At 41.9% G+C, this 72,089-nt stretch overlaps 2 protein-coding genes and 1 long non-coding RNA gene across 4 annotated transcripts; 1 reads left to right on the top strand and 2 right to left on the bottom strand.

Annotated features, from left to right (window-relative positions):
• Nucleotides 1–13,075: 13,075 nt before the first annotated feature.
• C3H9orf85 (chromosome 3 C9orf85 homolog) lies at nt 13,076–40,637 on the bottom strand. The gene is made up of 5 exons (XM_050945429.1): nt 40,579–40,637; nt 38,438–38,675; nt 22,690–22,796; nt 15,929–16,042; nt 13,076–14,979 (listed from the first exon to the last, which is right to left on the bottom strand). Exons 1-5 carry the CDS (start codon nt 40,635–40,637, stop codon nt 14,787–14,789), a joined length of 711 nt encoding a protein of 236 aa, XP_050801386.1. The 3' UTR covers nt 13,076–14,786.
• Nucleotides 34,800–38,419, bottom strand: LOC127046764 (uncharacterized). Its single transcript, XR_007773191.1, has 2 exons — nt 38,167–38,419; nt 34,800–36,166 (listed from the first exon to the last, which is right to left on the bottom strand). It is a non-coding gene; the product is annotated as an uncharacterized LOC127046764 (long non-coding RNA).
• Nucleotides 38,774–67,700, top strand: ABHD17B (abhydrolase domain containing 17B, depalmitoylase). Of its 2 annotated transcripts, none has more exons than XM_050944220.1 (4): nt 38,774–39,147; nt 49,547–50,021; nt 63,497–63,676; nt 66,206–67,700. In XM_050944220.1, exons 2-4 carry the CDS (start codon nt 49,555–49,557, stop codon nt 66,423–66,425), a joined length of 867 nt encoding a protein of 288 aa, XP_050800177.1. In that variant the 5' UTR covers nt 38,774–39,147; nt 49,547–49,554; the 3' UTR covers nt 66,426–67,700. The 2 variants fall into 2 exon arrangements, with proteins under 2 accessions (XP_050800177.1, XP_050800178.1); XM_050944221.1 differs by lacking the exon at nt 38,774–39,147 and adding an exon at nt 39,223–39,249.
• The last annotated feature ends 4,389 nt before the right edge of the window (nt 67,701–72,089 follow it).

The following is a 72,089-nucleotide window of genomic DNA, read 5'->3' as shown; positions in this document are numbered from 1 at the left end:
CACACTTCCTTGGAGTTTTTTAAGGTCAGGCTTGACAAAGCCCTGGCTGGGATGATTTAGTTGGGGATTGGTCCTGCTTTGAGCAGGGGGTTGGACTATATGACCTCCTGAGGTCCCTTCCAACCCTGAGATTCTAAGATTCTGTGGTAAAGAGGGCATGGTTTAGACTCTTTGGGACATTTCCCAAGCCAATTCACCCACCCCTACTTTAGTCGGGGAACAATATACCAGTTTGCCCATGTTGAAACTGGCCAAACTTGCATGCATCTGAGGAAGTGGGTATTCACCCACGAAAGCTCATGCTCCAAAACGTCTGTTAGTCTATAAGGTGCCCCAGGATTCTTTGCTGCTTTTACACCCTTACTTTCTTTTTAATCATCACTTTAACAGTACACAGAGCTGGCTCCAGGCACCAGCATCCCAAGCAGGTGCTTAGGGCGGCAATCTGCAAGGGGCAGCAGTCCTTCTGTTTTTGCCCCCAAGCAGCACGCCGAATTGCTGCCGGATGGCGTGCAGTCTGTGTGCCGTTAGGGCGGCACGCGTGTTTCTGCGGCGGCGGCAATTTGACAGCAGCTTCTATGTTCAGCTGTCAGTGGCGGCACAGCTTCTGTCTTCCGACTGAAGACAGAAGCTGCCGCCGAAATGCACATGCTCCCTAACGGCACACGGACTGCCCCTGCCATCAGTGGCGACAATTCAGTGCACTGCTTGGGGCGACAAAAACAGTAGAACCGGCCCTGACAGTACATACAATACCTGAAGTCCAAATTCATTTCAGTCTTCATTCAATGGCCCTTTTTAAAAAGGGAAACGACACATTTTTTAAAAGTGTTGGCCAGCTCTTATGCAATGAGGTAAAACCCCAAATGTTAATTTGTTCTACACACTCTACGCCAATGTGATGTCTAATACTATTTCTCGCATTCTGAGGTGTTCTTTTCTAGCCATAAATTAGACTTAGCTTGTAAACATGCAATTTTTATCTTACATAACTCCTCAATGTCAACTGCCAGAAAGGTATCTCAAAGGATCATAAGCGTTGTTGACATTACACTAGAAAGTCAAAGTCAATGATCCTGAAAAGGAAACGCTCTTTCAGAGTTTAACAAAGGAATAATCACATAAAATATACTCAATCCAGGACATTGCATAATCAGATTTTTAAAAAGTACTAAGCATATCACTTACCTATATAAAGATACACTTTTAAGATTTACACTGTGATAACTGAAATATTTATGTATTTTCTTTAGGTACTAATAATGCCACAGAGTCTTTAATTTAAAATTTGTTTGTAAACTTAACTTGTCTATCCTCATTCATGCTGTTTATTGCTTTTTAAGTTATGAAAATGTGTTTATTTCTTAATTCACATGCACAAGCATAATGACATTGTCATGTCTGATGATTGGACATCTGATCTGGACACCTCTGCACATTCCATAACATAAAGGAACTGTGCTTCTGATAGCTGAACTTCTGCTAAAATACCCACTCCACAAAATTCACTGAAGTCAAGACGTGCCGAATTTTGTACAGTGGTTACTTTTTGGGTGGTATAACTTCACCAGAGATCTGAGTGCTAATAAACGTATCATTTGTTTGAAAAAGCAATTTCTTAGATTTTCACGTAATTGTTCCTTTACAAACGTTTGATATCAGATAAATGCATTGAATTAGAGTCGCCCATCAAATTGGAGACTATTATAAATACAGAAATACTGTGCTATTGTTGCCATAGGGATGGTGTGAGATCACAGCAATAATTGTGATTGGGATATTGGGAGAAGGGGGAATCCATGTGGCCATCTTGTTTTGAAAGGATGAAATTCACCCCTGTGCTGACCATGAGCCCAAGCTCAGACTTGGCACTGCAAAGCTGCCCTGTTAGGACAGCTGAAGATCTCTCTTGTCATAGGAAAATCACCATTTGCCTAAAGCTGGCATATCTCACAGTAAAGGGAGCATCTGGGGGATTGGTCAAGAGTGGGAGGGACATGGCTGGAGCACAGTGTGCTCTGCTTAACCTGTGCCAGCAGGATGGTGCCCGTGGGGCTTAATTTACACTGGGGGGCAAACTGGCCACAGCACTGGGGAAATGGAAAAGATATTTATAGCCACCTGTACCTCAACCCCTGGGTCTTGCACCAAGCACAGCATAGACAGATCTAAGGATCTGGCCCATAGAAAATGAATGGAGCATAGGCCTTGTGCTGGTCCTCTGCACAGGAGTGAATTTTACCCAACAAGCAGTTTACAGCGTGAAAGTTTGAGACCCTCTGTATTACAGTAACTCCTGCTCCCAACAAAACTTCACCCCAAGCATTTATATTCTGAAAAATATAAATCTGTGGTGGGGGGAGAGAGGAGGAAGTCCTTACAAACATCTTCTATTTTAATACTTTGATTATTTAGGCCGGATTGTGAACTCCTTGTGCTCAGTGTGAGTTACTCTCAAGAGTCAGCCCGTTGACTTCAGTGAGGCTGGTCAGCTGAATAAGTGCTCCCCAATTTGAGTAAGGCTTGCACAATGTCACCTAAATATTTGAAATAGCATAGGACAACACAGTCAGGAATAAACATAAACACAGCATAAATAGCGTTGCCAATTCCAAATCCCATGGAATTCTGTGGCAAAATTCCCATTGTGTGACCTGGATTTGACCCAAGATGAATGAACAGCTCCGTAATTCTGAGAAAACAATCACGTTCCTTCCCAGAGAGAAAAGTCAGCACTCTGCTGTTCTATCAAGTACAAATATTTATTTTTTTAAAAAGTGAACATGCCAGGTGAATCTGCAGTTCTGCAGAAAAGGCCCTGGGGATTACAGTAGATGAGAAGCTGGATATGAGTCAGCACTGTGCCCTTGTTGCCAATATGGCCAACGGCATATTGGACTTATTAGTAGGAGCATTGCCAGCAGATCGAGGGTAGTGATTATTCCCCTCTGTTCAGCACTGGTGAGGCCACACCTGGAGTATTGCTTCTAGTTTTGGTCCCCCAACTACAGAAGGGATGTGGGCAAATTGGAGAGAGTCCAGAGAAGAGCAACAAAAATGATTAGGGGGCTGGGGCACATGACTAATGAGGAGAGGCTGAGGGAACTGGGGTTATTTAGTCTCAGAAGAGAAGAGTGAGGGGGGATTTGATAGCAGCCTTCAACTATCTGAAGAGGGGTTCCGAAGAGGGGTTCCAAAAAGGATAGAACTAGACTGTTCGCAGTGGTGGCAGATGACAGAACAAGAAGCAATGGTCTCAAATTACAGTGGGGGAGATCTAGGTTGGATATTAGGAAACCCTATTTCACTAGGAGGGTGGTGAAGCACTGGAATGGGTTACCTAAGGAGGTGGTGGAATCTCCATCCTTAGAGGTTTTAAAGGCCTGGCTTGACAAAGCCCTGGCTGGGATGATTTAATTGGTGTTGGTCCTGCTTTGAGCAGGGGATTGGACTAGATGACCTTCTGAGGTCTGTTCCAACCCTAATATTCTATGCTTCTATGAACAGGCTCAAAATACAGATTCAGCTTGGGTAAGTATTTACCTCCATTGATCACAGACCATAGCATAAAACAACCAAGTATGGAAGTAAATAAGCAAAGTACCAAATTTTCAAAAAGTGGCCTGTAAATTATCACCTTGTGCATTTCTACACATAGGTATCTGTGAATGTAAATCCCACTTCTCATGCAGAAAATGACCATCCTTTCACTCCAATCTCCCCCCAAAAATACACATCTGAGAAGCCATTGAAAGATATCAAGCTCTCTACAGCTGTCTTGAAAGGAGAGCAGGGAGCAGTACTATCACAGTATCAGGGAACTGATTGGTTGCCAGTCTCACATGCATCTCGGGATATGATAGCTGCAGAGAAATTGTATAAGCAGCAAAATCCTGTGGCACCTTATAGACTAACAGACTAAGACTTAGTCTGTTAGTCTATAAGGTGCCACAGGATTTTGCTGCTTTTACAGATCCAGACTAACACGGCTACTCTTCTGATACTTGAGAAATTGTATGCACAAATTGAAAAGGAGACACTAAGTATGGTGTATGGATGTACAAGATTTTATGACTTCCGTTTTGGTCATAGGCTCAAAGCAGGAAAAACACCTAGGATACAGTGACTACTTTTGAAAAGTGAAAGTATTATGACAGACAGACACTGTTTTTGACCATGAGACTGAACAATCGGTTACAGACAACGGGTTGGTCCACACTGGGGGGGAAATCGATCTTAGATACGCAACTTCAGCTACGTGAATAACGTAGCTGAAGTCGAATATCTAAGATCGAATTACTCACCCGTCCAGATGGCGCGGGATCGATGTCCGCGGCTCTCCGTGTCGATTCCGGAACTCCGTTGGGGTTGATGGAGTTCCGGAATCGATATAAGCGCGCTCGGGGATCGATATATCGCGTCTATATTAGATGTGATATATTGATCCCCGAGCAATCGATTTTAACCCGCCAATACGGCGGGTAGTTTGGACGTACTGAAGGACTTGTCTGATGAGGGTTTGCAATGCAGCATATTAAAAAGATTGCTGAAATGCCCTGGGAGTCTGATGGAGACATGTTATGTTGTGTGAAAGCAACTTGCAGGGCTGCTAAGTTAGTTATTATATTTGTCATAGGTGATTAGCTTAATTTAATAGTGTTTTAGTTCAGTAAAGGGATCTAAACAAGGGAAGATGCTATAGAGTAAATCATGTATGTAGTGCAAAGATGCCACACTTCCTGTACACTGTAGATGCCATTTTTGTTTTCCCTGTGACCCTCCCTGCTGGGACCAGAAACAAAGAAGCCCAGGATACGGGAGTCACAGGCTGCAGCTACACAGAGTGGTAGGAAGTTTGTTACCTCACTGTTGGATAGGGTAGCCTCTCACACATTTCCAGAATACTGGACATTCTGGTACTTCCGGGACTAGCTTGTCCCTGCCTCTGCTGGCGTGACCTCGCCCCTGCCAGTGATCTCACATGCACAGTAAAAATCACTTGTTATAAAGGCCATCCCCTATCGGATGCCAGTCAAAACTACGTCTCACCACAGTCGCTTTGCCAGAGCCCAAAATTTGCTACCAGCTGGGCACGTGACAAAGGTGCTTGAGGGTATAGGCTGAAGTGGGTATATTCATGGTCAGTCCTTTGTTTGGGCCTACAACGGTTAATGAGCTGCTATGGGCCCACTCAGCCCTGCCCTGTTACACCTGCACTCACTGTCAAGCGATGAGGAGGTGGTTAAAAAGGGAAAAGGGCAGCTCAGGTGGGGTTGAGTGCAGGTCTCCTATCCTTTGCTCCTTGAGGATCTGCTCCTGAGACTGTCAGAAGGAAGGTAGGTCAGTCATAGCAGTATTGTATTTGTTTGTTTGTTTCAAAAGACTACTGGGGCTTTCTGTGCTACCTGGTTCTGGTCTATGTATGGATAACCCTGACCAAGGAGGTGGGGAACTTCCTCAATAAACTCTGTAGACTTTTGTACCCTGCTTGAATTTACCCTGGGATTTGTCTTAGAGCCTGAAAAGCATGGACATAAAGTTCATGCTGTGATTACTTTTAATCTAGGAGATAAGTGGCTAGAACGTGGGCAGGGTATTTGTAGTTGCATTAAAAAAAAAATCCAATATTCTGCTTTCCTGACATGTGAAGCTGTATATGTGTAGGGAGAGCAGAGTATCAGTTACGAGTTGTCCTACAGATCTGAGTATTTTGTCACTTCAAAATCAAATATAACCAGTTAGCTTTGAAGAGATACTTTTGCTTGCTTTTAATCTCTTTTCAAGCTGTAAAACAATATAAAGCACAACAATTATGATATGAGAGTATGTGTTAAGTCTCTAAATTAATTGTTGGATGTCTCCACTTTCTTAGGTGCTTAACCTGAGACCCCTTTAAAGGGCCTGACTCTTCAGAAAGTGCTGAACGTCCACCCTATGAAAATCAGGTTCCTTTAAGATGTCTCCAGTTTGGAAATCCAACAACTGACCCCCCCGCCCCAAATCACTAGTCATGCTAGAGCAAGAGTAGGCAACCTATGGCACGTGTATCGACGGTAGCACGCAAGCTGATTTTCAGTGGCACTCACACTGCCTGGGTCCTCGCCACTGGTCCAGGGGGCTCTGCATTTTAATTTAATTTAAAATGAAGTTTCTTAAACATTTCAAAAACCTTATTTACTTTACATACAACAATAGTTTAGTTCTATATTAGACTTATAGAAAGAGACCTTCTAAAAATGTTAAAATGTATTACTGGCACGCAAAACCTTAAATTAGAGTGAATAAATGAAGACTCAGCACACCACTTCTGAAAGGTTGCCATCCCCTGCTTAAGAGCCATCTTTATTGCAAACTCTTCATTTTAGTGACACCTAGTGTCCTAAATTAATTTATGTGGAAGTCAGTGGTGTAAGTGAGGATAAATGCAAAACCAACAAGGTCTTGCAGACTGTTTTGACTTTTTTTTAACATGTAAGCGCAGTAAAGAATTCTCATACTGAGCACCCACAGCCTCCCACCAATACGGCACAGAACTCTAAGCAAATATAAATATGTACAATGCTTTAAACTGAACCATTTTTTTTCTTTGTTCCCCAACATACTATTTCCTATTCCCCTTAAATGGAAAAGAGGCCTCCCTTAACTAACCCAGCCAGTCTTCCTTTTGTTTACTACTGAACATTGGCATAGTAATGTTAATACAGTACAAAATCATAGGCAGTGAAGTCTAGTAGATGAAGCATTGGACTAGGAGTCAGAAGGGCCCTGTTCTGCAGCTGACCTGTGGATTGACCACTGGGCCAGCTACAAGTCTTCTCACATTATTTGTGTCTATGTAAATAGTAAACTCCTTGGGGCAGTGACTGTTTCTCCCTATGTGTTTGTACAGTGCCTAACACAATGGGACCCTTATCTTGGTTGGGACCTCAACCAATTACTGTAATACAAATAACAGAAGTAGTAGTTCTCCACACTCTTTTTTTTTCTTCCTCTTCTTTTTTTAAATTTTAATCCGTGAAGTTGAACACCAGAGACCAGATTAAGGAAAAAATCTTGCTGGAATCTCTTGATTTTACATCAGTGATAGAAGAGCCAGTTAATAACTCCTGTAACTCTCCCCAAGATGAGTAAATATAGTAAAATACTTTTAAATATAACCTTTGGCAAAGTGCAAAGCACTCCCAGTTGTACAATTATAACATGATTCTATGGGGCTGTTAAAGCAATTACTTTCTTAGAACTGAATTTTGTTTGATAATGCTACAACTATGGTTCAGCATGGGTGGAATTTAAAAAAATAAACCTGTTGAGCCAGTCTGATGACCTAGAAGTAACACTGAACACTGTCACCTGGAGGATCTAGCCTAAGAACAGGGTTCTCACTCAGTGGAATAATGTTAGTTTCCGATCATTGTCCCTTAGAATCCAGCAAAAGAACCACTAGCTATTGGATCACTTCCTAGTTGATCCTCTCTGAAAACAGCTGTTTTTATTTCCTGGAGCCTGCTTGCAACATTTGTAAAATCTGCTAGGGCGCAATAGATGCTAGCTTGTTTCCAGGCAGATTATGTCAAGGACACTGGGGCATATATTATGATTATATATATTGCAACAGTACCTAGAAACTCCAGCCCCACTGTGCAGTTGAAGGGAGGTAATTATATGTTTGTGCTAGTGCTATCAGCAAGGTGGAGATCTGCTTACAATAGTCTGTTTTTACTGTATTCTAGTTATAATGAATAATCATGTGTCTAAAGCACAGAACTTGATGACCTTTTGTTTTTATTCTGTTCTGGACTGCAGGCAGGTCATTTATGCCCCAGTTTTCTTACCTTAGTGCCTAAAGTTAGGTACCAAAATCCTTATCTAAGTAAGTGGAGTTACAGGTGCAGAGCACTGCTGAAAATCAGGACACTTATTTAGGTGCCTACAGATTTAGGTGTGTAGTCTTCAGCACCAAGTATATGAATACTTTGATCCAAGTTCTGACATCCTCCAATCCTGGCCTTTCTTCATGCACTGGATTCTGGATCTTCTTCCCAGGGCTATCAATAAGAACTTTGCCATTGATTTCAGTGGAAGTAGAACTATCACTATCTATAACCTTTAACAGGGAATCAGATACCTGACTCTTCAGGGTATTTCATTTTCGAATCCCCATTACAGCTGAACGTAGTGTGGTTGGCATGATGCTTCAACACTGAGATAAAGCCTATTTGTGCATTTGCACTTACAGCTCTGAAGGTAGTTAGGCAGCTATCCTCCACAGTTGGAGAGAATTACCCTGGCTACAAGCAATGAATCCATAATTGATGTGAAAGGGAATTTTTCAAAAAGAATAAGGTTTAATTTTTAGTTTACTCAAGTCAACAGACTAATTGATGTGAATCACTGCTGTCTTCATAAATTATTCCAATTGTGTAAGGGAGAGTCACCCTGGAGGCCAGACTTCTGGCCTATCATTTTAGGAGACACTCTTCACAGTGCTCTGTCTAGTCAAGAAATTGATAAAACTAACCTACAGTACAAATACCAGGTTACAGGAATTCAATTGTCGGCAGCACCATCGCACTCCAATTTTTCATACTAATTGATAGGGAAGAAACATACGTATTTATGAGAAATGCACTGGACTTGGACTCACAAGATCTAGGTTCAGTTCCTGGATCAGCTGCAAATTCCTAACTTGTCACTTTGGGAAATTCACTGGGTGTATCTCCATTTTCCCATCTGAAAAATTGGGATACTATTTCCTCCTCACAAGAGTAGCAAGCTGTGATGAAGTGAGAATCTTCTGAGATGCTTTTGATTGCTATGTGGGCATCCATTTACCTCTGGACTTTGCATTGGTAGCCAGTGGGTACAAAAGTTTTAAAGCTGCTCTTGGGGCAGAACAGGAGGATGGGATGGAATGAATAGGTCACTAAAAGACTGATTGAGACTGACCTGTCAATTGTCAAGACACTTACTTACACCTAGGGAGCAACAAAGAGGAAGGAGATTTCTCCCACACTCACCAGAGAAGCAAAGGTCCCAGCTCAGAAATAATGGACCCAAGGTATCAGTACTGGGATAAGAGTTGGCGTCCGTAGCAAACTAGCAGCACTGACCTGGGACTGACAGAAACTGAGGCAGAACCAAAAAGGGATTCCATGGCTGGGTGGAACACTGGATTGGCATTAACTTTTTTCCTCTATGCTAACGTAAGGATTTTCTGACAATGTTTCAGTTGACTAACAAATCCTGGTCTGTCTTGAGAAGGCTGCCTGCTGTCACTGCAAATACTTAGTGAGATGCACTGGCCCCTGAAGAGGGCAAAAGTCTCTGACTGGGAGTCTCACTCAGCAGGACCCGCTGGACAGAGCTCACTGCATGAAACAGCAGTGCTGGTGCCAAGAGGCTGTCTTGGAGCTATTGAGGCCACATGGCCTACCCTTGGGGGGCGGGGGTCTGCTACACAGAAGGAGTTCTTCCAAGGGACTACTTAAAATGTAGTGTGTGGCACAGATCCTTCGGATCCATGACATGAGTATAAATTAATGTGAGGCACAGCTGTTATCACAAAATTATCTTCATGTAGGTACCCAGACAACTGCCATTGGGGGGGAGAATCTGGACTCTCCCTCCTTTTGTAATCCTAATATGGTCAGTTCAGAGGTCTTGCACAAGACCTTGAAGTGTATTTCTCCCCGTCTTTGCATTCTTTTTGCATCATTGTCTAAAGTAAACATTCATTTGCGGCCCCATAGTGGCATGTTATACCTGGACATGACTTTTCCAGGTAATTAGTCACCTCCTTACCTTCAACTAAACAATTTCTTTACAAAGAATCAAACTCCTTAACATTTAGGAAAACTGAATGAATTTTTAGAGACTCTTGCTTCAATGTGCTCAATTCATACTGCAAGTCTAGACTTAGATGGCAGTTAGTTCGGTTTACTTTTTCTTTGCAAGACTTTAAAATGACCATTTTGATGTAAATGGTCATCTGTCCTGTTACACTTCACTCTAGGCAGTAGGGAAGAGACTAACTTTTCAGATCATGTCTACCATAAGGAATTTTTATACTGTGGATAGCAATTTTGGGAACTGAAGTATGATAGTGTTGGTTGTGACAGTTGTTTTCAACACCATATTGATAAACGTCCATTCTAGGCAAGTCTAATCAACAAGGCATGGAAAATGGTTGCCAAAGAGGTCTAAATAGTGATCCTCACCATTGTGTTAGCAATGGTGTAGAAAAGGCCTTAGTGTAACGTGTGTCAGATAGTATGGCCTAGGTGAGAGTCAAATGCAGCTTCCCAACCATAAATCAGTTAAATGATTGAAAGAAGTAGAACTAAAGAACAAGTTGTTGTGGTTTTTTTGTTTTGTTTTGTTTTTTTGTATTCCTGTTTTGCCCTGTTAATCACCCATCTGCTCATCAGGGCTTGTCCCCAGCATTGACAGGCTGTCACCACAACAGCAGAAACCTTCCACTAATTCTCGGATCTTGTGGAGACTGCCAGTTCCATGACGTACTTTCCTACAACTTCATGGTCTGGCCCTTTAGCCTAAGGTGAGAGGAAATCCTGAATGAGTTTTTTCCAGCAATACTGTTGCTTACGGAAAGGATGTTTTGTCATACTTAAATCACTCTCCCAAGAGAATTTCATACCCAATGAACTTCCTTGTTTCCATTTCAAAAAGCCCTATTCTGAAATTAATTCCAAATTACCTATGAAAACCCCCTAGTTTTCATCCTTGTTTTCTCTATACCTGCATTGCCGTCAGCGAGCAGGAAGGAAGGCAGTGTCACACCAAAGCAGATGGCAGTGCTATCAATGGAGGGACGTCCTCTGGCAACAGTGTGATTTGACCTATAACCCAGGGTTCAAATACCATCTACTCATTTCCCATTAGACTGTACATCAAAAGTTTCAAATCCGTTTTCCACTTCTGCCACTCAGCAGCCCAGTGCCCTGTAACATCACTAGCTGGGTGGTCCTTCAAACACACAGCCTTCAAATATCACTGTGTGCTAAATATTTTTCTTAACCTACAGTTTGTAGTTTATTTGTAAAACCATTACACGAAAGAGCTCTAATGAAACAAAAAATAAGTATTAGCGCCCTGGCTTGAAACACATTTTCAGACCTTTTGGTACACTGTTTCCTAAGGTTACTGATAGTAGGTACAGCTTCATTTTCTGGAGCATGAGCTTTCGTGGGTGAATACCCATCCTGCATCTGAGGAAGTGGGTATTCACCCACGAAAGCTCATGCTCCAAAACGTCTGTTAGTCTATAAGGTGCCACAGGATTCTTTGCTGCTTTTACAGATCCAGACTAACACGGCTACCCTCTGATACTTCATTTTCTGTTACTCGCCCACTATGTATATGAAGTTCAGTGAAAGATTCTCACCCTCTGTCTGGTCCCATTATGCTGGGTAAATGGGTCAGAACAGCATCTAATCTCATATTCTGTGTGGCTAGTATCCAACTTTAAAACCAGAAGTGATAGCCTAGTCTCTCCTCCTGCACAGCACAGGTCATAGGAGTTTCCTGCTTCAAGTTCAATAGGTGTGATTCAGGTAGGCACATCTTCAACATCGAGTCTTGGTTTAAGAATTTTGAGTGATGGAGAATCCATCACAGTCCTTTGCAAGTTGCTGCAATGGTTAATTACCCTTTAGTGTTAAAATTCTGCACCTTATTTCCAGTCTAAAATGTCTGTCTAGCTTTAACTTCCAGCCATTGGACTATCTTCAAACTATCAGAAAATAACCATCAAATTTCTGTTCCCTAGGAAGGTACTTATAGAGTGATCCTGTCACTTCCATAACGTATTGCTGAACTAAATAGACTCAAGAAGCTCGCTCATGAGAGAACACATCTTCCAATCCTTTAGTCATTCTCCTGGCTTTTCTGTGAATCCTCTAACTTGTATGAGATTACAAGAACTATTTCCCACAAATCCATGATGATTGATGGTAATTATATTACCCTTTAAGGATGCCATATGAGCCCTTCCATTCTTTTGCCTAGGACTGTCAGACTTGTGTTATGAAGGAGCACCTATTTTACTTTCTCCAAACCACTTCGTCATTTTGCATTCTGATAGCTATCATCCCCTAATCCTTTCAACCTCTCCTTGCATGAAAAACTTTTCATGCCTCTCCCAACTTTTTCCCTTCCCCAGGGTGTCATGGCCACACTGACTAGCTCATCAGAAGTTACTATCCAATCAGCAAGTCTCACTTCCCTACAGAGGATGAGAACACAGTCTCCGAAGCACTCTTGGCTTTTAAAAGCATTTCCCTCTTTATAATACTACTTCCTCTTGCTTTTTTTAAATGCAAATTTAAACTTCTGTTTAAACAGAATCTTAAACTTAGGGAAGAGAACATTCTACAAGCCTGGGAAATATTTCCATGTAGTATAATGTGGCTGGCCACACACAAGTTGTTTCTGAATACTGCTGCTTCTTATGCAAAAGAACTCTCATTTTTGGCCCAATATCCACCACCTTTGTATGCCCAACACTCCCTGGCAGCCTGCATGCAATTTCTTTCATGATTTAGATTCCCTGGCAATTGCTCAAATTGCTTGGATAAAAAAAGATCCATGGTGTAGCAGTTCCCACCTACTGGGAGCCAGTCCTTACTGCCTTACATGGGCTAAAAAACACAAACACAATTTGCGTTCCACTTCCCCACTTACCAAGTGGGATGTGAAGTTCAACCTGTCATTACTACTATAATCGGACAAGGCATCCAAAATGGCACTTTGTTTAGCAGGTCAGTTGTGTACACTGAGCAAGGTCCCTTAGAACTGGGCAATTCTATTATGAACCATATGTGGTTAAGTTTAAAAAACCAAAATTTTTACAAGAGACTAATACTTTTGGTCCCCTCTGGCCTTGGAATCTATTGCAAGTGTTTCATATGCCATGGCTAATTCCAGCAGTATTTCAGGTTGCAAAGCACACAACCAAGAGGTGCTACTGAATTTAAGTAATAAAAGGGTTATTCTATTCCAGTAAACTTCCCCATGAAGATGTTCTAGTCCATATTTTATAGACAGATCTCCATAATGTAGAAAACTGATTTGCTTTAATTTCAGAAAGGCTGTTCCCACAAAAATGCACATATGAACTAGATTAGAGATCAAACCTGGCAATATTACAGCTGAAAAATAAATGCAGTTATATGTGACTGTCACTAGAGGACACTATTTATTTCTCATAAGGCAAACTAAATTAGAAATACAGCTCACAAAGGAAAGATCAGTTGTGTGAAACAAACTATACACTAACAAAAAACAGTAGGCATGTGGGGGAATCTTAACACTTTAAATGTTAATGACATGACTTGAATTGAAGTACTGTTGCTTATGAGAGGTACCATATGTCATGGACTCACAGATCGTACCCACTCTTGGCCTCATGCGGGGGAAATCCTTTCAGTGAGAGAGCCCTTTTCCCAGGGGTCTACTCTCTTGGGGTCAGGCCCCTCCACCTCCCGGAGCCACATCTCTTTGAGCCTTAGCACGTCTGTCTCTCGCCATGGGCCCCCTCAGGGAGTCCACTCGCTCTGGGCCCCCGGGGCCTCCACCCCCCCAAAGGGGTTGATGCAACCTTGTTCTCTAGACCGGAGTGACACACTCAGCCAGCATAAAACAGGAGGGTTTATTGAGCATTGAACACAGCACAGGAAACTCTCTGATTCTCAAGCCTGGCCTCCCTCAGCCCAGCACATTCCCCGTCTTCCCTGCATCCAGGTTGGCCCTGCCTGCCTCCTCTCTCCAGCCCCGAATGCCTTTGCTTCCCAGCTGGGCATCGGATATCATCAGCCCCAGGCCCTGCCTCTGTCCACTGTCTTTCCAGGTAAACAGGGTCGTCTGGGCCTCCTCTCCTCTCCTTCCTCCTCTGGCTGAAACGGGCTGGTTAGGTCATGGGGTCCTCTCTTTGCAGCCCATTGTCCTCCCACTGGCCAGAACCAGCTGCAACTACTGAGCTGGGTCTCTGGGCCCTCAGGTCACCAGCTGCTGGGGTGTCCCTCCTCCAGGCCACCAGCTGGGGTCTCAAGTTCCCTCTCCGGTCCTCTGTAACAACAAAAACTCCCCCTCCCCTCACCCTGTTAAACCAGTAACACCCAGGGACACTGAGACCCACTCCCTCTGCATGCAGACCATTGGAAAACCACAAAAAAAATACAAAAAAATCCCCTACTTCATCACATGATAACAGCATTCAGATCCTCTATTTACACACGAAATGAGCAGCAAGCGTGGGGGTTGTGGCAGTACTCTGTAGAACCCTGTTCTGGAGCATATTAGCATGACTAAGAGAGTAGCTTAGTCTCCAGAATCATTCATTAGCATTATTTTTGACAGTTCAACTTTCCTTCCTGTGATACGGCCATTTGTCCATAATATTTTGGCCTGAGATCTGTAACTCACTTTGCACAAACAGAATAGTTACCACATGACAGTGAGTTTGACACTTCCAATCAGGATGATTTTTAAAACCAATGACCTGGGAGTGGAAAGGCTCCATGACTCCCTGTATACCAGAAATTGACAATTTTTTTTATTGTGGAATCCCACTCTTGCATAAAGATTTTTTGAGAGAAAATTCTAATATAAATGTTCCATTTATTTTAGTGTGTTAAGTACTCAAATGTCAGACTTAACTGTCATAGTGGAAATACTAGGTAGGTATCACTTTGACTTTTTTTTCTTCAGTTGTACAGTCTCCAGATTAGAACTTTAGCCTTTCATATAAAGATTCTACAGGAACAGTTTCAGACTTCTGTCCTTTCAAACTTCATATTTTTAAAATGTTCCTCAAGCATGTCAGGATTCTTCTCGTCCATGCCATCTAAGTCAATGTCAAAATCCAGTTCATCACTTTCCTCTGACTCTTCTCTTCTACTGATCTTTCTTTGGCAATTTCCAGTAGTCTCATTCTCCATCTTCTCTGGTCCTTTACTGATCCTAAATGGAAACATACAAGTATTATTTGTCAGGCTTTCAGGATCTAATTATTAAACGGGGAGTGGAGCAGGGGGAACTTCTAGCTTTTTAAAAAAAAAAACCAAACAACTCTACTTCTGCTGAATGGAAAAACTAATGAAATAGTAGAGAGAGAGAGGTCCCTGAAGAGAATCCATTAATAGTTCAACATACCAAACTGTTGCTGGCCATAAGCCACATACCAGCAAATTAATACATGATGCTCAGTAAAGAGAAGCTGCTGGCACAAAAGCAATAAAAACACTAAATAGCATAGTTGCTATGCTCTATAGCAACCCTTGTTTGGTTTTTTTGTTTTTGCTGACTATAATTCTGAATAATCAGATGACAAACTCAAACAGTAAATTAGCTGCTTAATTCATTTTAGAGGGCTCAGTTGCAAACGGTAAATTGCATCTAAAACACAGTCTTCTTGGATCTGATCTCATTCCCACTAACGACAATGGGAGTTTCACCCCTGATTTCTCTAGGACTGAGGTTGCCATCTTCTGCTGAATCCTGTCACGATTACTTAAAGTGCATACTAACATTAGAAATTTCAAACATGTTTTGTTAAGAGAATGCATGAGCTACAACTAGGGCAGGTAATCAAACTTTCAGGCCACGTCCAGACTAGAAATTAAAATCGATTTTAGATACGCAACTTCAGCTACGTGAATAACGTAGCTGAAGTCGAATTTCTAAAATCGAGGTACTCACCAGTCTGGACGGCGCTGCATCGATGTCCGCGGCTCTCCGTGTCGATTCCGGAACTCCGTTCGGATTGATGGAGTTCCGGAATCGATGTAAGCGCGCTCGGGGATCGATACACCGCGTCCAGACTAGACGCGATATATCGATCCCCGAGCAATCGATTTTAACCCGCCGATGCCGCGGGTTAGTCTGGACGAGGGCTCAGAGAAGTACTTACAGAACTACAATTTCTTCTTTCTTTCCACATTTAGCACAGACTTCTAATTCACAAGCACAAGATCTACAAATAATATGGTAAGAATCCTTTACAGTCTTTTGGAGGCACTTCACACTATTAAGAAAGAAAACAATATTAGAGTGATTGTGGCTAGTTAGCATATTGGAATGTTCAACTAATTCTTGAAACAATTAGACTGGTTGTTGGAAAGTTTTATAGACCCCCAAAAGTGGGAGAAGACTACTTTCTGTAATAATAAAGTCCTCTATGTATATGCCAATCTCCTATGAAATATTACTTAATGTTAACTAATTGACTGTTTTATCATTTCTTTTCTCCTTTAACTTATGTCAGTTTTGGAAAATCAGACCAAAAGAGGGAAGAATTTGTTAATGATCAAAATGATAGAACACAAATCTCTGTGTCCACTAATTTGAGTAGGCTGTTTGGTTCACTAACACTGCCTGTTTCTTTACAAGCTGTACAATTTTTCCTATTTCTTTTGCTCAGACAAGAATAGTCCAAGCAGAATATAGTACTGTCATATGCAATTTATAAATGCAAACTACAGATGCAGAGAAAATAGATTATACATCTTTGAATTTCTCAATGTACAAAAGATGATTTGAGTCTAAACCCACAAGAAGCAGTGTACTATTCCAAACGTTTTAGAGGCTTTGGTTGCTATTGTCAAAATAAAAACGATAGAGGACATCTGGCCTGAAGGTTAAACTGCCTTCAATTTTGAATGACTCAAACATTCATGATATATCAAAAGTCTTCTCTTTTGGACAAAAAACAAGATGATATTTCTGATGTAATACAGTCAGACCCAAAACACCACCCTGAAAGCCAGATCTTCTCAGCCCTGAAGCACTTGAAGGATTCAAGTCCACAGCTTCTTTTCAGTGGGTCTTGCAGAGGAAGCAAAAGAGGCTGGATACCAAGTCATCAAATACTCTTCCAGTTCTTGGAAGGACCAGGTGGGCTAGTAATTAACATCTTATTTGGGGCAAGAGGACTACTTTTTTAAACCACAACTTTCAGTCACCATCTGTTGCGCTAGTTTCAAAGATTGAGGAAAGCAAGACCAAACAGTTCAAACAAGCATTAAAAACAAGACTAAGCAAAACTAACCATTTTAACTTAAACACCAATAAGCTTTCTTTAAAAAGATTAGTGCCATTATCAACCTGAGGAAAGGCTGGTGAAAAGAGGACTGAGGGAATGGTCAAAGTGTACACTAGAGCACAGGTGTGGTGCCTAGGGCAAAGATCTTTAGCATCCACACTCTCATAGGAGCCCTGAGAATAAAGTCTGGTCTTTCAGACCTGGGTCCATGGACTTGAGTCCCACTAACCCTGGGCTTACATTGCAGTGAGGACATACCCTTGTCATAAACAGATAAGTAAGACTTAATAGAACAGAAGTACTTCATATCTCTTTTGCCTGGAAAGGGTTAACAAGATCAGTGAGCCTGGCTGTCACCTGACCAGAGGACCAATCAGGGGACAGGATACTTTCAAATCTTGAGGGAGGGAAGTCTTTGTGCGTGCTGTTAGATTTTGGTGGTTGTTCACTCTGGGGGCTCAGAGGGACCAGACGTGCAACCAGGTTTCTCTCCAATCTCTTTGATACAGTCTCTTATATGTCCAGAATAGTGAGTACTAGGTAGATAAGGTGAGTTAGGCTTATGTCTGTTTTTCTTTATTTGCAAATGTGTATTTGGCAGGAAGGAGTTCAAACTTGTATTTTGCTGAAAGGATTTTAATTTGTACTTGTATACTTAGGCTGGGTGGGTATTCCCAGTGTCTATAGCTGAAAGACCCTGTAACATATTCCATCTTAAATTTACAAAGATAATTTTACTGTTTTTTTTCCTTTCTTTAATTAAAAGCTTTTCTTGTTTAAGAACCTGATTGGTTTTTTTATTCTGGTGTGAGATCCCAGGGGACGGGGTCTGGATTCACCAGGGAATTGGTGGGGAGAAAGGAGGGAAGGGGGGGAGAGAGGTTAATTTCTCTCTCTGTTAGGATTACTTTCTCTCTCAGGGAGAGTCTGGGAGGGGAAGACAGAAGGAAGGGGGATGGTGAATTTTCCTCTGTTTTAAGATTCAAGGAGTTTGAATTACAGTGATCTTCCAGGGTAACCCAGGGAGGGGAAGCCTGGGAGAGGCAACGGGGGGAAAAGGTTTACTTTCCTTGTGTTAAGATCCAGAGGGTCTAGGTTTTGGGGGGACCAGAGTGTACCAGGCACTAGAATTCCTGGTTGGTGGCAGCGCTACAAGTACTAAGCTGGTAATTGAGCTTAGAGGAATTCATGCTGGTACCCCATCTTTTGGATGCTAAGGTTCAGAGTGGGGAATTATATCATGACAACCCTACATTGCAGGGCACCAGATCTCATGGAGCTTGAATGTATAGTACCACAGGATAACTGCTCTAAAATCTTCTGTAGTAATGTCCTGGAAGACAATATGAAAAGCTCAGTCTGTAGCAGTAAGGTTTCTAAGGCGTACTCACCCAGACCCTGCAAAGTTTCCAGCCAAAGACATGCCATTCATGCAAAAAAGTTCAGGGAGAAAAAAGTACTAACCTATGCACTTTTACAGTATTCCATACTATCTGGTTTCTACCACAACTCCCTTCCTTGGGCTCCAATCTTTGTCTCACCTTACTCCAGACCACACTGTGCTTCAAAGATAGTGATTCATGGATGTCCAACTCCTCAGGACATTGAAGTGCACAGGAATCATGGTTCTCTGAGAATATAAGCCCTTCATGTACTGTCATGGAGCACTTTAGTTTCAGTAACTAGCATGATTAAATGTAATAAGAATGGATCTGATCTGAACTCAAATTAAAACTTCAATTTTTTTCATGAAAATGTCTTTTTTTTTTTTTAAACCAACCTGGCTATTTTCTTTTAAATATTAGTGATTTTATAGCACTGAATATTCCTTTACAAAATTAAAATAAATTTAAAATTTAACTTCTATTGAAGCCAGGAAAGACATAAGAAAGCTTTGGGAACTAATAATGTGATCCAAGTGTCAAGAGCAGCCACTTCTGGAATACTTTTTAGGCCTTGGCTACACTGGCGCTTTACAGCGCTGCAACGTTCTCGCTCAAGGGTGTGAAAAAAACACCCCCCTGAGCGCAGCAAGTTACAGCGCTGCAAAGCGCCAGTGTAAACAGTGCCCCAGTGCTGGGAGCACGGCTCCCAGCGCTGCAAGCTAATCCCCATGGGAAGGTGGAGTACCTGCAGCGCTGGGAGAGCTCTCTCCCAGCGCTGGCGCCATGACCACACTCACACTTCAAAGCGCTGCCGCAGGAGCGCTCCCGCGGCAGCGCTTTGAAGTTTTGAGTGTAGCCAAGCCCTCAGACTTGCAGAGGGAGCTGCTCTCACTGACTCAATTCAGTAACAAAGCAAGTTGAAGGCCAACTGAAATAGTCTTCACTGAATCCTAAACTGGCTCTTCAGAGCATGCCTACCCCTGATGAGGGCAGAAGTGGGATATGTCCACTACTTGCCTTCCATTCAGACTTATCACTAGCCAGACTTAAACAGACAGTGCAACAGGCCTTTTCTCTTTTCGCCATGAGGACTGCATATTCCATCCCTGTTAAAAGGAGCTCAACTTTTCTAGGAGTGGACCGTATGGAACTAACCACACAATTAAATCATAAGACATTTTCAGTTTTTTTTTAAAAATACTTTTGTCATTACATACACTCAACACCTTCAGCCCATTATGCTTTGTTGTCAGTGAGTGACTTCTGTCCACCTGTACTCCTTGAGTTAGCCTGGCCCCATTGATAAGGGATTTTAGAAGAATTAGGGACAAAAGAATGGCAGGCTAGAGCCTTGTAGGAAGCTTTCAATATTGCCTCCCAGGCTGCTTGGCCAACAGCACCACAAACAGACCACACTGAAAGCAAGCACACAACAGACACAAAACAAATATTTGTGGGAACATTTTCTTTGGTTTCCCTTTGCATGGTTTCCAAACTACAGTAGAACCTCAACTATGAACAGCTTGGGAATGGAGGTTGTTCATGACTCTGAATAAAACCTTATGTTTTTTCCCCAAAAATGTGTAACTGAACATCAGCTTTGAAACTACTATGCAGAAGAAAAATGCTGCTAACCATATTAATTTAAATTAAAAAAAGTTTCCTTGCCAATTTTTTTTTAATGTCTTTTTTTTTTTAGTGGTTTAACAGTACTGTACTGCATTGAGGGGGGAGGGGTGGTGTCTCTACTGCTCCCTGATCACAAAGTTCTGGTTCCAAGTGAGAGGTGTGGCTGACCAGTCAGTTTGTATCTCTGGTGTTTAATTCTGAGGTTCTACTGTACCTCAGCTGACACCCTGCATTTTATTTGAAATGCTGCTTCAAAATTAAGCCATCCTAAATCTCATATGGCTTTGAAACTATGGCTCAAATCAGAACCAATCAACTCAGCAAAGCTGAAGAACCTGGTCTGAGTTTCACGTCTGGAATGGAACCATGTAAGCTTCATGGGATGTTGCTTACATTTTATAAATGTCTTCTGCATCTCCTTTCTGGCAAGCATCAGTGATTTATGACTGATGGAATGTCACATAACACTAGATCACTTAATAATTTCTAGCAGCCAAGATAGCATAAACAAGATGGAAATGCTGTACAAATATCTTTCAGTACAGTCAAGCTGCTGTTTAAGATAAAAAGTGGTTTCAGAATACTAAGCTTTTGAGAAATTTAGAGATTAATTAATCCCTTAATAGCCCTTTAAAACCCAGACCTCTCCCTCTTATGGCCTGAATAGTGATCTTTTCTTTGCGTCACAGAACAGAGCTGGTGCTAGCTGACTGGGGGCCCTAAGCAAGAATACTTGAGTCTTTTGAGAGATTTTTAAGAATTTTATAAAAGTAAAGTTAAACTTTGAAGGCAAACTGACATTCTGTTTTTGTTTGCTTTCCCAAATTGATCAAACATACCACACACCCTTAGTAACCCATTAAATAGCCCTTGTTACTCAAGTTACTATGAAGTAATTGATATTTTTCACTCTGGTTTTAGTATTTTGAGCTCTAGGAGGACACTATTCATAATTCTGAAATCTACAAGTAACATCCACAGAAAATTAAATGGTACAAGTTGCCAATCTCCAATGAAGACAATAACTTCAGCAGACAGATAGGAACTGCAAAATGGGCAAGTGTTTGTGTGTACTTTTTTGCAGAGTAGCGTTTTTCAACAGCTTAAGTTTAGAACCATGTACACCCAGTGTATAATTAATTGTATGAAGTAGTTGCAACTGAAAATGCTAATCTCCAGATTATGGGACCCATTCCAATCCCCTAATAATTTTAGTTGCCCTTCTCTGAACCTTTTCTAGTGTTAGTATATCTTTTTTGAGATGAGGAGACCACATCTGTACACAGTATTCAAGAAGTGGGCATACCATCGATTTATAGAAGGGCAATAATATATTCTGTCTTATTCTCTATCCCCTTTTTAATGTTCTTAACATCCTGTTTGGGTGGTGTGTTTTTTTTTCGTTTTGTTTTTTTACCGCCTCTGCACGCTGCGTGGACACCTTCAGAGAACTATCCAAGATCTTTTTCCTGATTTGTTGTAGCTAAAATTAGCCCCCATCATATTGTATGTATAGTTGGGGTTATTTTTTCCAATGTGCATTACTTTACTTTGCAACTCCACCAAAAATATTCTTAACATTCCTTTATTTTTTTTTTAATCTGATGTGCAGGTCACATTAAACAGTTAGCATTCTATTAGCTAAAATTACATATTTTAGCCTGATCCTGCAATTAAAACTGCAGAGGCTGAGCTGTGCATCCTCAGAGCTCCAGTGATGTCCATTTATAAGGAGCAGTTTGTAATAGTGGCAGTCTTTATTTGTGTATGTTTAGAATAAGGAATATCTGATAACTGCCAGAGCCATCTATTCTATCTCAGCTACTGAAGAGAATTTTTTTAAAATAAAGTTGATTTGATTTTAATGGTCTTCCATCTCTATGAATGACAAGAAAAATCTACTGATGAAAACTATCACCTGAATGGAGGCCATTCATATTTTACACAATATATTCCTATGAAACAAAACACTTTATTTTAAAGCCCAATTACAGATAAAGAAGTTCTGCCTGAATAAAAGTGTAATTAAGTCCTAAAAGGGTTTCTTTAGGCCCCTGATAGCTCTGTTAGATGCCTATTCAGTTATTCATTTGGTAGTACTGAATGAGGTTTGACAGGCTCCAAGATTGAAAAAATACATTCATCTAGTTAAAAATTCCACCCCTTCCCCTCTCCCCCCGCCCCCCTCCCCCAGTTAATCTTGTGTACTGTAAAAATAGAGAAGTTTCAGTGTCCCTAACCGACTTTGCAATCTTGGGACAATCATTTGTTTCTGTGCCTCAGGTTTGTCTATTCAGAGGATTATGATAATTTGGTCCCTCACAAGCACTGTGATGCATAAAGATGTTTAGGAATTTTAATGAAAGGTTCCATATATGCAGTGTAAAAACAAAAAAACACCCACCGGTTTGCATTTTTAAGAGAACACAACACTTTTTAATAAAGTAAATACAACATTGTAAGATTTGTTGGAACTTCAGCCTACTGAATTTAGAGCTCAGTACAATAGGGATTACATCTCTTCTACACATCAAAATGAAATTTCTAAAAATGGTACACCCCAAAAGAGGTTCACAAATTATACAGTGATTAGCTGTGAAGTAATTGTTGACTCACCATTTCTTCGGTTTTGATAGTGGTTTGTATTTGCTGAATTTTACACGCCACTCCAAGACCTCCTTACAGCGCTGACACACTCCATCATGAAGCTTTGCATTGATTTTCTAAAAAAAAATTTGTGCTTGAAGTGTCATCTTTTATAAACCAACCAATTAGCAACTATTCATCAGTTTAGTTCAAAAAAAAAAAAAAAAAAAAAAAAAAAAAAGCACCTCTTATGAAGTAATTTCATCGTCTTTTGATACCATGCAGCTAGAGTACTGGGGGAAAGAGGTATTCTAATGGCAGTGCAAGAACAATGAGTTCATATGTTTATCTACCTGTTCTTATGTTAGTGATAAAGATACTGAACACTTCCAAGCATTCCTAAAAATCAGGAAAAGTAAGCATTGCCAGACTACACCCAAAGAGTAAAATGCATGTGTGTGTTTAGTACGGAAATGGATTTTGAGACACCAGCTTTGTTCACTGAAGACAGGTTACAAGTTTAATACCTATAATTTACAATATATTAGGCTTTAGCAATGATGATGTACATTAAGTGGGTAGCCTCGGACTTTTCTAAAAGCAGTGCCACATCTTATACCATCACGAGGACACTTAATGTCTTCCATACCATGAACTAAGTTCATTTTTCTTTTTAAAGAAAGGAAATATGATCAGTTGAACTAAAGTGTTTCCATGATGAGGGAAAGCTTAGTATAGGTACATTTTGTCCCGCCCCCACCACCACAAAAAAAAAAAAGTCCTCCTATTCACTGAATTAGATGAGAATACAGTACACATGAAAAAATCACTAGTTGCACTAGAAAATAGTTATCCAGGGCATAGGGAACCTTGGCTTTCTTAAACAGTCCTCCTTTCTTAGGGCACAGCTACACTTGCAGATCTAGAGTACTTTGAGTTAAACCAGCCTTCACAGAGTGCAGTAGGGAAGGCGCTGTAGTCTGTCCTCACTGACAGCTCCACACTGACGGTGTGCCCACATTAGCAGTTCTTGCAATGGCCACAGAGAGCAGTGCAATGTGGTAGCTAGCCCAGAGCAGCGGGGAACATGACAGGGCTCAGGACAGAAGGAGCTTGCTGGCAGCAGCTGCTGTCTCAACTTGCTTATCAACTTAAAAAGGCAGTGTACTTAAATGGGCAATGCAGTCTCTCACACACACAGTGTGTGTCTCTGTCTGTCTCTGCCATGCTGTCTCCCCTCCCTCCACTCGTGCTGCCTTATAGAGCGTGAGGCTACATTAACAACAATGTGTTAACCCTTAAGGGCTCATCTGAGTGCTAGTTCATCATTTTGCAGTAAGGCATTCCCTGGGAAACATCTCACCCTCTGACTCCACTACCTCAACCAAGCTACACAATCATCATTGCTCTGTACAGTATTAAATTGTTTTAAACTTATAGTGTGTGTACACATATATAGTCTTTTGTCTGGTGAAAAAAAATTCCCTGGAACCTAACCCCCGCTATTTACATTCATTCTTATTGGAAAATTGGATTCACTTAACATCGTTTTGCTTAAAGTAGCATTTTTCAGGAATATAACTACAACGTTAAGCAAGGAGTTACTGTATTCCAATACTCATTTAATCTTCCATACCTACCTACTTAAGATAGATGTAATTGTTAAGAGTGCAAAGAAGTAGTTTCCTTAGTATAGGTTCTTAGATCTTTTAATAAGCCTCAGGCTGAGTGCACATCCATTTAATTTACTGAATCTTCAAACTTTCAGGAATACCAACTCTAATTTCTCTGATCGCCTTAGCCATTTTTATTCTACCTGAATACAAGTAGCTTATGTTCCTTCCCACCTGATTTAAGCCCAATCAATTTACTCAGCAGTTTAGAATATTCTTTTGCAAATAATATTTTACACTATAACCACTCCTACCTCTTTACTGACAATTTTTCCCACAGTCCTACAGACAAGTTGAGAAATAAGACTCAGCCATTTCCCTTCAGCCTTCCATTGCAACTGACAAAAACTGGAGAGTAGATTTTTGGGAAGAAGTATTCTATTAGTACTCGTATCTCCTCTGAGGAGTACAATCCTTAGCTCTCCCCCACATCACAGATGTGACCTAGAGACCCTACCCTTACCTTCATCTCCTCTGCTTTTGCCTAAGGCCTTATTTACTTTGGGAAATTTGTGCACATGGTGATTGTTTTGGACTGGGAAAGCTCCACCAGCAGTAAAAGTAATGGAAACAAATGTAGACAAGAAGCTAATGCTTTTAGTCACCATGACATCTAATCCTACTCTGCACCACTGAAAAATATCTATTGCTACTCATGCCCCCTCAAAACAAAACATAACAAAACAAAAAAACAACCCACCCTAACTTTTCCAGGGTGGAGGCCTCCTGAAAGTTGTCTTAGAATCCTTCTGGTAATAAGCCATACAGACCTTTTCAAGGAAAACCTACCATAAGTGGGAGAGGAAGCTACTGAGCTACTGAAGATTCACAAGTACTTTGCAGCTGCATAAAAGAGGTTGTGGGTATTTTTGCTGGTACAGGAAAAAAAAACAAAAAGAGAAAGGATTCTTATTTAAACTTAAAATTTTAAAGAAAAGTATCTAACCAAAGGGGTCTTATCTACCAGATGTAGATAGCATCTAGTAGTTCTTTCCCACCTTTGTTCCTTGAAGAATTTCCAGTATCTACATCACAAGTCGTACAAAGCATTTTCTTTGTCAAGAATACTTATTTATTTTTTAATTTATTAAACAGAACATATGAGGTTTGATTCCTATGAGTCATTAAGAAGGGTAATGCTTCTTCCAATTGCTATGAACTGGCGATGGAATACGTACTTCTAGTTGGAGGAGACTTCCCCCCCCCACCCCCTTTTTTTTAAACTAGGTTTAGAGTAGAGCCAAAAATTAAAAAGAAACCCCACCTGGAAAACCAGAACTGCTTGAGAAAACAAAATGGAGGATCACTAATAATTATAGCCATTTCAGATATACGAATATTATCGGATCATAGCAATGAATCCTGTGAGAATTCATCTACAAAACGTACAATAGTTGATTTAAGATGTGTGAAGTAACTAAGCCCAAAAATCTCACAGTAAAATAAGGAAAAAGCAGTGATATTACTAGATTTTTTTGCACACTTTCTACAGGTATAGCTAATTACAAAGAGGCCTAGTACAAGACATTCAAAAAAACTGCAAAACTGATGAGTGACTGCATCAATAGAGATGCTTACATAAAAGTGTAGTAAAAAATTAAATCAATAAGTACAAATACTTTTTTCAGTGGAAAAGAAACCACTAGCCTTTTCATTTACAAGTGTTAAAACAATCTTAACTGGAGAAAAGTGTGGGTTTTGGGTTTTTTATGGTGTCTTTTTTTTGGGGGGCGGGGGAAGAGGAAGACTACAAAAAAATGTGTTGGCAAGACATTCTGCAGTCTAAAAATTACCCAAATTGTCTGTCTGAATAGATCTGTTAGTGTTGAGAGATGTTTAAAAATCTGAAGTGGCCTACTAGTACACATCAAGAAGATTTACTAATTAATAACACAACTAACTGTAGTCTTAAAGGAAAACTGCAGTAATTAGTTATAGTAAAAAATAGGTTGTTTATATGTAGTATAACAAATACACATTCAAAAACTAACGCTGGGATTTCCAAAGGAGCTTAAGGGAATTAGATGTCCAAATGCTTTTTTTTTTTTTTTTTTAATAGGTTCCTTTGAAAATACTAGCTCATCTTTCAAAAATAACTGTTTCTATCTATTTTAAAGTTTCATACCATCCACCATCTCTATAGTATCTAAGCATCTTCTCCATATGGTCAACCACAATAGTGAAGTTGCTAATAGGCTTCATGGATCCTCTGGCTCGTCTATCTTTTGGTGAGGGGTGTGGAAAATTCTGCTTGGAATATGGGTTTTTGTTGTGCTGATTGTCTGTCTGTCTGTTTTATTGCAGGGTTTCTGGGGTTTTTTTGGGTAGTGGGGAATCAATGTTACAAGTACCATACTTGTTTGGAAAGGCTGCTCGCTTCTTTTTGGTTTTGTTTTTAAAGACTGATTTGAAGAGCCCTTAGATTTTAATCCTTAGTTCCAAAGAGATCCTCAGCATCACCAGAAAAAGAAGAATGATCTGGCAGTGAGTTCCTCCTTGAGTGAACAGAAAACAAAGCCTGAGAATGGGGAGCAGTAGAAAGAATCTTCCACTTGTATTCCCTCTGGAATGAAAAGTGGAACAGAAACTGGTTGCTTCACTGAGGGCTTGGGTACACTTGCAAGTTACGGCACAATAAAGGAGCACCGTGTGCCCTAGCTCACTCCACCTCCACGCTGGCAAGGCATGTAGAGCACCCTGACTCTGTGGCTACAGCACTGCTGGTACTCCACCTCCGTGAGAGGAATAACGTTTGCTGCACCTTGGCTACAACGCATGGGCATCAGTGTGAATGAGGTGTTGGGTTACTGCGCTCTGATCAGCCTCCGGAAACGTCCCATAATCCCTTTAAGTCAAGTGGCCATTCATGTCATTGTTTTGAACTCCTGTAGGAATGCAGAAATGTCTTTTCAAAGCTCAGTTTCTGACAGCCAGCATGCAAGTCATTAGTGTGGAATGCTGTGAGAGAGGTGTGGGTGGGGCGGGGAGGTGTACGGGGGTCTGCTGCTGTCTGAATTTACAAAACAGCATGCTAACATGCCCTCCCCCGCCAACCCCCCTCTCTCCCCTCACATACACACCAACACACTCCCTGTCACACTCCACTCCACCCCATTTGAAAAGCATGTTGCAGTCACTTGCATGCTGGGATAGCTGCCCATAATGCACTGCTCCCAATGCTGCTGCAACTGCTGCAAAAGTGGACGCACCAGTGCGCAAGCAGCTGTCAGTGTGGACAGACTGCAGCACTTTCCCTACTGTGCTCTCTGAAGGCGCATTTAACTCACAGCGCTCATCTGCAAGTGTAGCCATGCCCTGCTCAGGCAGCCCCAGACACAAACTTTCAACCCTAATATCTAACTATTCTCTCAAGTCTTAAGTGCTGATTCCTTCCTAGAATTGCTACCTCTAAACCTCTTAAAAGTGGGACTTGCAGTAGTGGCGGCAATTCCTCTGCCTCTACTTTTCAATTTTTATTATTTTTTAAGGAAAAACTTTTCTGTGACAAGTCCAAAGCTCCTTGGCTTCCCAGACCATGCTCCCACCTGCAAACAAAACAAAAACCTCTCAGAACTGGATTTTAACATACTCCAAAGCAGGGCTTAAAGGGACTGGAGCCTCTCCAACTCCACCATGGAAGCTCTAAGTTTCTTCTGTCTTCACAGACTGAAGGTTACTTGTGATCCTTGCAGGCTCAAGTGGTGAACTTCAGGCAGACTGAACATCTGTTAACTAAATGCACCTCACCAATGTATCAAAGGTATTATGTAAGGTAGCCTTAGGGCTTGGCTACACTGGCACTTTACAGGGCTGCAACTTTCGCGCTCAGGGGTGTGAAAAAACACCCCCCTGAGCGCTGTAAGATACAGCGCTGTAAAGCCTCAGTGTAATCAGTGCTGCGAGCGCAGCTCCCAGCGCTGCAATCTACACCCGTAAGGGATGTGGTTTACGTGCAGCGCTGGGAGCTGCGCTCCCAGCGCTGCGGCACTGATTACACTGAGGCTTTACAGCGCTGTATCTTACAGCGCTCGGGGGGTGTTTTTTCACACCCCTGAGCGCGAAAGTTGCAGCGCTGTAAAGTGCCAGTGTGGCCAAGCCCTAAGGCTTCCTTACATAATACCTTTGTACCTCTCCCAGCGCTGGCGCTCCGACCACACTCACACTTCAAAGCGCTGCCGCGGCAGCACTTTGAAATTTCAAGTGTAGCCATACCCTTACAGACATTTGTCTCACATGAAGGACAGATCTTAAACCCAGCCTTTCCCCAGGATCTGCCATTACAGCTGAAAAAAAATCAGAGTTAGAAGGGATTGTTCAGAAACCCTTAAATACTGCAGGCTTTAATTATCATTATGCAAATAACTACTGTGTGGCACAAAATGACTGGAGAATAGACACATCTAAGCAATTCATCTAGTTGTCGTGTTTGATTAACAAAAAGCTTTTCAGACCTGATCCTGTTCAACTTATGTCAACAGCAGTTTCACCATTCTCTTTAATGGAAGTGCAACTAACCCTTATTTTCTTAACATGGAATGTATTTGTATTTAAGTATATAGTCTATACAATAACTTAATCTAGATTTCTGATGAAGCAGTTTATCTATCTTCATTCTACAGCTACTTAACTTTCCACCTTAGTACAGTAAACATAAAAACTTGGTCTCAAAATAGAGTGGTTTTTTATTCTAAACTAATTATTATAGGTGGTGCACGCAGCACCACCTCTAGTCAAGTTTGCCCAAAACTTCACATTATAAGATCTAGCTTTCAGTGTTTACAATTTTGCCATACAAACTGACAAGTCTGTTTTCCATGCTGAGTGTCTGCCTAAGGCAGAATCTTTTTTGGAAAAGTTTCAACTAAGAGTTCAGCCATTTCTAAGTAATATTTATATTGAAAAACAATATTCAATCCATGTTTTTTATTTTCAACCATTCCATTGAGAAGCCTTCATTCTTTGGAGCGTGTTAACAAAATTTGGCAAGGGGTTGCCCTGCTGTCAGGTATGACTTTTGCTATCCTTATGAAAAGTTGTCCAAATTTTGCCAAGTGATAAACCTTTGAAAAATCTCTGTTCACAAATGCTCAGCAGACACCTATTAGAATTTGGCAGCTAAATTCTCTGAAGATTCTAGCTGCCATGAGAACACTCCATCTTTTCACAGGAGCTGTGTGCCAACTGCACAGTGCGTGCACCATCCCCACACAGTGACTGAGCATGCTCCATCTCAGGACCACAGGGAAAATCCTTCTCAGGCCCTGCAATTGCTGCTCCTGGCTGCTGGGGGCCAGCATGGCACCAGGCACTGGAACTGAAACTGAGAGCACTGATACTGTCCCTCCTGTGCTCTTAATGCTCCTGCTGGTGCCCAGGCAGTATGGAGAAGGAGGAAGATTTCAGCAGTATGGGGGGAAAATACATCATGTGATCATGTAATTGAAGACTATCATAGTACATATGCAGAAGGGAGATAAATTGAAATTGCATAGGCAGCCTTAATTTTGTTTTTTTCCTAACTGAGTGCTTGGCCTTGCAAATGTAATATTCTTAACACTTTTTATAACGCAATCAGATATTCGAGATATCACCACAGCATGAACATCCTAGCACCCTTCTGGATTTGTGAAGAAAACTTTACTTCAGCCACCATGCTTTTAAATATCAGAGGAGTAACCGTGCCAGTCTGGATCTGTAAAAGCAGCAAAGTGTCCTGTGGCACCTTATAGACTCACAGACATACTGGAGCATGAGCTTTCGTGGCTGAATACCCACTTTGTCAGATGCATGTTTTTAAAGGCACCTTTTAGGTATGTGCCTTTTTTGTATACTAATTTACAGCGTGATAGTTTAAAAAAACAGAACTCTGGGATAAAGTACTAAAATATGGACCTTCCCTTTAAAACAGACCATTCTGAAAATGACCGGATTTGTTTTCAGCTAAGACTCCTTTTCCTATTGTCTCAACCATACTCATTTAGGATAAATTTAATTGCAAAAGTTTAGTACTGTAGTCTGAGTTAAAATTTAAAGCCCTGCAAACCAGTGCATAATAGTTTCTCTTCACCCCGCCCCCCGCAAACATACTGCTGAATCAGTATGCAGTAATTTGTATTCTTAAGACCATCTTTGTATCATTAGCCATTTTAATATGCTATGGGGGTACAAGAAGACACTGCTTAACAATAACTTCATTATTGTTAAGCAGTGTACTTTTAAAAAAGGAGTCAGCATCCCTTACAGATACTTCACTAATTTCCAATAATACACTGACTGGTACTGAAGAAGGAAACATTTACTACTGGAGTGATGACAAAGATAGGATCAGCAATGTGTAATGTACTTGGAATGCACGGGGCCATACCCAAGAGAATTGCAATGCATGTAATAATGCTGAAGAACACATACTTTTCCAAGTACTAGTTGGAAATAATTCATAGTTGATAGATAAATACCTGTTTGTGAAGCTATGAGAAATCCTGAGTTCATTTTAATGGAGACATGAAGCACTGAACACTATAATTATCAGACAAAGAATGATGCTCATTTCCTGTTGGCAGTAGGTTTCCTGTACTAGCCCTGTTCCTGCAGAAATCAGCTGGCATACAGCAATGAAAGCAATCAGCATATTGTATATTTTTCAATTCTGAGGTATGTTAGTTTTAAACAAATCTAACAGGAACATCAATTAAAGATACATGCTCTTTCTTCCCCCTCATCCTCCCCAATCCCTCCACTTCCTTAGTCGGTGCCCAGCCCTGCCCATATTAGTCATAATTTAACTTTTCCTTTTTACACTGAAACTCCAAAGTTCACCTTAAGTTAAGATCAGGTGACTGGCTCACAAGACAAAGAAGCTATGACTCACATGTCCAGTCTTCTACAGTTCCAGCAACATATGCTTGAATAATATGAAACTACAGAGCTCTCATCTGAGGTCCTCTCCCACAAAGACATGCACTGAGTAGTACCAGTGACTTTTATTTAAAATGAACAGTACACGTGAGAATCTTTAATAAAGGGTAATATAAATGTAATGCAGTTGAATTTTGTTTTGCAGCAAATCACTTTACAATTTGAAGAACTAGTCCAATTTCTTAATAGCTAAAGTATAATTAACATTTGTCTAATTACCTTGTCATCTTTGCCATAATTAGTATTTAGTTATCTGAAGATTCCTTTTTCTTTTGGATTTAAGATTGGCATTCAAAGTGCGTGATTTCTGACATTTTGATACTCAATTCAAAGCTTAAAAAAAAAATCAGGAAGACTGACCTATCAATAACCACTAACAATGTTTAAATAAATATTTTTAGTCAACGTATGATAAAATGCTATGGAAATAAATGCATGATGCCTAAACAAGAAAGTAATTTTATCATCTTGGGTCCCAAAAACACAATACCACAATTTTAATTTTTTATTTTTTTTTTTTTTAAAGAGAATAGAGCAGATGTAAAGAGTAGAAGTAGTTAGGAATAGGAGCAGGAAAATGTTTTAAACAGACAGAGCAGTGCAAGTGGAAACCCCTACCAGACCTATAGTGAAACAAACTAATAAAGAGAAGAGACCTGTATTATGAAACCAAAAGGAGCCCACAGATGTGTAGCTGGATTTGCAGTCAGTGGAAGGGAGAAACAATCCAGAGCTTTGAAAACCAAAAGGGCAATTTCAAATCAGAAACAGAAATGGAAGAGAATAGCAGTTTGCCTGCTCCTCCGCAACAGAGGCTGTTGCAGAATGCCTGTAAGCCTGTCTGTCCCCTGTCCTTTGATGCCTTGCTAGCATCTCCTACGCCATTCCAACCTGTGGTGTTTGTGCAGCAGACAAAGTGAAATGTAGTAATCAGTCAGAGGGCTTGGTTGGGTGGAACCACAAGAGAACTAAACATGTGGAAGTAGCTGCCAGCTATTGTATGTGTTATTTATAGGGCTTCTGGCTTTCCAGGTTTGTTAGTTTCACTTTGGGGGCAGGTTGTTTTTTTTTCCTAGCAATTTTGAAGTTTTCTGTAGATGTTCAAGAATCAGATGGTTGATTGAGTAATGTCTTTAATGTCCTCTTGCATGCTTGAAACAGTAGTAATGTTAAAACAGCACTATGTTGAAGTGCATTTGGGAATCTACTGTGCACAAGCAGGGTCTACAGAGACCAACTAATATGCAACACATTTAGTGTGCTTTAGAAATCACATCTCTAGTCCATGTCATGACTCTACACATTACTTGTATCTAGGGCCTGTCTACACAAACATTTCTGGTGTTTATTGGATAAACACCAATATTTTGTTTGGAGGGTTTTTATCAGCTACAACCAAAAATCAGAAGCCCCCGTTATAGTCAATGTATAAGAATTTAACCAGACAAAAATTACCACGTTGTCAAGTGTGGAGTCTTATTTATTTTTACATCTAGACTGTAACATGGGAATATTTTTAGTTTTTTCTATTACGAGGACGTTTTTGGCTAAAAACATAATCCAGGTGAAGACCAAGTGATGCTGCTAAAAACAAAAAATTCTGGAGCTGCGAACTTGCCGTCTACTGAGGGCATCTGACTCATGCTGGACTTCATCAACGCAGAGAAGCAGTGAGTGAGCGTGGAATAACTTCTTCCATTTTCAATTGTTTAACTTAGTTATTCTATTAAAACGGGGTTGAATGCAATTCAGATTTGAGCATTATGCTTATTGATCAACAAAGGCAGGAATGAACATCATTTGGTACTTTACACACTCTCCTAGCTGCCTATAAGATTATTAATGGACTAAAACTTCCAGTGGCTTCATACACATTCATGAACCAGAAAGACAGGTTGCAGTGGCCCTGTAAGTATAGAAACTGACACAGACCAGTTAGCTCAGAGCAGGAAACAACATTTGCAATGTAGTAGTCACCAGCTAAAGAACGCTCTGGCAGAGGTGATTACACTGATCCCACCCATAACTGTGTTCAAACCCAAACAAAACAAGCTTTTGATAAGGCCTTCCCCTACTAGTAGTATTACCTTCCACAGTGACTCAATGTGGAAATTATGAAGGGGGTTGTGGGGGGGTGGGGGGGAGAAGAAACATCAAGAGGAGGAGGAAGAGTGGATTAACACAAGCACATCTCTTTGGAAAAAGTGTGAAGACACTGAAATTATAGCCCTCCCTATTTTATTATCGCAAGTAGATATTCTGGGGATATCCTTTTAAACTTTAAGGAAGTTGCTTTTCATTCTAAAGAATAGAATTGAAAGTTGTTGGGGGCGGGCATTCTTGAAGTGCACTACAAAATGCTGATCTGAGATTGGGTGCAGTGGCAAGGAACAAATTGTCAGTGTGCATTAATCTCAGGTAGGCGTTTGACAAGTTAGATATGCATTATAAGAGGTAATGTACTCATTGCTATGCAAAATTCAGTTTAATCTTTTGTTTTTACATCTGGCAGTGGTTCCAATGATACATAACAGAAATTGATATCACAACAGAGACCACAACCTATTTCCAAGCCTGTCTCTCCTATGCCACTGTAACCAATGACTTCAAAGTAACATCATGTACTGTACTAAAACTCACAAAAGGCACACCAACAGCCCTACCCTTCATAAAAATACATGTGACAGCTAGAGAGAACCAAGGGGGTGTATAAAGATACACACAACTAAAATGTCGCTACACAACCTGCAGCATAAAGAGTCAGTCTACAACCAAAAAAAAATTGTACAGTAGTGACAAACTCTCAATATGTAAACAAAGAATGTGACTGTATACAGTGCACAAACCACTCCAGTTAAAATAACTTACTTGTCAGTGTTACAGGTGGCAGTTGTCCAAGCGCAAACAGGTCCCATGTCAATGTAAGGTACTAATAACAGACAATAAAGGGCACCAAACCAGATCATGTCTAGTAAGAGCAAATGTTTCAACAGTCCCTGTATCATCTGTGTCCCAGAGGCTAGCGAAGATTAGAAGGCGAAAAAAACCACACTCACAATGAAATGTTCTCTGGGCTCATGCAGTGCTCCCATACTGAAAGAACCCAGCAGAATGCATGGAGGCAGACAATGTCAGAGTGCAGGAAAGCACTAAATGAACGCAAGGACATGTGGCGGAATCAAGATGATAGGTGGTGGCAGTGTGATGGTAAGAGGCAGGATGCAATGCTGAGGATACCAGAAGATCAAACTGATTCTCTAGAGTATTGTTGAGATGCAGGAAAGGCAGCAGGAGCACAGACCACCGCTGCAGATCCTGTGTAACCCAACCACCCTCCTCCCCAAGTTCCATAGCCTCCTTGCCCAGATGCCCAAGAACGTGGTGGTGGGGGGCCTCTGAGCACCCAACCACTCCACCCCAAAGGACTGCCCAAGCAACAAAAGGCTGGCATTCAATAAGTTTTGAAGTGCAGTGTGGCCCTGTCCACCCCTCCTGGGCTACCTTGGCAATTATCCCCTCATTTGTATGATAAAATAATAAAGAATGCTTGAATTTGAAACAACGATGACTTTATTGCCTCTGCAAGCGGTGATCGAAGTGGGGAGGGGAGGGCAGTTGGCTTACAAGGAAGCAGAGAGAACCAAGGGGGTGCATTTTCATCAAGGATAAACAGAACTTTCACACCATAGCCTGGCCAGTCATGAAACTGGTTTTCAAAGCTTCTCTGAGGTGCAGCAAGCCCTGCTGTGCTCTTCTAACTGCCTTGGTGTCTAGCTGCACGTAATCAGCAACCAGGCGATTTGCCTCAACCTCCCACTCTGCCATAAACATCGCCCCCTTACTCTCACAGATATTGTGGAGCACACAGCAAACCGTAATAACAATGGGAAAATTGGTTTCACTGAAATCTAACCGAGTCAGTAAACTGCGCCAGCGCGCATTTAAACATCTGAAGGCACATTCTACCGCCATTCTGCACTTGCTCAGCCTATTAGATGCCTGTGTACAGCTTCACAGGTCATGGCATTAAGAGGTAGGCTGGGTCCCCAAGGATAACTATAGGCATTTCAACAACCCCAACCGTTATTTTCTGGTCTGGAAAGTAAGTCCCTTGTTGCAGCCGTTCACACAGACCAGAGTTCCTAAAGATGCGAGCGTCATGTACTTTTCCCGGCCATCCCACGTTGATGTTGGTGAAACATCCCTTGTGATCCACCAGTGCTCGCAGCACCATTGGAAAGTACCCCTTTCGGTTTATGTACTGGCTGCCTTGGTGCTCCGGTCTCAAGATAGGGATATGTGTTCCATCTATCGCCCCACCACAGTTAGGGAATCCAATTGCAGCATTTCCCAGAGTCACTACCCTTGATATCAGTAGATCTTTTATTGCGTGGGCTACTTGGATCACAGTAGATTTCCCTGCTCCAAATTGATTCTCGACTGACCGGTAGCTGTCTGGCATTGCAAGCTTCCAGAGGGCTATCACCACTTGCTTGTGAACTGTGAGAGCTGCTCTCATCTTGGTATTCTTGTGCTTCAGGGCAGGGGAAAGCAAGTCACAAATTTCCATGAAAGTGCCTTTACGTATGCGAAAGTTTTGCAGCCACTGGGAATCATCCCAGACCCGCAACACTATGCGGTCCCACCAGTCTGTGCTTGTTTCCCAGGCCCAGATTCAGCATTGCATGGCATGAACCTGCCCCATTACCACGATGATATCCAAATTGCCAGGGCCCATGCTTTGAGAGAAGTCTGTGTCCATGTCCTCATCACTCTCGTCACCACGCTGCCGTTGCCTCCTTGCCTGCTTTTGCAGATTCTGGTGCTGCATACGTTGCAGGATAATGCGTGTGGTGTTCACAGTGCTCGTAACTGCCGTGGCAATCTCAGCAGACTCCATGCTTGCCGTGGTATGGCGTCTGCGCAGAAAAAGGTGCAAAAAGATTCTCAGCTGTTCCTCTCACTGTGTCTGGAGGGGGGACTGATGACATGTACCCAGAACCACCCGCAATAATGTTTTTGCTCCATCAGGCGCTAGGAGTTCAACCCAGAATTCACAGGGGCAGCAGAGACTGCAGGAACTGTGGGATAGCTACCACAGTGCAACACTCCGAAAGTCGATGCTAGCCTCAGTACTGTGCACGCACTCCACCGACTTAACGTGCTTAGTGGGGACACATACAATCGACTGTATCAAATCGACCTAATTTTGTAGTGTAGACATACCCTTAGAGATATTGACAAGAAATATAAATCCTTTGTTCTTAAAGCCACCAGAAATTAGTAACATGGTGATTTTTTTTTTTTACAACTCTATATTAATTAACTTCAGTTTAGAGCAGTGGTTCTTGAACTTATTAGATCAGCTGCCCTCCTGTTTGTGGCTGCAGTCATTTACACCCCTCTCCTCACAAAAGTACCACCACAGAGCTTTGGAGACAGAGTGCAGAGCAGCAGTTGCTGGCTGGGCACCCAGCTCTGAAGGCAGCAGGATGCCAGCAGTAGCACAGAAGTAAGGGTAGCAATTTGAAGAGTGATTTTTGTCTATATCATTTTTCACAGCAAACTTAATGCCCCATTGCCATCCTTACTTCTACTGCTGCTGCCACCCTGGGGCTAACAGCTGGAGACCCACTCCCTCCAGGGGAGGGATTGACTGTGAGCGGAAGGAAAGCCTGATTCCAGGCTGCCTTCCAGTGAGAGACTGGGAGAGGGAGAAGAGCCAGGGGTTGCAGGGCACCAGCTGTCCCCTTTATCCCCGCCACCCAGGTGTGCACAGCCTTTCTGCACAAGCCCCAACCATCTGGGGCTGACAGCCAGATCTCTTAAAAAAAAAAAAAAAAAAAAAAAAAAAGTAGCAGAGTTTGTGCCTCTCTAGAGAGGTCCACCCAATAGTCTGAGAACTGCTGGTTTAGAGAAAGAATTAGAGTAGCCAGTTTTGGTTTTGAGCCAGCATATCTTGGTTGTGATGCACTAGCAGAAACAAGTTAATAACAGAGTCAAGACCAGAATTCAGATTGTTGATTCTCAGTCTATGCCTTATCCAGAAAATCATCATCATAATAAACAGTCCCAGTTAATGTCCTCAGTGCTGTACAACTTACAAATTACTATAAACAATTGAAATATTACATGTGTACATAACCAGTAACTACAAAAAAATAAAGGCGAACAATTTTTGTACAAATTTTAGAGAAGTTAGTTATGAGTATTTAAACCTGTACTGCAGGGTGGTGAACTATGTGAACTGTCAGGATATAATGATCAGGGTCCATCTGAATGTTTGTTTCAGTTTTGTGTCTCAGAGGTGTACACACACCGAGTTTTTGTTTTGAATTAATCCTAAAACTGAAAATAAATCCCAAAAAGAAGTTTGTCAGTTTAGCATTAAGAAAACCTGTGAATCTTGCATGGTTTTATTAGACTTAAGTCACCAGAGCCACTCACAAAGTTGAGAAGCCATTCAAAGACTTTGGTTTGCATCTGTAACAAACCAGTAAATGATTCAATGGCAAAGTTTCCCATCCGTAAAATGGTGTTAATAACTTAAGGCATATGTTATTAAACTCCTGAGACCTTAGGCTGTAACAGTATTATTACACAAATCCTACATGTTTGGCCTAAGCTAGGCTGACAAAGGGTCCCTTTACATTCCAGTTTAGGCAACAGACTGGGAGCTGAAGCTACCCCTCCCCTTCTCCCATTAGCGGGCTGGAGAGAGCGTTCATCCCCAAACGTGGCTTCCATGCCTGGTTTTCAATGATGCCAGGTGAAGTTATTAGTCATTTCAACTTGTCGGGCAGCTGCCCGTAACCCTAAACCTCCCTTGTACAAACAATGCGCCACCTCCCCGGCCCCCAGTTATCCGGCTCGGGGGCTCCCAGCCGGCCAGCACAAACTAGCGCTTCCCCGCTCACACTGATCGCGCCCTGCTCAGGTGAGAGGTTTAACGGCTGTTTATTGCACGTTAACGACGATTGCTCAGCACTGTCCAGTGGACAGGGCACGTGACGGACTTGCCGCAGCAACTCACGTGCACCCCTGCTCAAGTTCCCCACTTCCGCCCCGCTCGACAGCCCCCGCAGGGGCTGGCTCTGCAGACCGCCCGGGCACACGGAGGCCCTAGGTCCGGCTACTCGCAGCACTTCAGAGATCTGTCAGAGAAACGCCTCGGCCCGGCCGCTCCGTACCTTGCGCTGGGCGCTTGTGTCATACTTGTCATTTTTGAAAACTCGCGAGTTCTGATGTCTCTGGGGCCGTGAGCGGGCCACGTTCCCCCTCTGGGAACTCATCCTCCCGCACCGAGGTCCACCGCCGCCGCCACCGCACGTGGCTCCCTGGCCCGCCCCCTGACCCGGAACCTCTCGTCCCACCCCACTGCCGGCCTCAAAATCCGATTGGCTGCAGCACCAAAGGGACTCGAACTCTCTTATTGGCCGGGGATCAATGTCAATCGGCTGCTTTGTATGCCGGGATTTGCTCCCCTCTGGATTTCTTGTGCTTCCTCATTGGCCCTAGTCTCGCTGCAATCTCATTGGTGCGTTGTGGCCGGGCGCCGGTCAATGAGGGCCTGTTCCCAACCTACCGCCCCTTGGCCACTAAACCGTCCTTTGCTCTGCCCAAGTCCCGATTAATTCAGTCCAGTCAGCGAGGCGGGGAGGGAGTCTGGCGAGGGCCGCTTAGAAGCCCGGCCCTCGTCCTCTTCGTGTCCCGCCGGGCGTGCGAGCGGCTCGGGTTCCGCGCGCTGCTGCAGGCCGCCGCGCTGACAGAGCTAAGCGGAGCCGTTACTCAGCACGTCCCCGGCGTTCGAACGGCGGCGGTTGGGGGGGCCTGACGGGGCTGCAGCCCCAGAGGGACCCAGACGCGGTCACGCTACAGGACCAACGTCAGACAGAGGCAGGTGCTTGCTCGAACCTACTCACTGGTCGCTCCCGCAGTGCGGGGCCCAGGTCCCTGCGGTGCGGGGCGCTCTATGCGCGGGCCCGGAGGCTCGGGCTGGGCGGTGCGTGTCCGCAGGAGAGCTCGGTCTCTGGTCGCCCCGAGTGGGGCAGCGCGCTCACCGCCGGGGCACAGCGAAGGGGTGGGCTGGCGGCGCGTCGCTGTGGAGCGAGTTGGTTTCGGCTCCCTGCGGCCGGGGGAGGTCTCAGGGGGCGCGGAGAATGGGGCCCTGCGGGGAGGTGTAACGGCCCGGTGGGTAGGGTGAACGGGGGGGGGCTTTCAGTTAGGTGCGATCCCTAGGTGCTCTCCCGCCCTCCCTGCCACGGGCTGTTCGCTCCTCTCTGCGGCCCCGGGGGCGACCTCCCCCTTCCTTCTCCTTAGCCGGCGCAACTGGGGAGCCTGCTGCCTCCACCCTCCGGTGTGAGCAGCAGCTCCGACAGTTATAGGGAAAGAGTCTAAATCAATATTTGAAACGCAGCTGCTGCTTATCTCATACACTGGGCGGGTGGGTGAATGAAATGTAGCTAACAGGGAGCGAGGTATTTCTATCCGTGTCTGGTTTGGGGATGGTGGGGACTGTATTGTTTTAGTACCTCGTTTCTAAGTAAATTGAGCTGTGAACATGCTACTATGGGTGGAGAGAAGTCAAATACTTCATTTTTAAAATCGATGAATTGGGAGAATGACCATAAAATGCATATCTGATTTTTGTCTTTTAGTAGATTCAGGTAACTTTCTGTGTATATATAAATTGTCTTTTGTTTTAATGGAGTGACTAAAAATTGGATGTTTTGGAAAATGTGAAGATGACTTTTTGGTTGTCTTGATTTGACCAGTTTTTTAGATTTTAGTTTCCTATGGAAGAAAAAGTATGAAAAAGGTTATTTTGCCACAATTCATCTTGCAGACAGATTTCAGTTACTTTCAGAATATTAACTATAATAAAACCAAAATATAACTCTTTAAAACTGATTTGTGTGTTTGAATGTATATTTTTCTTTATTATTTGTGCCTTAAATGGTGTAATGAGGTACCAGTTTGAGGCACTGAATTGCCAACAATGTAGTACTTCAGTGGCTGTCAATGTGCAGATTGTTTTAAGTAGAAGAATACTATAGTGCAGTGTCTTGCTTACAGAACACAAACATTATGTAATCTGATTTAATCCCACATTTGTGTATATCTGGGATCTTCTGGGGATTGCTTTTCTGTTTGTGGTTTTGTTTTTTGTTTTTTTAGCTGTCTATTGTTTCCTCTGACTCTTTCTCCATCCCCACCCCAAAATAGACCCCTAGAGCTGTTTAAAACATGTGAAATATCCTGCAAGAGTGGCTGCTACCAGTTAGGGAATTCTTTATTGGACAGTCAGTGCAAGATAGGCTTTTTCTCATACTTTTTAATATTATTGAGTATAGTAAAACCGTACAGCCACAAGAACATAAGAATGGCCATACTGGGTCAAACCAAAGATCCATCTAGCCCCCTGTATTCTTATGGGCCAGTGCCAGATGCTTCAAAGGAAATGAACAGAACAGGGCAGTTATCGAGTGATCGATCCTGGATTCTGACAGTCACAGTTTTGGGGACACCCAGGGTGTGTGGTTGTGTTTCTGACCATCTTGGCTCATAGGTGTTGGTGGACCTGTCCTTCATGAATTTATCTAATTCTGTTTCAAGCCCAGTTAAAGCTTTAGCCTTTACAGCCTTCCCTGACAATGAGTTCACACAACACACAGTCAACGTGTAGAAGAGGTACTTCTTTGTATTAGTTATAAAACCTCTGCCTATTAATTTCATTGGGTGTCACCAGTTCTTGTGTTATGTGAAGGCATAATAACACTTCCTTATACACACTCTCCATGCCATTTATGATTTTATAGACCTCTAACATATTTCCATCTTAGTCATTTTTTTCTCTAAATTGAAGTCTTTTTAATCTCTCCTCATATGGAAGCTGTTCTATATCCTACTCTCTCTTGTTGCCCTTCCTGTACCTTTTCCAGTTCTAATATATCTTTCTGAGATGGGACAACCAGAACCATATGCAGTATTCAAGGTATGGTTGTACCATGGATTTATATAGAGATATTATGATATATTAGATCTTATCTATCCCTTTCCTAATACCAAGGTTCATTGTCCATCTGCTGTTGACTCCCTCAAATAATTCTAGTTGGTGAGGCATGGTTTCTGTTTACAAAAGTTGTGTTGACTCTTCCCCAACATACTATGTTCATATCTGTGTCTGATCATTCTGTTCTCTACTACAATTTCAACCAATGTGCCTGGTATTGAAATTAGGCTCACTGATATGTAACTGCCTGACTTGGCTCTGGAGTCTTTTTTAAAAGTAAGAGTTATGTTAGCTATCCTCAATTCATCTGGTAGGGAGGCTGATTTAAGTGATAGGTTTTATACCAGAGTTAATAGTTCTGCAATTTCATGTTTGACTTTCTTCAGAACACTTGAGTGAATACTGTCTAATGATTTTTATTTTATTTTTTTTACTGGTTAATTTATTATTTGTTCCCAAACCTCTACTGACACTTCAATTTGGAACAGTTCCTCAGATTATTCACCTAAAGAGAATGGCTTTGGCTCAGGTGTGCGAATCTCCCATATCCTCTGCAGTGAAGACTGATACAAATAATTCATTTAGCTTCTGTCATAAACAGATAAGAAAAGTTAATAGCACAGAAGTACTTTATATCTCTTTGCCTGGAAGGGGTTAACAAGAACAGTGAGCCTGGCTGTCACCTGACCAGAGGACCAGTCAGAGGACAGGATACTTTCAAATCTTGAGGGAGGGAAGTTTTTGTGCTGTGCTGTTAGTTTTGGTGGTTGTTCACTCTGGGGGCTCAGAGGGACCAGACATGCAACCAGGTTTCTCTCCAATCTCCCTGATACGGTTCTTATAGATTCAGAATAGTGAGTACTAGATAGATAAAGTGAGTTAGGCTTATGTTTGTTTTCTTTATTTGCAAATGTGTATTTGGTTGGAAGGAGTTCAAATGTGTATTTGGCTGAAAGGAGTTCAAATTGGTATTTTGCTGAAAAGATTTTAATTTGTACTTGTATACTTAGGCTGGGAGGGTGTTCCTAGTGTCTATAGCCGAAAGACCCTGTACCTATTCCGTCTTAAATTTATAAAGATAATTTTTACTGTTTTTCCTTCTTTAATTAAAAGCTGTTCTTGTTTAAGAACCTAATTGTTTTTTTTATTCTGGTGAGATCCCAGGGGACTGGGTCTGGATTCACCAGGGAATTGGTGGGGAGAAAGGAGGGAAGAGGGAGAGAGAGGCTGATTTCTCTGTGTGGCAGGATTACTTTCTCTCAGGAAGAATCTGGGAGGGGAAGAGAGAAGGAGGGGGGAAGGTGCATTTTCCTCTCTGTTTCAGGATTCAAGGGGTTTGAATCACAGTGGTCTTCCAGGGTAACCCAGGGGGAGGGGAAGTCTGGGAGAGGCAACGGTGAAGGAAAGGTTTTACTTTCCTTGTGTCAAGATCCAGAGGGACTGGGTCTTGGGGGTCCCTGGGCAAGGTTTTGGGGGGACCAGAGTGTACCAGGCACTGTAATTCCTGGTTGGTGGCAGCACTACAGGTTCTAAGCTGGTAATTGAGCTTAGAGGAATTCATGCTGGTACCCCATCTTTGGACGCTAAGGTTCAGAGTGGGGAATTGTACCATGACAGCTTCACAATGGCCTTGTCTTCCTGCAGTGCTTCTTTAGCTAAGCTTGCGTCTGACAAAGTGGGTATTCACCCACGAAAGCTTATGCTCCAATACTTCTGTTAGTCTATAAGGTGCCACAGGACTCCTTGTCGCTCTTTAGCTATGATAATGATAAAGAGTTTTCCATGAATATTTCCATTTAAAGGCAAAAAAAAAAGTTGGTCTAATCCTTTATTGTGATTTAGTTTTACTGTAGGCTATTCATACACCTCTACCCTGACATAATGCGACCCAATATAACAGAAATTTGGATATAATGCAGTAAAATAGCGCTCTAGGGGGAAGGGACTGCACACTCTGGTGGATCAAAGCAAGTTCGATATAATGTGGTTTCACCTATAACGCGGTAAGATTTTTTTGGCTCCTGAGGACAGCGTTATATTGGGGTAAAAGTGTATCTTCGAGAAGTACTTGAAAATAACAGAATAACTACATAATGTGTGTGTGTGTGTGTGTTTTATTTATTTTTAATTTTAGTTTTCAGGCTTCCTCCATGTTCTTCTGTGGATCCATTGTGTTCGTTCATTCTTTATAGCTCTGTTGGTCTGTGACCTTTATCTTTTTAATTGGGCACTAATTTCCTATAGCTATTTCTCACTACATTGTCACATATGTTATTCCCTTTCTTGTAAAATTAGTTTAAGGGTGTTTATTCATATATTTTCACAGTAATGCATTATGTAACTGGAAAGGGATTTTAACTATTGGATTGTTGTGTAAATTCTGTTGTAGTTTTAGTCCTCATTTGTCTACTTTCAACATTTTAGGAAAGGATGAAGAAAGTTGTGGAATAGTCCAAATATCTGCTGCTAAAATAAGAATGGGGGGGAAAAATTAAAACAGTTTAAATATGTTGCATAGTGTAACTATTGCATATTTTTAGTATTGTCTTAAATCCCCCATCGAGAACTTTGCAAATATATATTTAGATGCTTAACTTTATTCCTATTAGTAGTCTTTCTGAAGTAGCCAATGGAACTATTCACATGAATAAGGTTATGCACAACACAGGTGTTTACAGCATTTGGGAGACATTGTAGACTTTGGGCTTGTCTACACCACGCAGCTTTTAGTGACAGGGCTGTGTCGACACAGCCTTGAAGCTGAAAGTCACCGTGTGTAAACACTCTTTGTTGGTACTTTTATCTGCACTCTTGCTGACAAAATACTTCCAGCTACGTGAGCGGCATTAGCCTTGTCCGCAGGAGAGCGCTTCTGCCACCAAAATCATGTTCCACTCTGCCGTTTGCGTTGGCAAAACTTTTATCTTTCGTGAGAGTGGCTTTTTTGAGTACCCGTGAAATACAGAAGTTTTGTCAACAATTTCACAGTGTAGACGTACCCTTAGCCCTCGTCCAGACTAACCCGCGGCATCGGCGGGTTAAAATCGATTGCTCGGGGATCGATATATCGCGTCTAGTCTGGACGCGGTGTATCGATCCCCGAGCGCACTTACATCGATTCCGGAACTCCATCAATCCGAACGGAGTTCCGGAATCGACACGGAGAGCCGCGGACATCGATGCCGCGCCGTCCAGACTGGTGAGTACCTCGATTTTAGAAATTCGACTTCAGCTACGTTATTCACGTAGCTGAAGTTGCGTATCTAAAATCGATTTTAATTCCTAGTCTGGACGTGGCCTTAGATAAGCTTTTTGGGGAGGAGATATTGGGTGTACTACTTTTTTATAGATCTGGGAGGGAAAAAATTGCCTATGTAAAGCAATTACACTTCAAGCATTCTAAGAGCTCAAGATAAACATTTGGGATGTTCTCAATCATTAGACTGACCTATCTTTTTTTTTCCCCCTTCTTCAGCTCTACTGAAAAGGTTAATTGCTGAAGATTGGATTAGATTTTAGCCTGCAAAGCAGGACATTAAAATTGCCTTGGTGTAACAGCTTCTTATTCATCTGAAGCTTAGAAGAGATTAGTTTTAACAAGCAGGCTATTCATGCTTTAAAAACTGTCCAGTAGAAAGGGGGATGGGCAAGTTGGTTCTATGATTCTGAGACTGTACTGGTGCAATAATGCAAGCTTATGCAGTGAAGTTTTAAACTATACTTCAGAAGTTTTCTACTTTTGTAATAAGATAAACATAAATCTTAGATTTTCTCATGTTTTTAAATATATTTAGTTTCTTATTGTTCTAAATTTTGAGCACATATCTTAGAAATGGAAATGTTGACACTGCAAACATATTTGTACCTTGCTGAACTTCCTTGAGCTCTATATCTTAACGTGACCTATGACAAGTACAATGCTTCTCTTGTGCTAAATATCCATACTTACTCCTGGGGGAATTCTGCATCACTGTGCAAGCACAGAATCAATGTCCCCCACAGGTTTGTTTTGTTTACATCTCTTCCACCCCCACTCCCCCCAGAATAATCGATTCTAGCTGAGAGCGGTCACATTGCAATTACACCTTTTGTACACCAGGCACTGATGAGGTTCCAGAAGAGAGGGGAGCTAGTTCATGAGCTGGAGCAGCCAGCTGCAGAGAGGGAGAGGGAAGAGGCTGCCTTCCTCACAGCACCCTGCCGGCAGGGACAGGTGAGGTGGCATGGGATATGGGGAGTCGCACAGGACTGCTGAGGGGTCACACAAACTGGGTTCAGAAGGGCTAGTGTGCGGGAGAGGCAGAGGAGCTAGTGGGATGACATTGAGCCAGAGGCTGAATGGGAGTGGGGGTGCAGGACCACGTGGGGATGAGGCGGGTGAAGGACATATAGGGATGAGGAAGAGTGAGGTGCAGAGATGTTGGGAGGGGGTGGCTGAATTGAGATGTAGGGTCACATGGGGGCATGTACGGCTATATGTGACTGAATCAGGAAAGGGAATGCAAGAACACATGGGTACAATGGTAGATGTGCCTGACTGAATGGGAGAGGCTGTGGGTCAGCCAGAGTCTGCATGCGGGAGGCTTCCCAACTCACTGACAATCCCTCCCTCCCACCCACCCCCAAAAAACCTATTCCATACTTCCCTCACCCAACAACTTTCTAGGTTCACTCCCAGGCTCCTTCCCAGCAATTACTTCCCTCTCCCTCTGCTCCTCTGTTACTCCTTACTCCCCCAAGTGTTTGCAGTGCTTATGAGGGGTGTGGGAAATACGTTTCTGTATTGTAATTTAAATGAATTATTACTCACAGTTCTGTATTAATATGCCTAGTAAGGAATCTATTTGTCATAAAACAATTCCTGGATCTTTTTTGTTGCCTGTATTGTTACAGACATACTTTCTGGCAGGTATTGTGAAATAAATTACCAACATAATTGAAACTGACATGATTATATTGTGTTGTGACAGATAAAATATATGCAGAATTTTAAATATTGTGTGTAGAACTTTTAATATTTTGGAGCAGAATTACCCCAGGAGTACATACTAAACAAACTATTGGATAGTGATAGTGGTACTCCTAACCTGCTCTAAAGGCATCTGTACTGATCACCCGAGGAGAAGGGTACCTCCAACACATTTTGTGGTAACATACATGACTAAATATTTGACCTGGAATGGGGAATGCTCATGTCCAAGATGTGGGTACCTAGTTAGTATACTGGATTCAACCACACTTACAAAGGTCATATCTAAAGCCTTACAAAAGTGGAGTGAGGGATGTGATATCCCACTGACCACCTATGTGAGAGTGAAAAATATGTACGTGTATAATAGATAGTGTAAGTATCCTGGAGTAACTGTTGAAATAATTTTATACTGCAAATATTAAATTTAGAAGTAAATTTGGACACTGCCAGTGGGTTACACAAGTATTTGTGAGACAGCAATGGGAATGGTGGTCATCAAGATTCTTGTTTTCTATTCCTGACTCTGTCATTAGATTGTGGTCTAGTTACAAATAGCATAGAAAACTAACAATGCTCCTGTTTGGGTCATTTGAGGGGTTTGAACCCAGAACCTCTGAGTTTGGCTTGTTTTTAGAGGTGTATATCGCTTGAGCTAAAGAACCAAATCTCTTAGCGTGGAAGTACCATCTGTGTGATAACCCTCTATATCAGGGCTTGGCCACCTTTCAGAAGTGATGTGCCTAGTCTTCATTTATTCAGTCTAATTTAAGGTTTTGTGTGCTGGTAATACATTTTAACCTTTTTAGAAGGTCTCTTTCTATAAGTCTATATTTTATAATTAAACTATTGTCATATATAAAGTAAACAAGGTTTTCAAAATTTTTAAGAAGCTTCATTTAAAACCTAAATTAAAATGCTGATCTTGCACTGCCAGCCTGCTCAGTTCACTGCCAGCCTGGGGTTCTGTTCACCTAGGCCAGCAGCGGTCTGAGCAGGGCCTGCGGCTGGGACCGCAGACCTGGGGGAGGGGGATGGGTTCAGGGGTCAGGACTCGGGGGGGGGGGGGGGAGGTTCAGGGCAGAAGGCTGGGGTGTGGGGGGGTGCAGGGCAGAAGGCTGAGTGTGTGGGGGGTTCAGGGGTCAGGGCAGAGGGATGGCGCTGTGGGGGTGCAGGGCAGAAGGCTGGGTGTGTTGGGGTGTGGGGAGTTCAGGGTAGAGGGCTGGGGAGTGTGCAGGGCAGAAGGCTGGGTGTGGGGGAGGTTCAAGGGTCAGGGCAGAGGACTGGGGAGTGCAGGGCAGAGGGCTGGGAGGTGTGGGTATGCAGGGCAGAAGGCTGGGTGTGGGGGGGGTTCAAGGGTCAGGGCAGAGGACATTGGGGTATGGGGCAGAGGGCTGGGAGGTGTGGGGGTGCAGGGCAGAAGGCTGGGTGCATGGGGAGGGTCAGGGCAGAGGGCTGTGGTGCTCGGCTTGTGGGGGTGCTCCCAGCCCTCTGCCCTGAGTGGCTCATGGCAAGAGGCTGGAAGGGATATGCCCTGTTCCACTTCCTTCCCCAAGACTCCATCCCTACCTCTCTCTGCGTCCTCTATGGAGCTGTGTGCATGCTGCCGCTCTTCCCCCTCCCCCTTGCAAGGGCCATCAGCTGATTGGCGCAGGGAAGGAGAGGGGAAGGGGCAGGAAAGCACATGCTGAGGGAAGAAGCGGGGGAGAGGGAAAGCTTGGCTGCCACAGGACCAAGCTTCTGCCTCCTGAAATCTGCTTGCATGCCATGTTTGGCATGCATGTCATAGGTTGGCGACCCCTGCTCTATATGTTACCTGAGTTAATGGGGGGTTACACAAGCATCTGACTTGTCATGTTCCTGTTGAAAGTTTTTGTGGCAGAGTAGATGGGTTCTGTTCCTAGCTCTGCCTGAAGTGACGCATGCAAACTCTGATTTATCTGACAGTTATCACCCCAGACGGTATGAAACCTTTGCTGCTAATAAAGTTTGCAAAGGGCACAAATTAATGGTGTGACGTTGCACTCCATATGTTTATGTAAATATAATATAACTGGAATATGCTTTATGTGAAAGGTCTCTTGTAAGGTATCATTATGAAGCTTGTAATCTACTGTGTGTGTTCATTCTATTTGTCTGAATCCATCATTCTTGTATCTGAAACTAGAAATATGAAGTATTACTCTGCAGTCCTATTGTAACTATGCAAAGTATGGGCCATTAATGGTGACTTGGAATCTTGATGGTTCCCGTTAATTAGAACAACTGGTGGTAAATTGCTCTGTTTACTTGTAAGCCTTCTCCTATACCTGTGCCCACCAATGGGTAATGAAGTCTCACAGGACATGTGCTACGAACATGTCACATGTACTGGAATCCATCTTAAACCTGGTACTTTTCCATTTAGAAGGAAGGATGGAAACCCAGAGAGAGACAAAGGATTCCCAAAGATTTGTGCTAAAGATATAAGAGAGTGGAACAGAACAAAGGGGTGGCCAGTTATAAAGAATCCCCTAGTTACCACCTAAGCTGGAACTGACAAGGACCGTACCAGGGGAACGGATTGGGCCCAGACTAGGAAGGAGTCTAGTCTGTGAAGGAAGATTATAGGAACATCTCTGAGGGTGGAACTCTTGTCTTGCAGTTTACTTATAACTTCTGGTAAGCTAAAGTGCTCTCTCTATGAGGAACCGGTCTCTGGTTTTGCATCCTTAAAATAGTCTGAAGGCTGGAACTTTGCACATCACAAGATTCCCTGCAGTAGGGGCCAAAAATCATGTTATTCACGATAAGTTTGAAATGGTTGACAACACAGTAGTGATTCTTGGCTAATGAGATCCTTATTCCTTTAGCGCATTGGAAACATTGTACTGTTTAATGTTGTTGGCTTTTCAGTGGTTGTCATTTTAACTTGACGTTTTTGGAAGGAGCAGTACCATGCTTTCTGGGCCAAAATAAGTCATGTGAATAGTTGATTTCTAATGTCAACATTTTTGTACTTGTCTTAAGGAATATAATTTTTATTCTTTTAATAAAAATTCTCATGATTAATGACATATTAAGAATATATTTTCCTCTATTGGTTTTCAAATTTCACCTCTAATAATATGAAGTTATATTTTAAAATATTTTAAGGTTGTAAACACATTTTCTTAGTTACAAGTTGCTAATCTTAGTTTCAAATTTAAGATTATAGAGAGTAACCTTTGTTGTAAAACATTCTCCCGTATTCTGTAATTACAATGACATGTTAATTTTACTGTGTTCTTGTATGGAATTGTAATTTGAAATTAATATTTTTCTCTTTTCCTATTTTAGAATAGAAGATGAATAATCTTTCCTTTAGCGAACTGTGTTGCCTGTTCTGTTGTCCACCATGCCCAGGGAAAATTGCTTCCAAACTGGCATTTTTACCTCCCGATCCTACTTACACACTGATGTGTGATGAGAGTGGTAGTCGCTGGACTCTACATCTTTCAGAACGAGCAGACTGGCAGTACTCCTCTAGAGAAAAAGATGCCATTGAGTGTTTCATGACTAGAACCAGCAAAGGTAACAGGATTGCCTGTATGTTTGTGCGTTGCTCACCTAACGCCAAATATACTTTGCTCTTCTCACATGGAAATGCTGTTGACCTAGGTCAAATGAGCAGTTTTTATATAGGACTGGGTTCACGGATTAACTGCAACATATTCTCATATGATTATTCTGGATATGGCGCAAGTTCTGGGAAACCAACAGAGAAGAACCTGTATGCTGACATTGATGCTGCTTGGGTGGCTCTAAGGACAAGGTAAGGAGTTAATTGCAAATTGTTTTTTGCTGTGCTTTACAAGAGTTTACTTAATCTATGCTATCATGGAGTCTATTCCCATTTTAAAATTACTGTATTCTAGAATTATCTGGTTCATGTCAGATCTGGGTGGTGGCATGGCCGCATTTCAAGTGAATTGCTTACAAAATTACTGCTATATGTTAAATCTATTTTAGGCTCCAGTTTTGCAAATTGGATCAGCTTGCAGGATCAGGGCATAAATAATTATAGACGGCTTGAAATTCTAGTGCCCAAAGGCAGATACTGTTGGAGCAGTCCACTTAACTAATCTGCGTGTATCCCGCTTCCATTGGAGGATTAACAGATACCAAGGTCAGCAAATGTCAACCAGGCGCATGGCTCCTGGAGTGATATCACATTTGATCTGAGAAAACTGTCTGCTGTTTTCCTTGTAACGTTCTTTGTTGGTGTGCTGGTAATCTCCAGCCAAGTCCTTTCCCATCCCATCCACTTCAGACCTGTAGCTTCAGCAACAAGTAGTTTAAGGGGCATGTGAGGTACCCTAACATTGGGGGAGAGAAGGGAAGGGCCCTGCCACTGAATGATTAGGCACACAGATTGGGAGCACTTTGCCCCTTGGGGCATGCACAGCCTTTTCTAAAACCTTGTAACTTATATCTTGTATGTGTTTAGAGTATTTTAAAAACATATGGACTGTCTCGCATAGACAGAAGAACAGAATAGTATAAATTGCTAGTTGTGCATCTGAACTGTAGAAAGTGCCTTGTGCTTGAGAAATAGTATGTGATTGTTTTAAACATTGGTCAGATTTTCTTCTGAGTTTGGTGCATTTTGCAGTGCTCTTCCAGAGCAAAGCTAGTCCTAAATCCAATATAGCCTGCTGTATGAGGAGATCGTCTGATAGTGTGGTATCACTGTCATAGAATCATAGAACTGAAAGGGACCTTGAGAGGTCTACTAGCCTATCCCCTGCACAAAGGCAGGAATAAGTATTATCTAGACCATCCCTATTCTTAAAAATCCCCAATGATGGAGATTCCGCAATCTCCCTAGGAAATTTATTCCAGTGCTTAACCACTCTAACAGAGGGTTTTTCCTAATGTCCAACCTAAACCGCCCTTACTGCAATTTAAGTCCATTGCTTTTTTTTTCTATCCTCAGAGGTTAAGGAGAACAATTTTTCTCCCTCCTCCTTGTAACAACCTTTTATGTACAGTAATTGAAAACTGTTATGTCCCCTCTGAGTCTTCTCTTTTCCAGATTAAACAAATCCAATTTTTCCAGTCTTCCTTCATAGGTCATGCTTTCTAGACCTTTAATCATTTTTTGTTGCTCTTCTTTGGATTTTCTCCAGTTTGTCCACATCTTTCCTGAAAGGAGGTGCCCAGAACTGGATAAAATACTGTAGTTGAGGTCTAATGAGCATGGAGTAGCGTGGAAGAATTACTTCTCATGTCTTGCTTACAATATTCCTGCTAATACATCCCAGAATTGTTTGCTTTTTTTGCAACGGTGTTACGCTCTTGACTCATATTTAGTTTGTGATCCACTATGACTCCCAGATCCCTTTCCACAGTACTCCTTCTTAGGCAGTCATTTCCCACTTTGTATGTGTGCAACTGATTGTTCCTTCCTAAGTGAAGTACTTTGCATTTGTCCTTATTGAATTTCCTTCTAATTTACTTCAGACCATTTCTCCAGTTTATCCAGATCCTTTTCAATTTTAATCCTATCCTCCAAAGCAAAGCAAATCCTCTCAGCTTGGTATCGTCCATAAAGTTTATAAGTGTACTCTCTATGCCATTATCTAAATCATTGATGAAGATATTGAACAGAACCAGAACCGATCCCTGTGGGATCAAACTCGTTATGCCCTGCCAGCATGACTGTGAACCAATGGTAACTATTCTCTGGGAATGATTTTCCAACCAATTGTAAATTTAGCATCCTCATGACCAAGACAGAGTCTGCTCTGCAGGCAGCTCTGGCCCAGAGACGCTGCATGCAGGAATGCAACAGGAAAAATCCCTTCTACCCCAGGGGCACCTGTTCCAAACACCCCAGTGTGAACACACACAAGAAAAGTACAGTGGATATAACAAAGGGAGATACTTATTTACAGAGGGATGAGAGGAGAAAAACAACAAGGGGAAATATAGGCGGAGCAGTATAACAGGTTTGCATCCAAACCAAGGCCCCACAGGCCCAGCGGTAGCACAGTCTGGAAGGGCAGACACTGAGCAATGTCTCTGCACACTGAGTTCAGGAGTCCTGAGCAGAGCTCCTGTCCAGGGGGTGAGTCTTGGGTGCTCCTGGTCATCTTCAGCGCCAGTGAACATTCCACAACAAACCACTCCGGTGCCGTCTTCTGTTGCTCTCCGCAAAGCCACACAGAACGACCACCTCCCCAGTTAACTAGCTAGCAGCCTCCTTCTTATTCCCAGTTCAGAGTCAGAAGCCCCTGTACTCACAGCCCCATTCAGCTCTGCTCAGCAGTGATACTGGATCCAGCTCCAGCCTGTCCTTCTTGAGCAATTCCTCCCTGGCACAGTGCTCCTCCTGGCTTCTGTTCTGGGGTGTCCCCGATCAGCCACCCTGACCTTCCCAGGCTTCAGGCAGGTTGTCTGCTGCTTCACTTTGTGAGCGCCTGCAGGCTGCAGCCCTTCTCTCCTCCAGAGGGCCCCCCCCCCCGCCAAGTTTCCCTCCTTTCTCTCACTGTTCCCCCTCCCCCCAGGAAAGAGATTTAAAGGAGCCATGCTCTCTAAACCCAAAAGAGGTTACAGAGTTATGCACACATCTTGTAATAGCTCCATCTAGATTGTATTTTCCTATTTTGTTTATGAGAAGATCATGCGAGACAATATCAAAAGCCTTACTAAAATCAAGATATACCACATCTACTGCTTCTCCCTCTCCCCTCCCCACCACATCCACAAGACTTGTTACCCTGTCAAAGAAAGCTATCAGGTTGGTTTGACACAATTTGCTCTTGACAAATCCATGCTGACTATTACTTATCACCTTTATTATCTTCTAAGTGTTGGCAAATTGATTGGTTAATTATTTGCTCCATTATCTTTCCAGATACAGAAGTTAAGCTGGCTGGTCTGTAGTTTCCTGCTCAGGTTGTCCTTATTTCCCTTTTTATGACTTACAAACTGCTACCTAGCCCTGGCCAAGAAAGGGAGCATACCCAGCGATTCCTGGAAATCCCCAGCTACTATAATGCCTTAGAAAGAGGAGTTAAAATTACACAGGCAACTTTAACTTGACATTTCAACCTTTTTGAGTGCTTCACTGTACAACTTGAATTCTTATATTTTTGATGGAATTAACAAGGACTTGATAGCTAATATTGAGGTTTCCTTCAAATTTTTCTCCTCCACATCTTGTTAATTTCTGGGGTAAAACAAAATCTTATTTTTTTTTCTGTATAGACTACCTCACCTGATTTGTAACCAGAGGGGGCAGTTATTTCACTGTAAAGTACTCTAAAGAGAGAGGGTTTCTCAAAAGTGGAAGTGTGTGTTTTACAAAGGCTTGTTTAACATGCATGTTTTGAATATCTTTAGTCTGCTGTGTTTTTATACATAACCCATTAATGGGAACTAATGCACAGAATTACATTTAAAATGTGGTGTGGAAACATGAAATTTTAAGACTCTGGGAATCCAGGAAGGCCTAAGTTAGTAGTATTGTTTATAGTTTCCACTGAACACTATATATACATACACTGAGTTTATAAATGAAATGACCAAAGAACTACAGAAATGGTGTACTGTGTAGGCTTGATTTCCCCCGCCTCCCGCCCCCCCCCCACCACAACTTTTGGAGAAGTTCCTTTCCACCGGAAACCTTTCATGGATAATCTCCCTTTAAAGGAGACCAAGTTTAGGTAATTGGAAAAAGGATGTGTTTGAGTTGTGAATAAAAACTTTCACGTCCCGTGGTCGGTTCTCTCCCTTCCCCGCCCCCCCCCCCCCCCCCAAAAAAAGTGTGTGCGCTTCATCCCATAGTGTGACAAGCAGTCTTTAAGATCTTTTTGGCACCCTTTGCTGGCTGCCTGATAGGGAATCTTCTCCCCAGCCTATTTCTGTAAAATTAAGTCTGTAAATAAATAGCTATATAAAATATTAGAATTTTGTATCTTAATATTAAATTACAGTATGGATATAGTAGCTAAGAAACCGCTACAAGCTTTCTTGTTTGTATTGAGGTCTACAAATCCATGATATTGCATACTTCAGTCTATAGCCTTAGAGGCAGATGAAATCTGTCAATCAGAGGTAGGGGAAGTATGTCTCCACCTCTCAGAACCCCCAGCATTTGTCTCCCTACTGCAGAGCAAATTTAAAGAAGAAAGAAAAATAGCGTAAAATCTCCAGGCTGTCGCATCTTCCTTTATGAGCAGAAAGGATTCCCTTTCTTCTCAGTTGCTGAGTACCCCACACATTCCATGGTCTCCATTCTATAAGGTCAGAAGATGCCTTGGTGTGCACTAGTCAAAATTTATACTAATGTCACTAGTGAAGATAAATATGCCTTCCTTTTTACTTGGTGGTCAAGGACTTGTAGCATCTAACGGGAAGATATTTTTACCAGAAAGAGTGGCCTTTTCATTGCCTATGAAGGGCCGATATAGTGAAGTCCAGGCTGGCTTCACCTCAGCCCCTTCCTTCGAGCATGAAAACTATTGAGGGCATCAGGCCCACAGGAATAAGTAAATAACCAAAGAAAATTTGTCATCTGACACCCTACGTGCCCTTGCATACCTTCACAAACAATGCTAACATGGGTGGACAGTATTGCAAGTGTGGTCTCTTTCAGCTCATTTAAAAAAATTGTACAGCCCAAATTTCTGCCTGAGGAGGAGTCAGGGATTGCAGGCAGCTATCCTAGATTTTCTATGAATGGGTGCAAATGAGCCTGTCCATGTTCTTCAAAATCAAAGCTTTATTCCATGTTGTTCCTAGGCCATCCCCAAAAGAATCAGGATGCACTTTACTGCTATCTCAGTTTTTCAGCCTCCTGCAAGGGTTGACAGTATTCACTCACTCTACAGTAACCCCATATTGATGAGAGTATTGTACCACCTGCACCGTAGGCTTCAATTTTGTTCTCACAAAGCTGACACAGCCTCTGTTCAAACCTTAGTCAAACTGTTCTCTGTATCATCTATCTTTGAGGACCATAATCTTCGTAGCCATCACACCAGTCCAAAGTTTTGTGATATGATTCTATTTATCCAGTGTTGTGTTCCATAAGAATAAGGTGATTGTGTCTTTATTCATAATTCTTGTCTAAAGTGACCCCTGATTTCTATTTAAGTGGGGCAGTTAGCCTGTTTATATCTCCCCCTAACCTCATTGATATTTAAAGGAGCTCAAACTCTGTACTCTAGATGTTTGAAGGGCCCAAAGTTTGATCCTACATAGACAATTTATTTTCTAGTTTCCCCATGCTTCTCAGGCAGATGAGGGAAAACCAGGGATCTGCCAATCACAGCCCAAAGGTTGTCCAAATGTTTGACACTATGTATTACTCTTGTGATGTTGCAGGTATTCAACCTCTTGGAGATATGGAGAACTAGACACATGGCAGTTCCTATAGCATGTTCTTGTTCTATCATCATCTTAGTATTCTTCAGAGCTGCTAATTAACTGTATGCTTTTTAAGTGGCAATGTTTCCCTCAACTTAGTCTCTAAATTTGAGGCCCAGTTTGGGAGAATAGTATTAGTCATTTCTTACTAATACTCTCTCAACTTGACACTCAAAACTGATGCACTATTTGGGAGGCTATTTCTGTACTCTGTTAAATTAGAACTTCTCCACCAACCTCAGTGGAGATTGTACTGCTTACTTAATGCCCACAAGTGGAAACAGAGCAAACAGAGGCCACCTTGAAGAAGAAAGTTACTTACAGTAACTGTAGTTCTCGTAGAGTGTTTATGTCCACTCCCCACCCTCTCTTCAAATCTTTGAAGTCTAGTATTAAGTATTGTCATTGAAGGACAGCAAGAAGAGAAGGTAGAAAGGAAATGTGGCCCCAGCTGACACTGCTTGTATAATTCCATTCTTGTATATCCCACTTGTCACATGTGGGAATGTGCAGTGGCAGCAATGCTCCTGAGCTAACCTTACTGATAAGTAGCTTCTCTTTCAGTTTGTAAACTTTGAGGCCAGTAGCAGCTGAGAACGCTTAGGAGGCAGTATGTTCAGTGCACGGAGTCACCAGGCAATGCTCTGGAACTACTCCATACAAAGCCAGTCAGGACTCTGAAGGAGCATGCCTCCTCTCTGTGAGCATACTGTTTCCAGGGCAATAAACTTACATAGCGTCAACCTTCCTGGTCTGACCTTGGAGCATTCAGCATCACCCCTTAAACCGTGCACTTCCCACAGCAAGTCTGCACAGGTGGGGCTCCTGGGGAAGCCAGAGGGCCCTGCACCCCAGTTCCGCAGTCAGCCATGACTCTCTCAGCCAGCAGGTAAAACAGAAGGTTTATTATATGATAGGAACACAGTCTAAAACAGACCTTGTAGGTACAGAAACAGGACCCCTAAGTCAGGTCCATCTTGGGGGCAGGGAGGCCAGACTCCAGGTGTGGGCCTCCCTCTCTTTCCCCAGCCAGCTCCAAACTGAAAGTCTCCAGCCCCTCCTCTGGCCTTTGTCTCTTTCCTAGGCCAGGAGGCAACCTGATCTTTGTTCTCCAGTACCTTCAGCTGGCACCTTTGCAGAAGAGGGGCCTAGGCCATCAGGAGACAGGGTGTCGGCCATTCTCTATCCAGACAGCCTCGCACTGGCCCTCTGAGGCTCTGCAACAATCACACACTTTTATCCCACCACCTAGATACTTAAGAAATGCATAGGGGGAAACAGAAGCACCCACACAGTATTCAGAGAGAACATTAAGAATAGTCTCACTTCGTTACATCCAGTCATTGCAGAGAAAAGATTACTTTGTACTATTCTTGAACTACTTTTCCCAGCTTATAGTTGTGGCCAGATCCCTTAGCCAAATGAAAGGATTGTTAAAAACTTGGGAACAACAAGGGAAAAGTGGGAAATTTACCCACTAAAAATGTGTTTAATTCTGTGTAATAATTTGAGCTTTCATTTACATTTTTGGTAGAAGGACCTTAATTTTTAAAAAATAGATATCATGAGAAATTTCTCAATGCAATAAATTAAACACAGTCCATGTTATTTGTTCGAGGATTCTATAGGTTCTTTACTGAGAGTTTGTATAGTACATGAGTTCTCAAACTCAGGTTCAGAACCCTCGGGGTTGCGAGGTTATTACATGGGGAGTCATGAGCTCTCAACCTCCACCCCAAACCCTGCTTTGCCTCCAGCATGTATAATGGTGTTAAATTAAAAACACTTTTATATATATATTTATAAGGGGGGGGAGGGTCGCACTCAGGCTTGCTCTGTAAAAGGGATCACCAGTACAAAAGTTTGAGAACCACTGGTATAGCATACATCAGTCAGTCAACTATTGCAATAAATGTTGGCAGGGGTTTTTGAGATTGCCTTACCTTACATCTAAACAATTATATAATTGCAGAATAAGGAAATGAGAAAATTATGGGTAGGTGCTTAGATATTCACGTGTATATACACAGAAATAACAGAGTGGGTCTTTAGTGTAGATAAATTTTACTGGTACATCAAAATACGTAATTGTGTATTGTCTGCATGATGGACGTTTGGGAAGTGATTCCAGGATGTATTTCCCATTTTGTCTTATAGCTGATAAAATGGATTTGGTCCTTCAGCCGTTCCTTATGTCTGGGTGTCTTATTCTTCCCAGTGTTCAAGAATTACACATGTAGCTATAATCATAATTACTATTTCCCTGAATAATGGGTGAGATCATATTTCAGAATAATCGAAAACATAGATGGGCTCTAAGGATGCATCTTTTAGTTTTTTGGTGCATTTCTAGCCAATATGTTGCTGTAGTAGGGCAATACTTTATATACTCCACAGCTGGCCATGTCAAAAAGGAACACTGGATTTACATCCTAATTTCTGAAGTCTGGGGAGTCAGATGAAATCTGTTTTATTTTTACAATGTGAAGTCATTTTTAAATTGATATCTGGTTGCTCTATACCCATTTTGCTAGCTTTCTGTTTTATATTTTGACTACTAGCTTCTGTGTTTAAATGCAGAGTTTTCTGGCTTGGATAATTGGGAAATTGTTTAAGGCACTTGATGTTTGAAGTACTTTGGTTTCCGTGTGTTTGTATGTGTTTGTATAACGTGGGCCAGATTCTTCCCTTTCTGATCCCTTTGCATAGCTTCAGTGATACAAAGGGGTGAAACTAGTTGTCGGTTCAGCTGAGAACTCCCCTGGTATGAGTGTTCTCAGCTGGTGTAAAGTCAGTGTAGCAGGCTTCTATCCCTCTACTTCTCCCATAGGCCAAATATATGAGGGGGCATGGCCAGTGCTTCAGCTCTTCTCAGCTGGTAGACCTAACTTTCCTAAAAGTTGTCCCTGTGCTGTTCTGGCTGACACTGGGATCAAGGACAACCTAGACAGAATCAGGGAGCCAAAACAAGCTACCTGTGTGTCCTTTCTTTGCCGTGCTAAGTTGATCTTGAATGCAATAGAGAATCTGTCTATGTAGCTTCACCTTCTACTTTAAATACCCATCTTCCCAGATAAGCTTCCCAAAGTATCTGGCTAGGTATATGTTCACAAGTGCCTGATACTAAGGCCAGGTTTACCTTTTAGAAGCGCTTTGCTGGTATAGTTTTACCGGTATTCTATACTGGCAAAGTGCTCCTCATGTGGATACAGTTTTATACCACCAAACACAGTCCCCTGGTCACCTTCCCAACAAAATAAGCTATACAACTAAAAGAGCAGTTTGGCCAGTATTACTGCATGTATGCTAGAGGCTAGAGACTTCTGACCAGCATAGCTATGCTGACAAAAGTTTGTCATGTATACTTAGCCTAACTTCTGTATGTATTGAATTGGTATAATAAAAATGTTTTACAAATACCAGTGCAAATGTACACCATACTACTGTATCAGTTATGAAAATTAAAGCTGAGTTCCTAAAGGGCGTGGCTTCTCATGTCTTCAAGAGGAGCTCTGCGTTTTATTTTTCGAAGGCAGACAGGACTACTTTAAAACATACTGGCAGGCATTTTTTTCAGAGTATTAATGTTACACAATGTGGGGGGGATGTCTAAACATTTGATACCACTATTTCAACATGTTGTAAAAATGACCCTCCTTTTTAGAAATTGTATTAAATGGTGAAATACTGTTTTATTAAAACCTTTTTTAAAAAAAAAACCCTTAGCTATTTTTTTCTCACCATTTTTCTGTTTTCTGATTATATTCTAAAAATACACTACTTTAAAGCTTCTGTTTGTCCTACTCTTTCTCTTCTGGGGTGTGAGGTGTGTGGTAGTTTTTTTTTTGGGGGGGGGCGGGTTGTTGGTTGGTTTTGTTTGTTTGTTTGTTTTCTTTTCTATTTATGCTGTTTGGTTTTTATTTTGTGTTAGCCTCTTATTTGGATTTTTTTCTGTGCACATTTGCTCATTCTGTCTTCCAAAGGGAAAACTAGATAGGGCAACTCTCATTTTCAAATCCATTTTATAATTTCCTTTTTCTCCATTACTCTGTCTACTACTTCCCATCTATTCCCACTAGTTTCTTCTGTGCTCTGTACCTGCCTATTCTAATTCAGCTTCAGTTAACCCCTTTCTTCAGTTTGACAAGTTCTCTCTGCCAAGCCCTCATGTTTCTTCAATGAACTTCCTAGCAGTCAGACTGTAAAGAGCTGTGTACCTCTGGCCGAGGATGGGAGGAGTACTGATCATGGCAATTAGTGCTCATTTCTTTCTTTCCCCTTTAATGCTTCCAAGCACCAGTTCATTAACTGCTTTTCTGTGGCTATGCTCTTATGGGAAGTGAGTGATATAGAAGGGTGTGGCACCGGACGCCTTCTGGTTAGGGCAGCAAAAGTCTGGGTTCTGGCTCTGTTATAGTCTGCCTGTGTGGCTTTGGACAGATCATTGAGTCTATTTCCCTTGTTCTCTATTTGTAAAATGGGTGTTATATGTACCAAAAGTAGATTCTCAGTCACTTCAAGTCTTTGAATCAGATTGACCAGAAATAATGGCTTGATTAAAGGAACTACTGCACAAAATTGTATAGTGTATTGTGCAGTTTGACAGATTATCATAATGGTCTATGAATGAGCAGAGCCCAGCTCACTGCGATTTTTGTCATCACAGACAAATGGGCATCTTCTTCTTCCTAGAAGGTGGCGATAGGAATAATTTATAACATCCCTATATAACAAGAATAGTTGGTTGTCACGCAATTGAGTATGCTAGTAGCAACTAGCATAAACAAATGTTGTGCTCTCTTCCTAAGCTCCAGTGCCCCTGCTGCTGCTCACAGCTTTGCAAAGCTGCAGCAGAGTGAAAACTAATTAGTCTTGCCAGTTTTGTTATGCAGAAGTGAAACTCTCAAATTTCCCCACTCTGCGTGGAGAAAACTAAGCTGCAGCAGAGGCACACACTAAAGCAGTTTACTGGAGAACAGAACTTAAAATGGAGATACCATCTCACAGCCGCCACGAAATAGAGTAGCTGAGACATGAACTCTTAGTACAGTGTCTAGGAGGCTCTGGGATGCATGGGAGGAACAGAAAGGGAGGATCTTTTGGCTTAGAGCAGCTAAATAGGGTTCAGTGAGAGGGGGCTTAACATATATATTGGACACCTAACCAGAGACGGTATGAAGGATGGAATCCCTGAACATGCATCCAAGCTCTCCCTTATCTAGATCAGTAGTTAATCTGTTACAGTATCCGGTCTCTGACCAGTTACCTAATGCCTCAGAGAGAGATGCAAGAAACCTCAAATTGAACAATTATGGAGTAACCAGCCCATACAGGAAGTCAGTTAATAGTTAGCTTATTCCTTGAATGAAGCATGAAAGTTTTATATGCTTCCAAATGTTAAGGTTTTTCTAAAATCCGATGTAACATAGCTGGATGTTCTTACTATTCATATAAACTTGCAGTGTTTTTTTTTTTAATCTTCCTAAGATCTTGGCCTCAGTGGTATCTGATGAGGATGAATTAACAGACTAATAGTGTGGTTTGCAAAAATACTTCCTGTCATCAGTTTTAAATTTGTTGCCTGTCAGTTTCATTGAATGTCTTCTTATTGTTGCATTATGAGAACAACTGAATCGGAGTACCAAGTCCACTTTGTCTGTACCAATCATTATTTATATATTTATCACGTCCCTCCATTATTTGTTCTCTGAACTGAACAGTTTGAGTATTTTGACATCTCCCTTAATGTGAAGTGTTTTCCATTCCACCGTTTCATCATCTGGCTCTGAACCATTTCTATTTCTGCTACATATTTTTGAGACAGGGTGACCAGAATTGAACGTGTCATTCCATAAAATGGGTTGTATTCTAAACTGAGTGAAGAAGCTCTTGGATATCAGAGAATGCTTTCTCTCTTCCAGTGAGAGTGACAAAGGTTGATAATCTGTGAGAGAGACTGGAAAGCCAATATGAAAGATGGAGCGGACTGAGCAGGATCCAGAAACAGCACTCACTTTGCAATTATAGCACCAACCTCTTTTGAAATAGGGAGCGTCCTGGGCACCTCTCCAGGGCCTTGTTCCTTAATCTGACCTGAGGGAACATGCATAATTTTTCAATGTTCTTTGGCTGGTTGGTATCTGGTAATTTTTTTCAAGTCCGAATTATAAGCCTTTTTTTCTCGAGTTTAAAATTTTGTGGTACTAATTTGGATGAGCTGAAATTTGACATTTCCTTTGTGTAGGAGGATTGTATTTGAGAGTTGGGTTTGTGGTTTAACAAGGTGATGCTTCAGGTGATGGTTCATTTTACTTGTAAGTAATTTGTTTTAAAATTAAGAGTGGCTGAGTAATGTTGTAACTGACCATCTTCTTCAGCATCCCATGTTTGCTGTATATCAGGTATTAACAGCTGTTTTGTACAGTGTTTGTTACACAAGTTTGTGGCAAATGGAATAGCGCTTAATGAAATACTTCTACCTTGATATTTTATAAAAGGGGTGGGAACAGACTATATAACCATTTAACAAAAGTAGATTATTTACTAAATTTTTGAAGTCAATATCAGATGTCTATAAAGTTTACACCAATAAAAGATGACATTATCCATAACTAGGGCCCTACCAAATTCAAAGCCATAAACATGTCATGGCCTGTGAAATCTGGTTTCCTCCTGTTAAATCTGGTCTTTTGTGTGTTTTTACCCTATACTATACAGATTTCACAGGGGCGACCAGTGTTTCTCAAATTCCTGACTCAAAAGGGAGCTGCAAGGTTATTTGGGGGGAGGGGTGGGCAGGGGTCCCAGTATTACCATCCTTTCTTCTGCACTGCCTTCTTCGGCTGCCCTGCCCCAAAGGCAGTGTCCCATCAGCAGCGGTACAGAAGTAAGGGAGGCAATACCATATCATGCCACTCTTACGTCTGTGCTATTGCTGGTGGAGGCTCTGCAGTCAGAGCTGGGATGCCAGCCACCAGTTGCCACTCTCTAGCTGCCCAGCTCTGACGGCAGCGCCAGCAGCAGCACAGAATTAAGGGTAGCTAACAGTACCACAACCCCCTCTATAATAACCTTGAGACCCCCCCCACACACACACACACACTCACGCACACAACTCCTTTAGGGGTCAGGACCCCTACAATTACAACACCATGAAATTTTAGATTTAAATATCTGAAATCATGAATTTTTTTTTTTTTTTTAAATCCTGTGGCCATGAAATTGACCAAAATGAATTTTGAATTTTGGTAGGGCCCTATCCATAACTTAAGTATAGTGGGGAAGAAAATGGACTGTGACAGCATCTTGAGCCTTTTTTGTTGCCACTCGGCTTTATTGTTAAACATATTTAAGTTCTTTGTTTTAAAAAAAAATAAATAAAAAAAAATTTTGTCCCTAATTTGGCATGTCCCTAACTTTGTTAAACCTTATGTAGAAAGCTGCCTTGATTTTAAAATACCTTGTCATCTTGGAATACAACAAACACTTCTGTTTTCTGTAGCAGGATAACTAGTGGACTTGATTCCAGAGTTCTCCTGACTTTATCCATGGTGCTATTGCATACATGTATCCTTTAAACAAAAAAGCCATATTTCAGTATCTTTCCAGACATAAGACAAAAATGTTTGCCAAATACAAAACTGGTAGTAGAAAAGCTTTACTGTCAAAACTTTAAGTCGGACAAAAGTGGAAGATTGAAGTACAGAAAAGCAATATTACAACTACGATATCTGATTCTCTTGCTAGTCACTTTTGTTCATCCTACTTGGTAAATTTTGATCCACAAATATCATTTTTCTGCCTAATTCATATAACAAAACCAATTCAGTTTATTTTAGTGTATACCAGTTTTTAACACACTTAATTTTATAGGTACGGAATCCGCCCTGAAAATGTGATTATATATGGCCAAAGTATAGGAACGGTACCCTCTGTGGATCTCGCTGCTCGATATGAGAGTGCTGCTGTAATTCTTCATTCTCCTTTGACCTCGGGAATGCGAGTAGCCTTTCCTGATACAAAGAAGACCTACTGCTTTGATGCATTCCCAAAGTAAGTTGCTACTAATTGTGATGGGTTAGATCACAGAACCCCCCTTGGGAGCTGCCAACTGATGTGCCAGGACTACTTATGCTCCTGCTTTCCGTGCCAGCTCGGGACCCCGCACCCTGTCTTGCTGAGCCAGACACGCCCATCTGCTCCAGCAAAGACCCAGGGTCTGAATTACTTGCCCCAAAGCTGCAGACTTAACTGAAAGCAGCTAACAGAAGTGTTCTTGTCTTTAACACTCAGATGCCCAACTCCCAGTGAGGTCTAAACCCAAATAAATACATTTTACCCAGTATAAGCTTATACAGGGTAAACTCATGAATTGTTCACCCTCTATAATACTGATACAGAGGTATGCACAGCTGTTTTCTCCCCCAGGTATTAATACATACTCTGAGTCAATAAGTAAAAAGTGATTTGTATTAAATACAAAAAGTAGGATTTAAGTGGTTCCAAGTAGTGATAGACAGAACAAAGTAAGTTACCAAGCAAAATAAAATAAAATTACCAAGCAAAATAAAATAAAATGCACAAATCTATGTCTAATCAAACTGAATACAGATAATCTCACCCTCAGAGATGCTTCAGTAAGGTGTGTCTCCCCCTCCCCCGACTGGACACCTTCCAGGCCTGGGCACAATTCTTTCTCCTGGTACAGCTCTTGTTCTAGCTCAAGTGGTAGCTAGAGGATTCTTCATGACAGGCTCTCCTTTTGTTCTGTTCCACCCATTTATGTGTCTTTTGCATAAGGCGGGAATGCTTTGTCCCTCTCTGGGTTCCCACCCCCTCCTTCTGAATGGAAAGACACCAGGTTAAATATGGATTCTAGTTCAGGTGACATGATCACATGTCACTGTAAGACTTAAAGCCTTCATTCCTCCCAGCCTGACTCACAGGAAGGCTTGCCTGCAAACAAAGCCATCCACAGTCAGTTGTCCAGGTTGATGGGAGCCATCAAGATTCCAAACTACCATTAATGGCCCACACTTTGCATAATTACAATAGGCCTTCAGAGTTGTATCTGAAACTAGAAGTATGAAATGTAAGAGTGATACATTTATACAACTAGGATGACCACACTCAGTAGATTATAAGCTTTGTAATGATACCTTACAAGAGATCTTTTGCATGAAGCATATTCCAGTTACATTATATTCACTCATTAGCATATATTTATAAAATCATATAGAATGCAACGTCACACTGACATTCTCAGAATAGGAAAGAAAGTAATCCTGCAAATTCTTGGCAGTTCTTTAAGGTAATGTTAAAAATGGTAGTATCCTCTAATTACGTAATTTGTTTGCCTGAAGCTGGGAGTGAGCAACAGGAAATGGATCATTTGATGATTACCTGTTCTGTTCATTCCCTCTGGGCACTTGGCATTGGCCACTGGTTGGAAGAGAGATACTGGGCTAGATGGACCTTTGGTCTGACCTACTATGGCCGTTCTTATGTACAAAGAATGAATCAAGAGCTGATGAATCCAGAAACATTTGAATACATGAAAAAAGATTAACAGTAGTTTATAAAATTAAAAATGTTTTTATAATGCTTGATTCACACACTTGTGAATGTTTTATATTGCTAATCAGTTTTATGGGTATCTTTGTATTAAAAAGTCAGGGGAAAAATATAACTGTCCCAAATATAACCATGTAATGATACTAGTGAGTGGTCCTGGCCGGTGTATTGTTGGCTCTGAATAAAGTGTCGTCTTGAGTCTGTGGTTCAGACCAGCAAGGGCTGGGAAAAGCTGTTCCCTCATTGCTGCTACCCATGCTACTGCAGCTACACTGCTGTTTATACTTGCTCATTCCTAATTCTCATCAAGCTAGCACGTGTACATAGGCAAAGGAATTTCACCTCTAGTTCATAGCGCAGCCATAGCCTAAGGACAGGTCTAAACTAACAAGTTAAGTTGGCCAAGCTATGGCATTCAGGGCTGGTCTACACTACGGGGGGAAATCAATCTTAGATACGCAACTTCAGCTACGTGAATAACGTAGCTGAAGTCGAATATCGAAGATCGGATTACTCACCCGTCCTCACTGCGCGGGATCGATGTCCGCGGCTCCCCCTGTCGATTCTGCAACTCCGTTGGGGTTGGTGGAGTTCCGGAATCGATATAAGCGTGCTCGGGGATCGATATATCGTGTCTAGATGAGACGCAATATATCAATCCCCGAGCAATCGATTTTAACCCGCCGATACGGCGGGTAGTCTAGACGTAGCCTCAGAGTTGTGAAAAATCCACACCCCTGAGCAATATAGTTAAGCTCACCTAAACCTTGATGTATACACCATTAGGTCAATGGAATAATTCTTCTATCAACCTAGCTACTGCTAGGTGGTGGATTAACTACAGCAATGGGAGAACTCTTCCCGTTGCTATAGCAACTGGCTACACTGAAGCACCAGAGCTGTGCTGTACCGGTTTAAGTGTAGACATAGCCTAAGAGTCTTTTTCTTGAAGGTTAAGTGTGTAAAGTTGACTGTTCTGTGTTCATGTTTGTATCTCTTTTCTTGCAGCATTGACAAAATTTCTAAAATAACATCGCCAGTGTTAATAATCCATGGGACTGAAGATGAAGTAATTGACTTTTCGCATGGCTTAGCATTATTTGAGCGTTGCCAGAGACCTGTAGAGCCACTGTGGGTAGAAGGAGCAGGCCATAATGATGTGGAGCTTTATGGACAGTACCTTGAACGATTAAAACAGTTTGTATCACAGGAACTGGTGAATTTGTAAAGTACTTTATATATTTACATGCTTTTTCATTTCACTGCAGAACTGCACACTTTGATAAATACTAACATAAAACCTGAAGGTTTTGTTTTCAAATCATGTCAGTTGCCTTCATAAATGTACAGGTAATGATTTGTGAACATAAGTAATGAAGGTTTTAATACCAGTATTATAAACTGGAATAACACGATCATGCAGTTCAGCTTCTGTAGTTCGTATACTATGTGTGAGTTTTTTCTTTTTAGATGTACAAAATATCACAAGGAGTACTGTATGAAATTTTAATTATGTAAAATCAGATGCTGTAAAAGTGTTGCCAAATGCTTTAGCATATCAAATTTATAAATTTTTTAAACATCTCAAAATGTACTGTGACTTATTCTGTTGCACAGGTGTACACTAAAAATCAGACTTGTAAACAGCTGTACTTGTAAAAATACCAATAGCCATGAGATTTAAGCAAATATGTAATGAAAACATAAACACTCACTGGAATTGGCCCAGGCCCTGTTTTATAGGGAGTGGGTCAAAACAAGCTTTTTTTTTTTTTTGTGCTATCGTGCATTATATCTGATGTCTTGTGGTTAATTTGTTTTGTTTTTTAACTTGGAAGATGAGGTTTAAATCTGCCCACTCATCTGTTGCTTAGCTAAACAGGTTATTCTGTAAAATGAAGTCCTAAAATACCACTGTTATAACAAATTTCATTCACATGCTCACTACTGAGGTCTGACTAAATATTTTAGTGGTTTATTTGAAACCAGTAAGGTATTTAGAGCTAGTTTTAAATCTCTATTCTATAGAGATGCAGTATATGGATAGAAGGAATCCTGGAAGTTTTGTCTAACTTTGTAATGAACAAAATGCAAGTTTGCCGTTGTCAGTTCAGGTTTACTTTTGGGTGTTTATGAGCCTGCAACCTATTGTTTTTATTACTGTATGAGAATTTTACTAATCTGCTCCTGAACAGTGAAGGAGAATGTTGACACTTTTTTGTATTAACTCTTAGTGAAATAAATTTTGTAAGTTGCCTTTCCCTTGAATGAGTTTTGCTTGAATAAAACTATGAAAGATAATGACAAACTTAATTATATGTAGCCTAATTTGTAAACCTAGTAATCCAACAATATGCACTGTGCTTCTAATTTTAAGGCCTTATGTAGTTTGTTCTGCTTGTTTTTGTGATTGTCCAAGACTACTGTGTAATTAAATGTATTATCAAATATTGTGAATGATTTGGTTCAGATGTGTTAACTAACAGTAAATAATATTATGCAATTTGATGTTCTTTATTTTGTTCTGAAAAACTTCAATATACTAAACAACTATATGGCTACTAACTATGGGTTGCTCTACACTACGGGGGAAAATCGATCTCAGATACGCAACTTCAGCTATGTGCTGAAGTCGAAGTATCTAAGATCAAATTACTCACCGTCCTCACGGCGCGGGATCGATGTCCGCACTCCGTTCGGGTTGGTGGAGTTCCGGAATCTATATGAGCGCTTTCGGGGATCGATATATCGCGTCTAGATGAGACGCGATATATCGATCCCCGAGAAATCGATTGCTACCCACCGGTATGGCAGGTAGTGAAGACGTAGCCTATAAAAGGAAACTGCAATTTCTGAAGAAGATCATCTGCAGGCTGTTTTTTCAGAGGCCTCCTTCACAAAACCAGGGATATGGTATGTTTGCCAGCAAAGATCCTGGGCAGTGTTGCTTCCCATAGGCAGTTGATGACAAACTGTCGTAACTTGGGCAGTTGTCCTCATTCTGAGTTTTTTTATGCTGGGGGACATAGCAGCTCAGAACTGGAAGGACACAGACAAATTAAAGCCACCTTAAAGCCACCACTTCTCCCTGGACTGTGAGTTTAAGCCATTTTGCCTGTAATGTTTAGTACCCAGTTTGCATAGCTGTCTCATTACACTACTAGGCAGTGGAGAATTGGACTCTTGAGTGCCATTACACATGGTTATCTTCAGCTTTATTCTGATCTCTATTTTTTACTGTAAATTCTTTCATGAAAGATGATTACTGAAGCATTTAATATACTGTATATGTAGTAAAAGCTATGTAGCATATTCATTCAGTTATGAAAGCTCCTCTCTTATGACTGACATACAACTGCTAATTATAACAGCTGGAAAAGTTTGATATGCTGTTTTATGTGGTGGTGGTCATGGTATTATCTTCTTTATGCTTATACCTGGGCTTCGTTTTTGTGAAACTGACAATGGGATATTTTATGTTAAAAATACAATTGTCCCATGATCATAAGAGTTGTCAGCATTCATTTACAGACGTTTGTGTGTTGGACAAACTGCCAAAGCAGAAAAGAACACTGTGAAACTCATGATCCTTTCAAAAAGGTGAATGTGTGTAGGCAAAAAAGAATAGTTTGAGTATGTTGTATTTATGTTTCTAACATTTGGAAAGGTTGGTAGGTCTATTCTGTATACTCACAAACCTTCATTGGCTCAGACAAGATCTTCAAGTGAGTATCAGGGTAGATCCTGCTGTAGAGGCTCATGCCTGTTGCACAAAAGATTGAATTTTGTTTAATAGTGTCTGTCCGGGCCATGCATGTACCCTGTGTCATCCCATGTGAGGGTATGAAAGGTGGTGAAGCAGCCGTGACTCTTCCTCAGTTCTCTTACTGCCCATGGCAATGAGACAGAACGCTGTGAGTGCTTGTCCTGCTTCTCTGGAGCTTCAAACACATTCCTTTTTTGAACTTTTTAGTGAAAAAATGACCATCCTCATCTTTAGGTTTCTTAAGTAGGATGTTCCAAAAATAGAAAAGACCCTAAGTACATCCTCTGAGCAGGGCTTTTGCACCCTGCATTTACTACTGTGGAAACTCCAACCTGTGTCGAACATATACCCAGGTTGAGAGGCATAGTAGATGCTATTCTGTTTAGAGCAAATCACATTCCCAATAAGTGTTCCAGCATGCAAATCCGTATTGAGGACTTGTAAGTCAAGGGACGTGGCTGAAACTATACCTACTCAATTGAGAGGAACTATACCTCCAAAGACTGAAAAGGGTTATCTTCATCAAGTGTTCCCTTGAGTAGCAACAGGAATGCAGGAAAGAAAATGTCAAGATTGGCACCAATAACTTCAGACAACTGGGCTGACTGACTTGGCACTGGCTCCCACAACATTGACAACATCATCAGAATGAACTTTTGCACCCCAATACAAGGGTGAGGACCAAAAGGGACCAACCAGTGTCTGGGCAGAGCTCCAAATACCAGAAGACTTCCTCCTGAAAGGAGGAAAAGAGAGAGTACTCCTCCAGAGACAGTTTTTAAGTTCTTTGTGAAGGTAAGATGCTTAGAAAACCAGTACCAATACTGGAACCAGCAATGACACTAGTACTGACCATTGCACAAATTACAGGCCCAAGATATGTCAATACAAAACAGCCTAAATATCCAGGGATATTTTCAGCACTGGACCAGTGTAACTCAGGCCCTGAGCACTACCCCACAGTTCTGCCATTCAAAGAGCGCAACTTCTTATTAATCCCTAGATTTCACCTTCTCTCTAATGTCAAACAGGGACCTCTCTCTCCTACAAGAGCGACCTTAAAACCAATATCAAAGATCCTCTAACAAGGCACCATCTCAATAGATGCATGAATAGCAATGGGCTGACCAGCTGCAACAGTGACCAGCCAGTACCCATTCATAATGGCACGTTGGCTGTACTAGCCCTACTGGGGAACATCATCCTTAGTGTCCCATAGCAGATCTCCTTATGGATCTAGAAGGAGGAAGAGATCCAGCTCTGTGGTGGAATTACTACTTACACAACTGACACAGAACTTGACAGCTGCACCCTGGCACTGCAGTTAGAACAGCGGCACCCCCAGTCTCTGCCAATAGACTCATCATTATCCAGTGAGGCAATTTAACTAGCCTATGCCCGGGCAGGAGACAATTATAATGCCTTTCAGGATCTCCTAACTTACATAGCCAAGTCTTTGGACATAGGAATGGTGTTTATCAAGGAGAGATCCTATAAACTCTGACAGCCTGAGCACATTAGCCCCAGCCAGGATCTCTCTCCCTGTCATTGACGGCATATTAGAACTGGTCAAGGGTCTCTAGCAGCCCCAAGCTGCCATTCAGTCCACATCCAAACTTGTGGAGAAGCCCTATCAAGTGCCCCCGGAAAAAATTTGACTAATTTTACTCCCACCTAAACCAGAGATCTTTAGCAGCAATGTAGGAAAAGTCAAAATAATGAAAAGGGCCCTCAGAAGTTGGACCTTGTCGGGTGCTGTGATCCAGAGATTTCTTGGGGGTTACAGAGATCCCCTGGGTCTGGTATCTGTGTACTAGTTTGCCAAAATGTGTCATGTGAGGTCTCTTCTGAAAGCCTGTGTCACATTGATCCTCCTTAATCATTTCAAAATGTAAGTATGGCTAATAAGGAGTTATATACATGTATAGAAATCTAACTTCATAAGGTTTGTGGCTTGGGGCTTCTCACCAGAAGATGAGACAGGCTTCTTTCAGCCAAAAGTTGCTTATGTAAATTGTATTGTTCATAATGGGTCCCCATTTACAATCTGAGGAAAATGCTAATTAAGTGATTGCAAAGTTTTTCCAGGGAAGATTCTAGGCAGGGAAATGCAAGTAGTGGGGGTTATCCTATTTGCAAATGAAGATAATGGATTTTTGGATTCTTACTGTAAGACACTCTGCATCTTTCCACTGAGAAAGTGAGAGGACAGTGACTTGTCTCATGAATGGAAGAGTATAGCCAAGCCTGGCTGTAATAAGCTGGAAGGTTTGGGGTGAGCTTTTGCTCTATGTGACGTGACAATATTTTATTAAGTTTAGACTTTAGACAGTACTATGATTTTGTGTGACCCTTTGTTTCCATTATTTCTATCTGCTGCTTTGTTTTACTTGTTTTCTCTAAACAAATCAGTGCTGTGAGTTGAGGGGAGTGGTGACTGTGAGGCAAAACTGCTAAGCTAATGTATACTGTTCCTTTGGGAATAGCGGATATGCAAATTCTGTCCGTGTCCAGTGGAATAGGGGCTGGACAGTCCAGAGGGAGGCTGAGGACTTGGGGGGTTGAAGTGTACCTATCTTTAACCTATAAAGAGAGAGTGGGGTGTGGAAATCCAGCATCTGTTAATTGAGGCTGATGGAGTTGGGGAACTGACCCCCTAGTATAACAGACAAGGTTTCCTCATGCTGAAGGTAGATGGTAGCGAGTGCTTGCATCCCTGGATATCCCTGGGAAATGCTCAAAGCTTACTTGTCAGCCTTGCTTCAACTCTGGCTGGCAAACCATCAGGCATTACTTGTCAAGTATAATTTCCTGTTGTGGGAACTTCCTTTCTAGCCAGTCTGCCATAAGACATTAGGTAAGTGCTATAGGAGACGATTAAAGAAGGCCAAACAATTACCAGAACAGGCCTGTATGTAGCCATGGATGCTTTAAGACAGCCATGAGGTTCACGACCAAAGCCATGACTACAAGATGAGCTCACTGGCTGTCGGCCTCTGGGATACTGAGAGGTCCAAGATACTATCCGGTACCTCCCATTTGAGGGAATGGAGCTCTTCCACACAATGATTGGCTAAGTCTTCCATTCCCTAAGACTCAAGGGCCTGCCTCACATCTCTAGGAGTA

Source organism: Gopherus flavomarginatus, chromosome 3 (genome assembly GCF_025201925.1).
Source record: "Gopherus flavomarginatus isolate rGopFla2 chromosome 3, rGopFla2.mat.asm, whole genome shotgun sequence".
Taxonomy (NCBI): Eukaryota; Metazoa; Chordata; order Testudines; family Testudinidae; genus Gopherus; species Gopherus flavomarginatus.
The sequence above is the reverse complement of the archived record's forward strand: the minus strand, read 5'-3'. Positions and strand labels throughout refer to the sequence as shown.

Bases quoted from the DNA above. Each gene is read 5' to 3' on its own strand.
- C3H9orf85 (XM_050945429.1), bottom strand. From the start codon at position 40,637: ATGGCCATTCTTATGTTCTTGTGGCTGTACGGTTTTACTATACTCAAT. The intron at 38,676-40,578 runs GTATGAGAAAAA...CCGGCCAATAAG, and splicing joins ATACTCAATAATATTAAAAA to AGAGTTCGAGTCCCTTTGGT. The intron at 14,980-15,928 runs GTAAGTACTTCT...GTTTCCATTTAG, and splicing joins AAAGAAGAAATTGTAGTTCT to GATCAGTAAAGGACCAGAGA.
- ABHD17B (XM_050944220.1), top strand. From the start codon at position 49,555: ATGAATAATCTTTCCTTTAGCGAACTGTGTTGCCTGTTCTGTTGTCCA. The intron at 50,022-63,496 runs GTAAGGAGTTAA...TTAATTTTATAG, and splicing joins TGGGTGGCTCTAAGGACAAG to GTACGGAATCCGCCCTGAAA. The intron at 63,677-66,205 runs GTAAGTTGCTAC...CTTTTCTTGCAG, and splicing joins TGCTTTGATGCATTCCCAAA to CATTGACAAAATTTCTAAAA.